Consider the following 71,267-nt stretch of genomic DNA (forward strand, 5'->3'; position numbering starts at 1 on the left):
ACCCAAGAACTGAGGGGAGCGACGGCTCATCTCGAGGATTCGTGGGTGTAGAACAAGCCCAAATCTGTCATAGCCTTAAAGTAACGGAAAATGTCTTTAACACCATTCCAGTGTCTACGTGTGGGCGCATTACTGTATCTAGCCAAAATATTAACAGCGAAGGAAATGTCGAGTCTAGTGTATTGAGCCAAGTACAATAAAGCCCCAATCGCACTTAGGTATGGAACTTCAGGCTCCAAAATATCTTCCTCATCCTCCTTGGGATGGAAAGGATCTCGTTTAGTATCTAGAGTCCGAATGACCATATGAGTGCTCGAAGGCTTCGCTTTATCCTTATTAAAATGTCGCAACACCTTTTGGGTGTAGTTCGATTGATGTACTTGGATTCCATGCGAACAATGCTCGATCTCCAAGCCGAGACAATATAGAGTTTTCCCAAGATCTTTCATCTCAAATTCTAATTTCAAGTGAACGGCAATTTCCTCAAGCTCTGCGGGAGTTCCAATGAAGTTCATATCATTAACATAAACTGCAACGATCGCAAATCCGGAATGTGACTTCTTTATAAACACTTATGGGCATAATTCGTTGTTCACATAACCTTAACTTATCAAATATTCACTCAGACGGTAATACCACATCCGCCCAAATTGTTTCAATCTGTAGAGTGATCTCCTCAATCTAATAAAGAGAGTGTTTCGTGGTCTAGAACTATTTGAACCAGTCAATGGAAGTCCTTTTGGAATTTTCATGTAGATTTCCGTATCTAGATCCCCATAGAGATACATGGTTACCACGTCCATAAGCTGCATATTACGTTTTTCGAAAACTACCAAACTAATAGGTAGCGAAACGTTATAATGTCCATTACGGGGGAATACGTCTCCTCATAATCAATCCCAGGGTGCTGAGAGAAGTCATGAGCTGTGAGGCGTGCTTTGTATTGCAATATTTCATTCTTCTTATTACAATTCCTCACGAAAACCTACTTGTCGCCCATGGGCTTCACATGTGGTGGAGTAAGAGCTATAGGTCTAAACACCTTACGTTTCGCAAGCGAATCGAGTTTGGCCTGGATTGGTTGTTTAAAATTTGACCAATCCATTATACGTCAACATTCATCAACGAAACATGGTTCAATGTCATTGCTAAGCATGATGTCAATAACTACTGTGTACGCAAATGCATCGTTGACGATCATCTCATTCCGATTCCAAACCTCATCCAATACTGCGTAGTGGACTGAAATCTTGTGATTCTCTGGAGGTAGGGTTTTCTCATTTAAGACATCACTGTAATCTAAAATAACCTCATGCGTTGGAATAGATGAATGAATGGTGGTCGGATTCAGACTACGGTCACTAGTTTGTGCTGTTTTCTGCTTTCGAGGTTGTGAATCCTTTGAACCAAAGGGTATGCCACGCTTCAGGGTCGGAGTAAATGATTGGCTAGCCGCCAATGTACAGGTTCGTGTGGAAGGTGCAGCCTCCCCACCTTTGGGGATGGTCCGGCCTTCCCAGGTAAGATTACCACATACACGAGGTATGTCTATCCTTGTAGGTGCGTTTGTAATAGGTATATGTGATCTTGTCACTTTAACTAAATCAGTAAAAGCATTCGGCATGCTTTGAGCAATGCTATGAAGATCTATAATTTATCGCACCACAATTTCAGATTGGGCAGTGCGGAGATCTAAATGAAACATAGTGGGAGCATACCACGACAATTCGCGGCGTTCTCCAGGAACGTTAACATGTTTATCTCCCCCTAATGATAGGAAAACTGTCTCATCAAAGTGACAATCCGCAAAACATGCAATAAAGAGATCTCCTGTCAAGGGCTCTAAACAGTGAATAATTAATGGCGAATCATAACTGACATAGATTCTCATTTTTCTCTGAGGACCCATTTTGGTACGTAGTGGCGACACTATTGGCACATAGACTACGCACCCAAACACATGTAAATGCGAGACGTCAGGCTCATATCCAATAAACAACTGTAATGATGAATGAGGTTGGGTAACGGTGGGCCTTAGGCGGACCAACATAACTGCGTGCCATATTGCATAGCCCCAGGCAAACACCGGCAGTTGGGTTCGCATAGCCAAAGTCTGAGCTATCAATTGAATGCGGTTTATGAAAGCTTATACTAGGTCATTTTGGGTGTGAACATGGGGTACATGATGTTCGACTTCAATCCCAACTGACATATAATAATCGTCAAAAGTCTATTACGTAAACTCTCTAACATTATCCAGTTGAATTGACTTGATCGGATAATCAAGTTGGTGGGCCCTTAGCTTAATAATTTGTGCTAGAAGTTTTGCAAATGCATTGTTTGTGGACAGTAGGCAAACATGTGACCATTGTGTCAATGCATCAACCAACACCATAAAATATCTAAATGGTCCGCATTTTGGTTGGATAGATCCACAAATATCCCCTTGAATCCTCTGAAGAAACTTAGGAGGGTTGTGAATAATCTTTGTAATTAAGGGTTAAGTATTCAGTTTCCCCAAAGAACACGCTTTGTATGGCGGGAATCCAACGTAAGGAGGTAAATGATGCCCATGTGATGATTTGAGGATATGGAGCATCATGTCATGTCATGCTAAAACAGCAAAGTGCTCCGGAACTTAGGCACAGGGCAAGCCACATGGTGGGCTTTTATGTCTCGAATGGTTGTTATGTACAACTCACTCGAGAGATGTTCTAACTTCTTATGAATACGTTTATGGCTATACTCGTAAGAAGTGATACAAAGAAATTCGGAACGTGATTTCAACATGATATTAATTATCTTGAATATCTGTAAAACTCAGTAACGTTATTCCTGAACGTGAAGAATAATGGACCTCTTTAATGGTCAAAACAGTACCATTAGACAACATGATACGGGCATTTCCGTATCCTTCAATCAGGTTGGATGAGCCTGAGAGAGTTGTCAGATGTGCTTTCTTAGGTATGAAGTTAGTAAAATAGTGTTGCTCACGCAATATGGTGTGCGTGGTAGCATTATTAGCCAAACAACTAACTTCCCCACTAGACATACCTAGAAATAAATTGATTGAATTGGTCACATGCATAAATATAATTCTATTCATTCAATTAATCAATTCGAGAAATAATATCCATAAAATAACAATCCATAGTTCAAAACAAACCAAAACCAAACAAATTATTCCAAATACTTAGAAAATTTGTCCAAAAATTAAACCATAAACCTAAAAATTAAGGGGGGGGGGGTCCGGCCACTCATAATGGGTTCGGCCACTAGGGGTAAAAACACCCTAAAAACATGTCTAAAAGAATAAAACTTATTCGTCCATAGGAGTTGATGCCTCCTGAAAATCTAATATATGTTCTACATGGGTAAAGTTAGACTCATGAAGGGAACGATACTTGCCAATAGCCTCAGGGGTAGCTCTACATACATGTGACCAATGATCCTTTTATCCACAACAGTAGCACATGTCCATTTCAGTGGAAGCCAATTGAACGATAGTTTTTCCCTTGTTCTTAAAGTTTGGGGCCTTAGAGGCAAGAGGTTGGTGCTACTTGGTCAAATTTCCTCTTATGGGTGGGCTTTGGCTCTGTTAACCTTGGGCCCGGGGTTGGGCTTGCCACCCCTTACCACAACCACGACGATTCTTTCATCGTTTGTGGCTACTAGAATTAGTTGCATACGCTTCAGGGAGTAGCATTCGAGCTAGTAGGTCGAGCTTGATGATTTTTCATCAAAAGTTGGTTCTGCTTTTCAGCGAGAAGTAAAATAGAGATCAAATCCAAAAATTTGGTGAACTTTTGTGCCCTATATTATTTCTGCAGGACAATATTGGTGGCACGGAAGGTCGAATAGGTATTCTCCATGAGATCTGATTCGATTAAGTCCACTTTATTGAGTTTGAAGATTTTAGGTATGATATGATATTAGTAGCAGAAGAAGAAGAAATGCATATTTACAGTAAGTCAAAAGCCCGTCATTAGCCATACTGAAAGCCTCAAATTTTCAAAGGAGAAATAGAATATATATATTACAAGGTGAAAGAAGATAGAGAAAGAGATGCAGAACTAGTAGAAGATGATGAACAATACTACAACAATTTGACAGAAGATTAGCTGCATAACATTGACAACATGATGGAAGCATGAAGAGCTGACAGCAAATTAGCATAAGTTGAATAGCATCATGCAAAATAATGTATTTTGATCAGACAGAAATGTCAACATTATTGTGAACCCCGCTACAATAATGAAATAATGACATAAGAGTAAATAAAGAAAAGAGCTTAATCCATTATGGACTTTTCATATACAAAATATCCTTTTGATTAAGAATGAATAGTGTTAGACCATTTTCGTTAAAACTCCCTATTTTTTTTCTTTTCCAGGGAGAGAGAGACAATTGAGAGAGAAAAAAAGACCGTTGGTGCCAGCGACTCAACGACCGCCAAGAGGGTGGAGGTTGTTGTCGAGTGGAAGTTTTTTGGCTTTAGTGATTTTTATTTTATTTTTCTTTTAGTTTGATTAAGGGTTTCGGCCAAACCAAAGTTTGATTAAGGGCCTAAGGGGAATAATGTAAAAGATTTTTATAAGTTAGGTGTGGAAAGATAATGTTTGCGTTCAAATAAAGTCACTTTACCACTATAAATGGTACATTTGTAACTTACACTCTGGAGAAAGAAAAAAAAGACTAATGATGTCATATTTTACATATATTAACTTTTGTTCTTCCTTGAAATATTTAAAAGTGTTGTCTTAATATAAAATTAAGTATTAAAAGTATACTCTATGTGTAATTTTTTATTTTTTTTAATTATTGTCCAATTAATTGCCCAATTTTTCAATTTGTTTAAGCCAAGTGTTTGATAATATTGTTATTTCTCTTAAAAATCACTATAATTCATACGAACTTTAAAAAATATTCAATAAAATACTACGGACTCGTAATCATTGAATTTTTATCTCTTACCATCAAATTCACCAAAATAATTAAGAGAATTTATCAATATTTTTATGTATTATATAAATTTATACTAGCGCTTAACATTTTTTAAAATCTTACTCATTATACAGTATATAATGGAACAATACAACATGAAAAGGTGCTTAAATCATCTTTTAGATAATATCGTTAGTTTCAATCCTCCTTCGAATATTTCGCCCCTTCTTTCGATAATTTCTGACTTCCTCATTACATCCAACTATTAATTGCTCTAATGCATATTATAAACTCGAACATAATAGATCATAATTATCCTTAAATTGGCTAAATAATTTCGTTGCGTGAACTTGACAATGTACATGTCAGCGTCAAGTTCCAACTTCAAGTGTTGCACCCCAACATCTTTTTGGTTGCGTTTGAGCATCGTCCAAATTAAAATTACGAGGATCTTAATTCGACTAGTGACTTCTTTGATTAAATTCTGTTAACATTCATGCATGCGTACTTAGGTGATCTTCGAATTTACTATTGTCTAACTCATAGATTACATATATTAATTAATGACAATATTTTCAATTATTAATTCATTAAGATCACGCATTAATTACTAGCTTTTTTTTTTTGGTCAATGCATTTACTAGTCAGATTTGGATTTTCCTGTTCATCCTTCACACGTGTAGATCACGCATTCATTAATATTTCAATTATTCATTAAGATCACACATTCATTAAACTAGCAAAAGCTAAATTGAGTAATATATTGCTAGAAACACCACAGGATGGCTAAGTGGTTACAGGCGAATTTCAAGCTTTTATTTCACACGATACGTCTTGAGTTTAATTTCTGGTACATGTGAATCACACAATGGTGGCCAGGAAAAGGCTGAAATGCCTATGTGAGTCTTCTTAATCCCCGAAGAGATGGATTGCCGTAACGAAACAACCAGCTGATTTTTTTTTTAAGGAAAATAAAATATATTGCTAGCATCTTCAATGGAAGATATACAATTCTTTCGAATGGACATTTCACATTTTTTGTTGGTCGAAAATCTCTTCAATAGACGGGATAAAAATATTTATCTTGGCCAAAAAAATAAATTAAAAATTTATATACATGTGTTTTTTTTAATTATTTTTTTACATATTTAGAGATCAGAGCATTTAAGGAAAGGGATCCTCATTTGTTTTTTAAATGAGATTAGTCGTGGGGTCCAAACGACATCAAACTTTAATGATCCAAACCTTTATTTTTCAAGTTGCACCTCATAGATCATTCTTGCAGCATATTAGCCGAATCGGAAATATTTGAGATATTTAATTGATTTGCAAGAATGATCTATGAATCGAGATTTACAGAATATACAATCAAAATTTTTTTTCCTAAAAATGGAGATCCTTTTAGGAGATACGTCTCTCTATTTAAAGAGTGAAAAGTAAATGAGATCTCCAATTTACATTTGCGCCGGTGCAGCATAACTCACATTTACATCTCTTGAAAATGTAGTTTGAGATGCAAATGGACTTTTTCATCTATCTCTAAAATATGATGTTCTCAGGGCTTTGGCTTGTTTAAAACTCGTTGACCTTTGACGTGGCTTGGTTCTTGAACGAATTGAATCACACGAGGTGAAAAAAAAAAAAAAATGAGCACATGCAAGGTTCTTTAATTTCTAATGTGAGGTTCATTCTTAATAAATTGTTTTATGCACATAGATAATAAATATTAGGTGACTTGGGAGCCCACGGTCCATTCAGCCTAATACCTGGATAATCTTGCGTTGATACCACAGAGAGGTTTCTGAGTGTGCTAGAAACACGACAAAACATCACATATTATATAATTAGAGGAATACTTAATAAAAACTCTGCTAATTATATGGTAATATATGGCTTTTTTTTCTTTCTAATACATTGAAAATTCTGTCGATACTATGATGATTGACACCAACTTCGAGAAAAGAAAACAAAATAATGGTTGCCAGCAACTTAAAAAATTATAAAGAACAGAAAGAAAACAAACAAAGCCCATAAAAACTTCGAAAATAGAAGCACAATTCTAAAAGCACGATATACAAATCAGAAAAAGCAAGTTCAGTTTCAAAAGTACTTTTTAGTTACTTAAAAAATAGTTGCAAAAGATTTAGGGGTGGTTTGGGAGTGAGGTGATTAAAAAAAAAACACTCATGAAAAAAAGTTGTGAGGATTTTAGGTGTTTGGTAAACTGAAAAAAAAGGGCTTATTTTGGAAGCTGCTGTGAGAATAAGCTGAAATCAAAGGAAAAAGCCAAAGCTGCTATTTGCAGCTTTGGAAAACTGGCTTTTTTTCAAAGCACACAGAGCTACATTGCTCCTTTAATGAAAAGACCCACTATCAGACTGCATTTTTTCCCAAAAGCACTTTTACAAAAAAGTTTACCAAACACTCTGCTGATTTATTTCACAGCCGCTTATTCTCACAGCACAGCCGCTTATTCTCACAGCAGCTTTTTTTCAAAGCACAGCAATACCAAACCAGCCCTTAGACTCCCTGAACGAAATGATTGTAGTTAAATTTTTTTTTAAAAATAAATAATATTGTTTATAATAAAAAATGTGAGAATTAGTTAAATTTTACAATAAATTAACAATAATATGATTCAAATTCATCTTAATTAAAATCAAACTTATAACATGTTACTATAAGCGAAAATAAATACTATTAAATCGTAGTACTAATATTAAACTTTGGATGTTATTATTACTTACTACAAAATGTTAAACAATATGTACCAGCTGCTTGCCACAATATGTAAGGTCAGTCAGTCACACTTTAATGTACAACTATTTAAACCTTTTTTTAATAATTTTTAAACTTTAAAAAACTTTAGAAATAATAATGCGTTAGGTAGTCGGTAGTACGTACGAGTAACAGAAATAGATATGGAGAAAGATCTGTCTCCTGCTCTATATCTATTTTTATTCTTTATAAATAAATTATCTTTTAGTGAATAACAGACAATCTCAATCTTAAAATTTGTTGGATGATTATTCTATGTTCTGAAAGTTTTTAAGAATTTTACCAATAGTTACATAATGATTAAGATTTTGCGTTACTCACTCAACAACTCTTTATATTTTGAAACACTATAAATTTTCTTTGCAACTCAACACTCGTACTATTACGAATACAAAGCGAATTGGAACTGAATGTATACTAGCATATATGGTACTAAGAAAAATATTAAGGAGATTCTCTCAAAATTGACTTTTCATAAACTCTTTGCTATTATACTAGCATATACTAGCTAATGCTTTACTAAAAAAAAAAAATTAATCAGTGAATCAATCACAAAGACAAAAAGGTAGTCGTCCTTGCCTCCGTAATCTATATTTGATGAAATGTATCGTCTGATTGATGATTCGATCAAACTGGAAGTCAATTAAGGTAATTAAGTACATGTTTAATGGGAAGAGGAAGGTGAAGAGAAAGAGAGCCCGAGCCTGCTCCCTCGAGGACTTGGTCCTCCAATACGTATATTTATAGTTTGAGAGAGTATGTCGGTGGCTGAGGGGAGGGGAAGATCGGAAGATCGGAAGATCGGAAGATCAGAAGATCAGAAGAGGGAGAGAGATCATGATGTGATGAATCGGACGGTGGAGGTGGGTGGTGGTGGCAGGTTTACAGGCTGGACTTGATGGGATGGTCTGTAATGATTGCCCCCGGATTCGGCCTTCCTTGTCGCTTTCTGCCACCTCACCCCTCAGCATTGCCCTTTTTTAAATTTAATTTTTTATTATTTAAATGTTTGAAAAAGAAGCGGAAAAAAATCCCACACGAAAATGCTCTACAGCCTGGCAGACTTCCTCAGTCAAACCCGTCTCGCACCCAAATCAGACTTATCAGTTATCATCCATCCTTATCCCCTCCGCAAATATTACTTTATTCAATTTTTAATAAATTTAATTTTCCGTTATCATCAAGCTAAACCATTCTTCTTTATAACATTATAAACGAAACCTGATGCTCTTAACGAAAACGAAATGAGATGTTAGATTTTGTTTTCCTAACCATCAAGTGGAAATAGTTCTAGAAGAATATAAACGATGCGTGCTGAACCAAAACGCTCCCAACCCATAACATTCGTAGCTAACTTAATGCCTAAATCCGCTGATTATTATCTACAACTTCCAAAAATATTAAATAACTAAATAAAAAATTGAAAAATAAGGCGAAACGAACGCCCAAGACTCCAACTGTGGCAGAGTAAAGCGGACGCTCCCGATGCTGTAAATGTAATGGGGCATTAAAAGGAGCAAACAAAAAAGAAAAGAAAAAAAACACAGGCAAAGAGTGATATGTTATGTAATTCAGTGCACCTTCTACATGACGCGTGTCCTTCACCAGCTGTATCCCAAAACTCCCCATTTCTTAACCGATTGCTTCCAACGAGCGGTGCCGCTTACCCCGTCAATACCAACTATTTAACCAGCCAACCTCCACCGGCCCAACCGGTCACCCCTTCACCCCTCCCTCCCTCCCTCGTATAAAAGCCCCTCCCTCCCCCTCCCCACTTCGTTTTTCGCCTCTCCCAAATCATAATACTAGAAACTCTCAACTTTCAAATTTCAAAGGATTACAGAGAAATTCAAATTTAAAAGAAAAAAAAAAAGAAGATTAAGGGGAGAGAAAGAGTCTGTGAGTTAATTGCGATGGCGGTGAGCAGAAAAGATATGGATCGGATCAAGGGTCCATGGAGCCCCGAGGAGGACGACTCCCTGCAGAAGCTGGTGCAGAAGCACGGCCCCAGGAACTGGTCGCTGATCAGCAAGTCCATTCCCGGTCGGTCAGGGAAATCGTGCCGGCTGCGGTGGTGTAACCAGCTGTCGCCGCAGGTGGAGCACCGGGCTTTCACGCCTGAGGAGGACGACATGATCATCCGGGCCCACGCTCGGTTTGGGAACAAGTGGGCCACCATCGCCCGCCTCCTCAACGGCCGGACCGACAACGCTATCAAGAACCACTGGAACTCCACCCTCAAGCGGAAGTGCTCCGACGGCGGCGGCGTCGATTTGAATGGAGGGTACGATGGTCATTTTCTCCGTGACCACGAGCAGCCGCCGCTGAAGCGGTCGGTTAGTGCTGGGTCGGGCGTGCCCGTTTCAACCGGGCTTTACATGAGCCCGGGTAGCCCGTCCGGGTCGGACGCGAGCGACTCCAGCGCGCAAGTCATGTCTCTGTCCGACTGCCACGTGTACAGGCCCCTGGCAAGAACTGGCGGGGTGTTGCCTCCGGCAGAAACGACTTCGTCTTCCAACAACAACAGCAGTAACAGCGAGAAGAACGACCCTCCGACTTCGCTGTCTCTGTCTCTACCCGGGGTCGATTCGGAGGAGGTGTCGAACCAGGTTGCGGCTGTGACCGAGTCCACCCAGGCTCCGGCTCCAGCTCCGGTCTCGACTACGTCGGTGGCGGTGCAGAATATTCCGGTGGAGTTGCTGGCGGTGATGCAAGGGATGATAAGGAAGGAGGTGAGGAACTACATGGCGGGGTTGGAGCAGAGCGGGGTTTGTTTTCAGCAGGCTGCCGGTGGTAATGAGGGGTTTTGGAACGTTGGGGTGAAGCGAATTGGGTTTAGCAGAATTGAGTGAGCGAGAGAAGTGCGGATTATTCCGGACAAGTTGGCAATTTGGATGATCGAAGGGAGCTCAATGCAAAAGAGTTATGAGCTTGCTTTTTGGAGAGAAGAAGTGGGTAGGCAGTGAAAACCTGACCATAAAATCGAGGGAGGGGGAGGGAAGGACGGAAGAGTTGGTTTTATTTTTATTTTATTTATCTATGTTTTTGTTGAGTAGGCGAAAATAATTTTGGTCAATGTACAGTGAGAGACAGAGGGAGAGGGTTTGAGACTGGAAAATTTGGCCTTGTTCATCGAAAAACATGCACACCTTCCAAGGAAAAAAAAGAGGGAAGGGGTAAAAATGGATCCTTGAAATTTCAATCTAAATTTTCGTCCTCTTCATTATTTGGAAACCATGGTCCTAAATCTGAAACCACTTCAAATTTTAGTTTTAGGAGTATGCTGCAAGATAAAAAACAGGCAAGTGGGATACGTTTCAGAGTTCCGGCCATCAAAAGGACCAGACTACAAAGGCAATATAATAATAATATACATATACCCACCCATGCAGTCCTGGTGACACAAAGCCTTTGCTTTCTGGTAAATTTGTCAAAAACTGTAAAGGCCATTTGAGGAAATATAATTTCATGCTTAAAATAGTACAAAAGAGGAGGAAAGTCTTGTTATTCCTCTTCATAAAGAAAGAGGTTGGGTGGGGATCTAGGGTTAAGTAATACGTTCACCTGTTGGGTAAGAAAAATATCTCGACTCAACAAACAAACAATTGCAACCACCTTGAGGTGATCTAATAATTAGGGACAAATTTCAAGTTATTATTTTACACTGACACGTTTTAGGTTTGATTTTTAGCGCTGGTAAATCACATGATGATGGTCAAGTGAGGCCGAAATGCTTTTATGAGTTTTTCCAATCCTCATAAAGATGGACTGCCATAACAAAATCATCCATTTTAAAGGAAAAGAAAATAAACGACTGCGCAAAAGGGTGGTTTTCTAATTTGATAGGGTAGAAATTTTGAGATGTTGAATTGAATACGTGAACAAATGTAAAAAATGGTGGTGGTGCCACCTCATAATCTTCAATGGAAATAAAAGTTTTGCTTTAAGTCTTTAGGCTTTAAGATGAGTATGCCGTAGCAACCAACTGAAAATTATATATAGATTCAGTAGCCATCAATCGAAAATCATAAATAAAAAAAAATATTTGGTTTCATTCTGTCGAATACAGGAAGTTTATCATGAATCCCAGTGTTCGATTAGCAATGAAGTTGTAACTATGAACAAGTTCAGTAGTTAGTAGCAGTAGCTGTTCAAAACATGCTATTGCTCTCCAACAAATACAAGTTCAGAGATTTCATGAGTTCGAGTGGTTCACATGCTGAGATGAGATTGGTGTTTTTAGCTTAACACATGAATTTAAAAACTGTCCTTGATAAATTGGAGAAACCGCCCATGGTAAAATTAGGTGGAAAGTTGAAAAATGGACGGTTAGGAAATACATTCAAACTTGGTTAAAAAAGGTTGCTTGGAGAGCAAGACATGGGAAACATGCAAAACATATACGACTCCTCCCAGTCGCCGCCCCAAGTCCTTTACGTAACGAATGTAAACTTGTAAAATTCCACCCACGCCCCACCCCAAGTTTATTTTTCTGTAAATCGAAGGACAATTTTATTGCTTTCTAGGGTTTAAAATTAAACATACAAACTCCATGATTGGAAGCTTTACAGAAGAAACTCTGGTGCTTCCCACACAGATATCGGACTCGAAATCAAGACTTTTTACAGGTTAAATGACGGACTCTTAACAAAATCATATTTACTTACCGGACCCTTCTCTTGTTATACATAACATGTGCCGTTGCCCTTTGCTGAATACCAACTTGACCAACCAACTATAAGGGGGAAAAAAGTGTTTTAAGTTACTCAGCTGCAGCTTGGATGGTGTCTGTGCCAGATTTAAGTGTCCTCAGTCATACGAGTCTAGATTTCAGTTCTTTTACCGAATTCCATAAATCCTGCCTCCAGGACCACGTCGGGTGGTTTAGAGCGCGGATGGAATTGAGGCAAACAAGAAGGGTACCACCTTCGTGTAATAGAACCTACGTGTCAACCAAACAAGCAATCATGAAACTGGAAGCTAAAGTTAGAAAGCAGACAAGAGTTTGTGGTACTGCTTCCAATGGTGTACTTTAAAAGACATGGAAAAGAAAGTAGCAATAAGGCTCCATTAATTTAAAAAAACGAAGCGATTCATACCGTTAACCAGCACCTGCATTTGTATGAAGAAAATAATGTCAGTAACAGAATAACAAACAAATGATGGGATAGATGTTTAGCAGGTACCAAGGAAGTTGTTTGGCGAGACTTGGCGATACAGAATGGTACAGCAGATATATTGTCTCGCAGCAACAATACATCTGCAACAGCTGTGGCAGTTGCACTAGCACGTTGGGCAAGGACAATCCCTACAGTGGCTGCTGCTAGCGCTGGAGCATCATTTATACCTTCACCAACCATTATCAGACCTCCACCTGTAGTAAATCCCAGAATGTGCTGAGATGAACATATTAGCTTTGAAAAACAGGTGAGGAAAGACCTGCATGCATTCAATAAGTTGCCCACCACCAAAGACATGATCAAGGCCTGGTTTGGTACTGAGGTGATTCTGAAAAAAACTAGTATCAAAAAAAGCTTTGTGTTCGGTAAACATTTAGCTTCAGCTTTTTTTGCACAGTTTTGGGTGAAAAAAAGCCAAAAACAAGAAGCTGCAAAACTCGGCTTTGAAAAATCGGTTTTTTTTCACATCTGTTTTACATAAAAGTTTATCAAACACTATAATACTGTCTTTTTTTTCAAAAGCATTTTTACAAAAAAGTTTACTAAACACTCTACAGCTTTATTTCACAGCCGCTTATTCTCACAGCACAGCAGAAGCAGCTTTTTTTCAAAGCACAGCAATACCAAACCATCAACACTTGATATAATGCATTGTACATTTATTGAAAATAGAATGGAAAGGCTATGGACACAGGGGAAACACGAAGAAAAGACATTCTCAGTGAAAAATACATAAATGCAAATGCATTTTCCTTTTTTGGTACTCATAGCAATAATAGTTAACAAACGTGCAGGAGCATAGACAAATTGTTAAAGTATAAAACGTTTAGGAATGAATATAACAAGGTAGAATGGTAAAAAAATTCCTCAAACTTTTCATTATGCTATGACATTCGATGGAAGACCTAAACAAGGGCGTACACACTACTTAGTGTTACTGTTACCTAGTCATCAACTGTGCATCTGCCGAACCTCAGATATACTTAAGAGGTGGGAGAAGATCAATTATATTTTGAGATACAAGGACCATTAATCAAATGGCATGTTATTAGAGTTAAAAATTATAAACTCACCCGTTTCCCTTGAGACATCTTTAACATAACTGAGCTTATCCTCCGGCTTCAGACTGCAATAAAATTCATTGATACCAACAGAATTTGCAACTCTCCAAGCACTTGACTCATGGTCACCAGTCAACATCATTACACGGAGCTTTGCTTGATCTTGTAACTCTTTTATGACATCCGAGGACCCAGGTCGAGGCCTGTCCTCTAGATGAATCAATGTTACCTGCACAGACTCATCATGATTTGGAAAAGGCTAAACAAAAAACACCCCATAGGACAATGGGTACTCGTATTGATAAACAAAAAATTCAGGAAGAGCTTGTTAACATACTCTCCTAAATATGTACGTAGGTTGGCAAATTTTGAACACCAGTATGCAAGTACAACTTTTTGCAATAAACTTAGTTACAGACATTTAAAACAGAATTAAGTTTAGTTAAGCACATTTAGGCTAAAAACTAACCTATTTATATTCACTCTGCAGTTCAGTTATATCTCATACCCTCATAATTTCAACCAAACCCAATTACTATACACTTATTCCACATTTCTTTCAACTCCAAACCAAATGAATATACCCTCGTAATTTTAACCCCCAAAATTTCAGTCGTCACACCCACTTCAAACCAAAAGTTTCCCTTATTTGCGTACACTTAAAATGAAACCTCACCTTTTCATTGACTGAAAGAGCTGCACGAACAAATTTTGTTCCATATGAAGATGCATTCACAGCTTCCTTGATCTTTTCTGATGTATCTTCTGATCTACAAAGTGAGGTAATGAAATCTACCAAACCAAGAGATGCTTTCAACAGTTTACCCCCTTCAGTTCCTAACTATAACAAGACAGAAATCAATGGAAATCATTATACCTCTTACTGGCCAAAAACACTCAAAAAATTTAGGTGAAAGACAATTGATGCCTGTATGATCTATTTATTACATTAGTATTGATATGCAATCAGAAAAGAAAATAACCATGCACATAGAGCGCCGCTGGAAACAAGGTATGTAATCTATAGATATCGGAATGATTTGAAAAATAGCTAAGACGTGGCAGCAAGTATAGATTACACAACGGAATGGGGTCAATTGGATAAGAAAATGAGCGAAGGACTTCATTATTAAAGCTGGAATTTTTAAAAGAAAAAGGTCTATGCTAGTTAGAAAAAAGAATACCTCGATGCCGTTGAGAGTAGCAATTAGACCTCTGCCTGGAAAATACTCAAAACTCTCAACAGAAACAGAAGGAAGGTCTTTCCCTTCATTAAGCTCTGAAAGGAAAATAGAAAGACCAATAAGTATTGATAATATCATCTTCAACACGTGTCATCTGTTAATTAGTATATTTGATTCCAACATCTCCCATTACTTGATAGAGGGCATTAAGATTAAAATAAATGTTCTCAGCGAGGAGTAAAATTGTTCATTACCCTTCTGAGCAGGAAACAAAGTACATGGGTACATGTTGAATCAGAAAGGATGCATTGAAGATCACAATTGCAAGGGATAGTAAGTTAAACAGACAAATAAATAGGGCTGCTGTCCAAAATCACTACCTTCCAATAGGGACACAACAGGAAGAGCAAGAGCCTTTTCTAAGTGATACCCTTCTCCATTGCAGCGGCAACAGCAAGAGCCTGCTTTTCACAGCTGGGGACACAACAGGAAGAAAAATCTGATACACCATTTCTCATCCGATGCCCGTAAATTGGTTCAATTGCTTTGAACGCCAACCCCCCGGTTGTCAAGGTTCCAGTTTTATCAAATGCAAATGTGTGACAAGAAGCTAGAGCGTCAAGCACATGGCCACCTTTCAGCAGTATCCCCTGCAACAAACATAAAAGGTGGTGTGTCATACCCATGGAAGAAAATATCGAAAATATCGGCGTTTTTGAGTTACCGATATTTTAATGAGTATCCAATGAGTTTTCGTCAAAATATTGCGATATTACTTATAATATCGCAATATTAGTCCAAAAATTCCTGAAAATTTGGAAAAGTCTCAATTTTGAGCATAGAGGGGTTCGAACCCCTCCCACTTAACTCCTTAACGCCTTAACCACTATACCACTTATGTTGTTGTGATAATATGCTACAATATTTATATATATGGTTTTGTTTTGAATTCTTTTTACAAGAAACAAATTTGCACATATTCCAAATTTTTTGTGGTATTATATTTTAAATTGTGTCAATTAATTACTTAGTCAATGGCATGTGGTTTTTAATTTTTCTATTTTTTATTTGGTCACTTACATGGTAGGGCTGGAAAAAATTCCGGAAAATCCCAAACCAAACCGAAAAAGTCCCAAACCCAAACCGAAAAATCCCAAACCAAAACCATCCTGAAGTTCGGGAATCTCATCCCGAAAAATACCGAAATTTTCGATATGGGATTGGTTTCCAAATCCCATTTGTTTGGTAATCCCGAAAAATACCGAAGTATTCGGTTTCCTATTGACTTTTGGGTTTTGATTCTTGAAAACCATTGCCATGGTTGCTAACTACTCTTCAAAATACACTCACTCTACACATAGAGATGATGAAGATAGTGAAAATTTTGAACCTCATAGGAACTCTATGTGGTACTAAGTCACTCATGTATCTTATCATGCAATGTATAAATTGTAAAATATTGTACTAATTCATTATATATAAATGATTATGGTGTGTTTAGACTTCTTTCATTAATTTCTACATATTTTCTACACTCACAATGTTTGTCAGCTCGCTATATAATCAACTTGATAATGTTAAATCCATCATGCAATGCATTTCCTTCCAATTTTTTGTGATAAACTAATAGATAATTGACTAAATAAACATCCTGCAAAGTTTCAATAAAAATTTCCAAGTTTTTCTTACAATTTCCGTGGTTTCCATGTAATTTTTATCGATATCAATATTATCCCGATATTTCCATCGATATTTCCGTGTTTTCGGACTACCGATATTTCCGATATTACCGATATTTTCTTCCTTGGTCATACCCAAACAGCGCATGCCATATTACTGCACAGAATTTAAGATTATAACATGGAAATGCATGAAAAGCAAACCAGTTCTTATTGTAGCATCGATTAAAATGCATACCTTCCTCGCACAGGAACTAATTGCGTAGCATATGCCAATGGAGCTACCGCCAAAGCACAAGGTGAAGCTGCCACCATGAGGCCCAACGCTCTATAAACTGATCCTCTGCAAGCTAGAGGATTAAGCAAATATCAGCTCGATGGACGATGAGCATGCCCTCTATTTTGAATACAACTAGTAAAGCGGTATTCAGCTAGTTATTTCAGAGGCAGGAAAATAAGGTAGTTCTTTCAGATTTTGATATTGCAAACCTGTCTAACATTCATTTTGGCTGACTTAACATAAAAATAATAGTAAAACAATGTATGTAATCTTTTTACATTTCCCTGGTTTATCAGTGGGGATCTGGTAAAGCAAAATACCACTTCTTTTTATTCTATTTCTTTTCTATTGAAAAAAAAAATTAATGTAAAAATCATTGGTGGCAAGAGTGCTTCAAGTGCTTAGGGAAGATTACCCAATGTTCCAATAAATGGCCAGTTGAATAGGAATGGACTAAGAAGAGCAATAGCAGCTGACAAAACTACAACCACCATGCTGTATTGCTCACCAAACTGATCCAGCCACCTCTGAAGCTTTGGTTTATTCAATTGTGCTTCTTCAGTCAATTGCACAATCCTACTACGAGTTGATTCTTTCCAAATTTTTGTTGCCTGCATAAACAATTGCTTTTAGCACCTAATCACAGCTCATTACAACAATCTTACTAGCATGAGAACTCTAGAAACCCACCCATGACAACTTTCAAGATCATCCCATCAACGATTGTGGCAAGAATTATATTTCCAAGATAAATTGGGAATCTAGTGAATTTGTATGCTAAGTTTAAGGGTTAAAAAAAATCTGAAAAGTGGCGCAAAAAAGACTCATTCACAAATGTGTTTCTTGTAACTTTCAGCATAGCTCCTAACGTTTACATTAAGAACATAATATGAAAAGCCTTTTCTTCATGTATCCAATTCTGAAAAAATCGAAAACAAAATATTCGTGAATGTACCTTCACGATTATCCTACCATCCAAGTTCCTTGCACCACCAGGAACCCTGTTTCCAACTTCTGTCTCCAATGGTTTGATCTCTCCAGTCAAGTGCTTGATAGTAATGGTGGCAGTACCTTGGGAAACTTCACAATCTACAGGCACAGCTAATCACAATACCAGCCCCCATTACAATGCTTCCAAATTCTTATGGATCATTTAGGTGAGATATAATGATATATCACTGTAGTGAGGACAAAACCTATTGAAGATGCTACCAAATCATTCCACTGGTGATACTATTGAACACGAAGGTTGTAAATTTGTTCCCGTACCTCACCAGCTCCGACCAAAATGTATGACCCCACTTGTAGGTTGTGCACGGGAACCTGCTTGTATGCCAAATCAGACGTATTAGGAAGTTGTCCGTCATTGATATCCAGCACAAGGGCGAAATCTGGATGATTTTCCTTCAAATCTTTGACGTCAATCATAGACCGACTTGTGAAATACTCCTCAGCTGCATTGACAACACACAATGATCAATACACAATAAGCTGCCACCATAAAGTAGCGAAATTTAAATGCTTACCGATATGGGCAAGATTGAACATGGCCAAAAGTAACCCTCCTTCCAACGCATTCCCCATAAACACAGATGCAAATGCTGCTAAAGCCGTCAATACATGAATGTTTACCTTCCCGCCACTTAAATCAGTAAGAGCGTCGAGTGCCGCGGAGACCTACGATTAAATCCAATTCAAATTCAATCAATTGCAGACCAAATTCTAGGGTTTTAGTCAATTAAACAGGAGGATGCAAGTTCTTTCTTACCCCCACTAGAGGGAATGCAACGAGTATAAAAGCATTCTGCATAGGCTTCACGGCCAGCTTGAGCATCACATAAGGGCAAACGGCGGCGGCGAGAAGCAGAGAAGCGGAGCAGAAGCACAATTGCAAGTGCTCCCTGAGGAAATCGGCGAGGTCGGTCCATCGCACGGCCTTGGCGAATCGGACCAACTGTTTCTGAGTTCCGGTGAGCTCCCCATAGTCGTGGTGGTGATGGTGGTCGTGGTTATGGGGGTGGTGGTGATCGTGATCATGATCGCATGTCCTGGCGGTGCATCGGAGAGCGGTGGAATTGCGGAGAGGAGGAGGAGGAGAAGGAGGGAGGGGTTTGGGTTTGAAGCGGAAAAAAGAAGGAAGGAGGAGGGGGTGGTGGGAGATGGGTTTTGGGGAGGGCGAGTTGAGTCGAGTTGTGGTGGGGAGATGACTCAGTAGGAGGGAGTCGCGGTGGTTGTTAGTGAATCTGATTGGGATTGGACGAGGGAGCAGGGATTCCATTGGGATGTTAGAGAGAGAGAGAGTGTGTGTGTGCGCGCGCGCGCGTGTTCAAGACATGGTCGTCGGTCGGTGAGAGTCTGAGAAGTGGAAAGTTGTGTTTCCCTCGGTGTTTTATTTGACTCCACACCATTTTGAACGCTGCAAGTCGCAAACGGGATTTCTTGCTGGAAAATTATCTATTCTAAATTTGAAGAATTGAGGGAGGGAGACAGAACAGGAACAAGGTGTGGTTTTGTTGTTGGTTTTATCCAAATTTTTTATTTGAAATTTGATTTGAAGCTTATGTCTTATTAGTTTAGTCTAATTTAGTGTTGGTTTATCTAGGTTTGTAGCTAATTTAATGTTAATGTTGATCTAGGCGTTTTAATTTGTTGTCAACTTATATGGGTTTCTTTTTTTAATTGTTATTTTACAGTTGCTAGGATTGACTTTGGCTTTTATATTGGTTTGGGTATTTTTTTTTTTTCATTTCATTTGAAGATTTAGTGTCATTACACACCTTTGCACCACGTTTGTTCGGTTTCTGTATATAGTGGTGGACTGTTCTTTTTAACTTAATTAAAGTGTTTGAGACTTAATTGAATGAAAGTTTAGTTTGGTTTGATCACGATGAGGTGTTTGATGTTGGGTGTATGATCCTTAGGTCCAATGGAAAACAATTCCCATCTTCCAGTGATAAGCTTTTAGGATTTTACAAGTTGTGGTTCGTAAAGATCATTCACTGTATGGAAGCATTATGATTTCTGGGGTTTGATATTTCATTTACTTTTGTTATGTTTGGAATATAAGTTTTTCAAATGGTTTGGTTCTTCTTGGGCAGTGCTATGCAAGAAGGTTATTGAAAGAATTTTTACTAAGGGTTCATCGAAGAGCTCTGTGTTTTTACCGTAAGGTATGGTGTTCATCGATCTCAACTTTTAATTTGTTTCTTAATTTTTTATAGTTTTGGACTTGTAAAAACCCTCGATTGAATCGGAGTGTTTCGTCGAGGGGTGAACACAGTCTGCTCGATTATTTTTACTTTATTGACTTATTGTAATTATTACTGAGATTTGTGGCTTTATCATTCTTACAGTCATTGCTTTTTGTTGATGAATGTAATCTGATTTTGTGGGTCAAAGTTTTTCAACAAAGAAATTAAGCTGCAAATTAAATTGAGGTATGAATGAGTTTATCCAACTTTAATTGTTTTGGTCTGCATTTCCTTTATTTTTGAAATTATATATTTTTGTAGACATTTTTCCTTTAAATTGACTAAATTATTCATACTTTTACGCATGCATCAGCTATGGCTCAATGGTTTAAAAATTAAAAAACCAGAAAGATGGTTATTCTAGCTTTCTAACCAGGTATGTATCTATTTTTATTTTTATTTTTTGCAATGCTCCTCTGCACTACAAGGTCTCTCTCTCTCTCTCTCTCTCACCCCCCTCCTTCCATCTCAAAAGATTCAATTTTTGTTTCTGGGTCTTTGTTTTCTCATTGTTTCACTGGTGAGTTTTTGTTTTTGTTTTGTTACATTGGTGGGTTTTTTTTTTTTTTTAATTGTTACATTGACCGGTTTTTGTTAATTTATGTGTCCATTTGCAAGAATGTGTAATTTTGTGAATGAGGTGGAGGTTGCAATAAGAATTGCATTGCCTTTGGTTGCAGAATGTTTGTTTCCACCGCGTTATCAAGGGCTTTATGATACAAGGTGGAGACATTTCGGCTGGACGGTAGGGGAGAGTCAATTTACGGGTTGAAGTTTGAAGATGAAAACTTTGACATAAAGCATGAAAGAAAAGGAATGTTGTCTATGGCTAATAAAGGCACTGACACCAATGGCTCTCAGTTTTTCATTACCACCACTTGGACTTCCCATCTTGATGGGAAGCATGTTGCTTTTGGGAAGGTGATCAAGGGCATGGGTGTGGTTCATTCAGTTGAGCATGTGAACACGAAAGGAGGAGACTTGCCTATCCAAGAAGTCGTTATTGAGGATTGTGGGCAACTTCTTGAGGGAGCAGATGATGGGGTGTGAAACTTCTTCAAAGATGGTGATGTTTATCTTGATTAGCCTGCTGATCTTGATACAAAACCAGAGAACATTTCTTGGTGGGTCCCGGCTGTGGACGCTATTAAGGCCATTGGAAATGAACAGTTCAAGGTAATGGGTTATTTCATTTAATATCACAACTATGGTAATTATGTCATACATTTCATTCACGACTACCAATAGTATTTTTTTAATCTTTATACAAAAGCAAGACTATAAGATGGCCCTTAGAAAGTATCGCATGGCTTTGCAGTACGTGGATATATGCTGGGAGCTGAAAGAAATAGATGAAGGTAAACCAGTTGATTTGCACTATAGAGTGTCCCTTGCTTTCTCTGATCATCTTATGACATTATCTTTGTGATTAAACAGAGACGAGCTCCTCTTTGTGGAAGACAAAAGTCCAAGATATTTACTAATAGCTCAGTAAGAATTTTCATTTATCAAATTTGAAAGCACTGGATGTTAAATGAATTCTCTAGGAAACCCTCTTGAAATGAAAACAAAATTACTGTCTGGATAAGTAAACCAATTTCAGTTAAGCAGTGTAAATGACAAGTTGTTGAACTATGGTTATTGCAGAAAGTGTACATTTATGAGTGGCAATGATTGACATCGAAATTGTATGATAGTAACTTAATCATACTTAAATTAAGCCTGTTAGACAAAATGAAAATTAATGTTGGTTCTGAGTTGCTATGAAGAATCCTTGAAATGAGTGAAACCAAAAAGACAACTATGACTATAGTAATTAGGTCTCGCTTTAATACTTCTCTGAAGACTAACTTGATTATGTTCATGAGTATTCTATATTCTTTTGTGGTGCAGTGATTTTAATGTCATCAACTAAAAAGAAATACATTTCCCTTTATCCACTTGATTGATAGGTGAGTTTTCTGTTCAGGCTTGCAGGTTGAAATTAGGAGACCTAGAAGGAGCATTGTTGGACACAGACTTTGCATTGCGTGATTGGGAAGATAATGTGAAGGCTTTGTTTCGCCAATGCCAAGTAATAATCTTTAATTGGCAAGAATTCATAAAGCCTTCTGTTTATTACATTTTTTAATTAAAGTAGTTGTCTTTTTTTTTTTCTTTTTTTTTTTTTTTTTTTTTTGCATGGGATAGAAACCGACTCAAATGTGGGTAAGAACCGTGAATCTCTAATCCTCTTCCTCTAATATAAACAGCCATCATGCATCTTTCTGCAGTTTTTCACCAAATAAACAGATTATAAGCAACTTTTTTTCCAATTTTTTCTTGCTTTTAATGATCATGAGGATTGTAGATTGAAGGTATAAGAGTATTGCTCTTTTGTAACATATAAAATTAGTAAGTCGTGTTACATTTTCCCTTCTATTTTTTTTTTCATCAATTTGCTTCTAATTCATGTTTTAACACGTATTGAATAATTTCCAAATTAACGACTGGTTCTTGCAGCTGCATGAAGAGACTGACTATTCAAGCTTCGCAAGTTAATTCAAGGTCCTTAATCACTATATAAGGTTTTCCATTTCTAATGCTTATTACTTCTGCCTTTCCCCTTATTAAGAAAATTTTACTAATTGCAATTGTTAAATGTTATTAAGGTGAGAAAGGGATCATCGATCTGAAATGAGTTTTTTATGTAAGCAATTTATCCACTCATTCACCTCAAATTCTTTTTCTTCATAGATTGTTCTGGTACATGCTCTCTCATTTTTTTTTTCATACGCACAACTCTTTAATTCTTCTGCTTATTCATCATACTTTGAACTTCATTCTGTTTTCAGCTTTGAATTCTGGATGACAAGCTATACACAAGAGGGTAAGCTATTTTAGTTTTTTGTCCATATTCGGAATATCCCCACTTTTGGAATTTTAGGGATTTGATTCATTTTCGTGTTGCATGTTACGTTGGTCTGGGTGATGATCATTTGAGGATGTACGAACTTGAATGGTTGTAAGTATACTTGATGTGGCCAAATTTGGGTAAGAACTGTGAAACTCCAATCCTAATTTTGTCCTCTTTTGAATTTAATAGCGAAAATTGGTGGATTTATACCCTTTTTGTTGTGAATCATGCAAATTAAGTGTCCTTAGAGGTATTATGGGTATTTTCTCGGAATCAGGGTTTAGGGTTGATGAATTTTATGTTATGAAACTTGATTGTGCCTTCTTTTCAGTCCTTGCAGTAATTTTTTTTTTCATATCTCAAATAAAAATTGTATTTGCTTATTTTGTTTTTCAAGTTCAAACAAAAACATAAGTTTTGTCGGTGTTAGTCTCGTTAATTGACATAGTGGCCTATTACAGAATGGCCACAAAGGTAATGATGTGATTCAATGACAAGCTATTAGTTGATAGGCCAATCTAGAAGTGTATTTGCTTAAAAGGATATTAATCATACACAGAAATATAGATTGTATGTTTTATACCGTATTGTATCTACATTACAGTATTATACACTGCAAGTCTATTTTTATACAAGTCATTCAACTGATGATTCAAGTAGTGTATTGCTTATTTTATTTTGTTTGTATATATGTTTGAACAGATAAATCTTTAGTTTAGTATATATGTTTTTCTCCAGCGATTTTTTTCATGATTCTGCATCTGTACAGAAAATAGTTTAGTCTTAGTTTGTCTGCTTCATGAGATCTTTCTACATAGTAATCTTTTGTACTCATTAATTTTTTTTGTTTGAGTTCATATGATGTGTTTTTAGGATCCTGAGGTTTTAAATAAAATAAAATAGTTGACTTCAAGTTTTCTTTATGGATATGGTTTGATCTTCACAGCTGATGTCATGAGCAGGCACACACAAAGAAGGAAGAGGTAGAAAAAAACTATTCATATCTTTTCTTTACTGTTGAGTTAGGTTAGAGAACAGGCTTTTGTGGTTTCTAGAGTTGATTTTCTTTCTTTGATGCCAGACCAACTGACTTATTTGCTCTCTCTCTCTCTCTCTCTCTCTCTCTCTCTCTCTCTCTCTCTCTCTCTCTCTCTCTCTCTCTCTCTCTCTCTCTCTCTCTCTCTCTCTCTCTCTCTCTCTCTCAGTTCGAACCAGCTCTCGCATTTTCACGTTTTTCTCACCGATTGCTCAAGACTTTCGACTCTCAAACATCTCAGATCACACACATGGAATAATGATGGATTTTTCTTGAGGTGATTTCATTGTTTCCTCTTTTGAAATGTGTCTGTTAGATTATTGTTTTTCAATTTAAATTTTACTCTTTTCCAACTTAGGGTGCTTCACTGAAGAAATGATAGAGATTTTTCTTGAAGTCATTCGTTGTTTGTTTTTGTTTGGAGGATTGTTGTGATTCAGTTGGTACCATGTGTCAATTGGCTTGAAGTTTTTTAATCTGTGGTTATGCATCAATTTCTCTGCTTCTTCTTTGTAAATCTTGCAGGTCAGGACGACACACCTATCGGGGCAATGTCGGGATGTTTAGGCTTGGGTGGAGATGTGGACTTATGGAAGCGGTGAAGTAGCTTAGCTCCTCTGTCATTAGCTTTATCTGTTCTATGCATCTTTACAATCTTACAATGCTCTTTTATTAAATTGCAAGATGTTGGGACCAGTTACTGGAACACAAGATTTGGAACAAAAGTGGTTGACAATGCAAGAGTCGAAACCAAGTGTGAAATTCACATTGAAAATGACTGGTGAGAATGCTAATCATATTCTAAAAAAAATGTTGGGTTGAGTTCTCTGGCCGAATTCAAGAGCCTAATTTAGTGATTTGGAGTTAATTTTGTAAATTTATTGAATGAAGTCATTTGTTATTTAGCTTATCTTGCGTTTCGTTTGGTTTGGTTTGGTTTTAGGAGAGGGTTGCGCATGATCTGTAGGTTCCAATCAACCTCGCTGTTTTCGTTAGAATCACAATTAAAGGTCAGTTTTTCAAACATTTTTTTTCTTCTTTTTGCTGCATGTTTGTGCATTTTGTCTTTCCATTGCAACATTCTGCATTTCCTACCCAATGAATTTTTTAATAAAGATGTAGTTAAAGCAATTACATGCTCTATCAAGTATGTTTTATATGTAGTTGCGGTTGTTGCATGGAAATGAAATATTTGTGCTGATAATTGGTAGTTTAAATATATAGAAATAGAGAATAATTATAAATGGAGCACCTAGGATATTTAACATTGTTTTCTTTTCCATGTAATTTTTCTCATGTTTAACATCTGCTTTTGTTTATGCATTTCATTCAAATGCTATTTTTATTAGTGTTAATTTTGGGTTGCATATCCACAAACTAACCCAGTTAATTTTGCTTAGCGTTGATCTATAAGGAGAACTCTCATTGCATCAACTTGAACAAACATTCTTCTACTTAGTTTCTTAGCTGCTAAGACAAGAACGAAACACTTTTTATGTTTTTTTGTTTAACTGCTAAAACATGTGGCTGGCTGGCCTGCAGGACATATTTTGCCATCTTAACTTCAAGGGCAATAAATGTGTAAAATGCACGTTGCTTCTGTTTCTCAGGGAAACAGAGCATTTTTTGCAACCACATCTTTAGTAATCAGCTCGGTTGAATGTATATAAAAGTCAATTACTAGTTTAAACTATTAACACCGACTCCACTCGTTCGTTCTGCCATCACAATTAACTTCACACTATCAAATTTTAATTTCAGTTTCGCAATAGGTTATGACATTTTTTACCTTTTTACATCGCAGCATTAAGTTAATTTGCACCTTTAATTTGATTGATCGTTTGGTAAATTATTAAGACTTCACTTCTAAATAGGAGGGGATGAGAAGGGCATAAGAAAGGGAGGGCAGCCTCCTTCTAAATATCACATGACAAGACAATAGTGACTCACTTTTCAAAATCACCAATCATCCTGCCAAAAACACATCAACACCATATACGTGAGCCGATCAGACAATCAACTTAATTGAAGATGTAAATTGATATGCTATGTGAGAAAATTGGTGCCAAGTCCCATTTTAAATCTGACTTCTAATCTAGGTGGTATCAAATATAATTAGGTCATCTTGTTAGCATAATTTTTTGGTTAATTACAAATTTGTCGTTTGCATGTTTGGGTTTTTTTTTTTTTTCCTCACTTTGATCATGCAAATTTATCTTGTTTCAAGTTCCTCACTTTGATCATGCAAATTTACCAAAATTGACGAAACGACATGCGAAAATTGACGTTTACAAATTTATCTTGTTTCAAGTTGGTCCCTAAACAGCACGAGGATATACATAACCGTTTTACATTTTTAGAAGCGCATTCAAAAGAATAATTTATATGGTGGGGTAATGGTGATGACCTATTTTCACTATGAACTAATGTCTCTCATCCTAGACACGCGTCTAGACCAATAGATGTATCTTATTTATTATATCCAGCGGGTAAAAAAAAATGAATGGATAAGCAGGTTTTATTTTTAAGACTTCACAAAACCACACATTTGCATGGCTTTATTTTTCCCTTTCAACCAATTCTGAACAAGGATATATAGAGTACGACACAACTTCTGAAAATTATAAACAGGATCTTACAGTGTAGATCAAAACCTCAAAAGTCTGCTGAAGGTTTTGGTGATTTGAAGTTGTAAATTTGAGTGTTCATGATGGGTATTTTGTTCAGTGAAATTTTCTTTGGCAAGAAATCAAACCCAAGAAAAACGAGTGCAGCACATCTTAATTATATTTGACAATCTTGGTCTCCACAGCAGAACTTTCCAGATATAGCTAGTCACATTAAAGGAACAAATTTGGCCATCCAATATGGGCAGCCAAGCCGGAAAATCAAGTGCCTGGTTGACGGGGGCGGATGCATTGAGGGGCAGGGGGGTCATTTGACCCCCTGAACTTCGTCGAACGTTTATAGATACCTTGGTTGCTGACCCTCTGAACTTCGGTGAATGTCCATGGATACCTTAGGTGCTACCTTTTTGAAGATTAGAGTTGGCTTCATACATGCCCTCCAACATCATCATTATGAAGCCCTCCAACATCATCATTTTTTGACAAACATATTAATGGGATGCAATGATATCAAACATTATTAGTGTGTTTCTTTGTTAAGCATTCATATGGGAGCATCCTTGGAACATGTTAGTTACCCTCGCAAATGAAGTATTAACAGGTGTGTAGCATGCCTTTCCAAATAACTTCAAGTTTACCAAGACTCAATGAAATGGTGATATGCATGCTATTTCTGGTAAAAAAAAATGTGCATGCTATTTTTACTGACCCCTCTAATATTATTTTTTGGATCCACCATTGCCGGTTGATAATCATTTTGTTGTTAGTTTAGTTTTTACTATTTTGTTGGAAATAGTGGAGAAATACAAGAGAAAAAAGAAAGATGAGTGGTGGGAAAGAGGTACAAGGAATGAAAGAATACATATGTAAATGTTAACTAAAAATTGATTAGTTTCTAGTAATTTTTCAGAATTTTCAAGTTTTTGTTTTGTAAATTGTTCTTCATTATTCTGTCCTCCCTCTCTACCCTTCTTTGTTCATTATTCCTTCCATATACATTTTTCTATATCTAAGAACAAAAAATGAAAACTAAAAGCGAAATTATTATCAAACAGATCGTAACTATGAGATGCTAAAAAACACCTACATTCTAAATTTCTAATTCCATGCATGACGCGTGTGATGAGGCAACATAACCCACTCGAGCACAACACAAAGAAAGGAGACCCTACACAAATATATTTATAAACATAAAGAATTTAGGTCATGGTTCCAGAGATCTGCCAAAGGCCAAAGCATGCATTGTAGGTCAAGAAAGGTTTTTGGTGGGCTATCTCAAAGATTTAATTTTTGTCCTAATAATATATTTACTTATATTTAATTGTTTTATTTGCAGCAGCCACAGCTTTGGACTTTAATTTTTTGTAACCTTTTGTGACTGGATGCAGATCACCTTCATTTCTTGATACAGTAGTGTTTGAATTCATTAAAAAACTGATTTAAGGCAAACGTCATGGTCCAATGGAGGCTTGACATGATCAGTATAAAACCCCAAAGAACAATACTCCACCTTCACCATTAATTCTGTTACTTTTATTACTAATTATTTGTTCATTGGTAACCAGACCAATTGTTACATAAGAAATGGAGGGAAGAAAGGCGTTTGGTTGGGCTGCCAGAGACACTTCTGGAATTCTTTCTCCCTTTTCATTCAACCTCAGGTCTCTCTCTCTCTCTCTCTCTCTCTCATCTGTTATAAAGAGTTGGGTTACTCTCTATGGCCTCGCTTGGTACAAGTAACTCTCTAAATTCATGCTCTTTTTAATCCTCCTATTTCAGAGATGATTGAAATGTAACTTTTCTTCTTGAGTAATCCATCTCGTACCATATAATCCAATCCTCTATACCAAGCACGGCCAATATTGCCAACTGATTTTTACAGTGAAACCTCGACTACCTTCATAATGTACTGTATTGTAAACTAAATGTCCTCATGAACAGAGAAACAGGTGCAGAAGATGTAATGTTGAATGTTTTGTACTGTGGAGTAGACCACACAGATCTTCATCAGATGAGGAATGAGATTCACTCTACTAATTACCCTTTGGTTCCTGGGTAAGTAAGACCATATATATTTTGACAATATTCTTCATGCATGCAGGCATGCGTGTAGCATTTTATCAAATAATTAACCTTTATGTTTATAGATATTTTTACTGTAAATACTGTCTAACCCTTCTTTGTACTTGCCTTGGTTTAAAATTTGAAGGCATGAGATAGTGGGAGAAGTGGTGGAGTTGGGTCCAGAGGTAAAGAAATTTAGGGTTGGGGACTTGGTGGGAGTTGGATGCATAGTTGGGTCCTGTGGAGAATGCTCGCCTTGCCAATCCAACATGGAGCAATACTGCCCCAATATAATCCCCACTATTAATGGCACCAACAAAGATGGAAGTTTCACTAGGGGAGGCTTCTCCTCTGCCATGGTTGTTCATCAAAGGTAATCAACAACTATTTAATTAGTTAGGAATTAACTAATCTAGTTCAGTTTAGTTCAGTTCGGACCAGACTAGCAGTCTAGTCCGGCTCACCAGTTTTTCGGTTTGAACGTCCACTCCTAGCAAAACACATGAACTCTATAATCTATCTTTGTAGCCTTCCATTTTGAGTTACCCTGCCTTATAATTAAGAGTAAAATGCAGGTTTGTGGTTCGGATACCCGAAAACCTAGCACCGGATCAGGCAGCTCCGTTGTTGTGTGCTGGGGTGACAGCCTACAGTCCATTGAAGCAGTTCATGGGGTCTAACAGGGTTCTCAGGGCAGGGATATTGGGTTTAGGAGGAGTTGGGCATCTGGGTGTGATAATTGCCAAGGCAATGGGCCACCATGTGACTGTCATAAGCTCTTCTGATAAGAAGAGGCAGGAGGCTTTGGACATTTTAGGTGCAGATGCTTTTCTGGTGAGCTCCAATGCTGCTGAGATGGAGGGAGCTGCCAACAGCCTTGACTATATTCTCGATACGGTGCCCGCTTTTCATCCTCTGGGATCTTACCTTTCACTGCTCACGGTTGATGGAAAGCTCATCGTAGTTGCTGCTGTGCCTAAACCCCTGCAGTTTGATGCAGTCGACATAATTCTAGGTACCATCCTCTGCTCCCATCTCTGTTCGATTTCAATCTTCTGATATTAGAGCTCATACCGTAAGATATAACTTGTGTTGTCGTACAGGGAAGAAGGCGATTACCGGGAGCTTCATCGGAAGCATGGAAGAAACTCAGGAGATATTGGAGTTTTGGGCAGAGAAAGGTTTGAAGTCTTTCATAGAGGTAGTGAGGATGGATTATGTTAACAAGGCATTTGAGAGAATGGAAAGAAATGATGTGAGGTTTAGGTTTGTCCTGGATGTAGCCGGAAGCAACCTGGAATGATCAAGAGGGTTAAAAAATAAACGCGACAGAGGACATAAATCATTGCGATATCATTCTTTAACCTGAAATCGCTTAAATTTGATCGAAAATTTCGTAGTTCAACAAATGTATTGCTAATTGCTCTATTTGACACCAAAATGGTGGACCTGAAGTTCAAGAGAAATATTAAAACAGATCCCTAATCGATGACTATATTAAGAATACAAAACAGAACTTTGATCAGAGCTCTTACAAATGCACATCACAAACACAACTATTACTTCCAAGGTTACAAGAACGACTACAGTATTCCGGCAAGCAATTATCTCTGTAATCTTGTCGGCGAAACAATTTTCCCAACATAATACACTAAAGAAAACTAAATATAAGTCGGAAGAGAAAAGAAAAAGAATGAATTAATGCTAATGTTACAACAACAATTGGACGTTCCACGTTTCTGGATTGTCTAGACGGAAGCATCGATAACATGCCCCGGTCATTAATCTCTACAGTCTCTACCATCCGTCCAACGGTGGCAGGTATGTGGGAGGAGAAGTTAGAGCAGTTCATGTGGCAATTCAGTCATGTTTTTCCCTTACCTTTCCCTTCAACGCTTTTTGGGCCATCATAAGCAGAAAGGAAGAACGTACTCTGATTTTTCTGCATAAACCTGCATGACAATGAAAAAATTACTCCGTGTAAAAAGTGTACAAGGATATAATCGCAGTGAGCTGTAACAAATTTGAAGAATATCGTCAAAATAAAAGTGATAGTACACATGAAATAAATCATTATACTTGGAAGATAAAACTAGAGTCCCCATCAACTTTTTCAGGTTTTCTCATTACATCATCTTAACTCATCTGTTCCTCTGATTTAAAATGATTACACAACCGAAATGTTATCCTAATGAAAGCCGGATTCCTCCCTTATCAATGTTGGGGATACCTTGTTGTGCCTGAAATGACTTGCAAATATCCACGCACAATTCTTGTTTTTTCAGTTTGAAACTTTGAAGGAATAGTAAGAAAGTAGCAAAATGGGACAACGGTGATGGTGCTTAAATTTTCATCTTTTCTTACTGAAGCTAAAATAGAGAAACAGAAATATGTCCAACAGGGTAATATATATGATGTATAAGGTTTGAGAGGATACTTGAGAAAATCGAGTAATTTCTGTTGCAAGCGGCTTTGTGTTTCCTCCTCGATGTTGACATATGCCAATAGCTCCGGCAACTTAACTGCAAACACCAGAAATATGTCACTATTGCACAAAAACTTTAAATTATAATAACTTTCATGACAAAACATATCTTACTTTCAAATGTTAAAAATCATCAATTGTTATATGGTCGTTAGATAAGAAAATAACTTTTATACAAACCACAAATTTGAAATGCAAAAGGAAAACATTAGAAATTCAAAATCAACAGCTTAGATTGGTCTATGAAATTTTCTCCAGAAAGTTGTTACCACTGTCAAGGTCTAAGGTATGAATGAGATATTCATTAATTTACCACACAATGCCTGAACGGAGGATGTGTGAGACAGAGATTCAGATAGAATAATATTAGAAGGTGTCCTTAAGCATTGCAGGAAAACAATTCCATTGAAAAAGAAAATTCACATTAACAGTGTAGAACAAAGTTTTAAAATTAATGTCCTTTCTGGAGAGAAATTGTACTGGATTTTCAAAGATAGACTGTACATGCACAGATCAGGAAACTTTTTTTCCACTCAAACCCCAACCCTTTCCAAATCCGAGTTTCTCCTTTACCACAAAAGCAAGGCCGAATGGACCTATATTGTGTAATATGGATACCTATGATTTCTCCAAGCTGGCAATGTTTAAATTGAATGCAAGAGACATCAAAGCACACATTCATCGGAATCAACTAGCAGCAGCAGTTGCCATCACACAGAATACAACCAGACCCTATAAACAATCATAGCATACAAATTTCAAAGATTCGACACTTATGTGCGATCATACCAAAGAGTCGCAGTAAATGTTCAGCGCCATATATTGTTGACGGGGAGACATCACCTACAACTGTTTCAACATACTGTTTGCGTTCCTTTTTGTATAAGAGCATCACTGGCAAAGCTCTGTCAAAGTAACATCGTATTCCTTTTAGGATTTCACCAACTGGATCAGTCACCCTGTATTCGAAAAACATAGACCATGCAATAATCATCAGGTGTATTGAAACTCCCAACTAGATCTTTATACACAGAAACCACAAGATTAGATTAGAGTACCAAAATATTTAAATGAGACATAATCATATAGATTTAACTCATTGCACATTATATGTCATTGACACTAATTGATCCCTGTGACAACATATTTGTATATCAAAGTTTCAGCCAGATCTAATTAACAGGGACCAACTGGTAGATGACAAGAACAGGAAAGATAACAAACAAAAGCTAGTAAAAGGATAAAAAATAATTTATATGCAATCATAACAAGACTTGGGTAAACTTACTTTCCATCCTTCTTTGTTCTGTAGTCAAGGTATTTCTGCAAAATGTCATCCACAGTTGGAGAACGTGGAAGTATTACAAGCTGCAGCGAAAAATTTTTACTCAGAACCAAAAATTACTTTGAAACACTTAAAAAGAGTCATTGAAAGGCGGCATAAATTTCCATCTAGAGATGCAATGTGAAGAACCAAAAATATTCTTGATAGACATTTAACTTCAAAACCATCATGGTACATATTTGTCAAATGAAATGACACAGTCAAAAGAAGTTTTTTTTAACAGTTATGCGTACCTTATCCTGCTGCGAAACAAATTCCCAGTCATCAACAAGCTGTTTCCTTAGTGTTGACGGAATTTGAATCTTGACAAGCTTTTCCAGTGCAGCAGTGTCCTTCTACCAATTAAAGGAACCCACAATCAGCCCAATATCAGAGAAATGTTAACAAGAAAACCTAACTAAGACCTGATGCGGATATTAAACAGTTCCAGAAGGAAGCATTAATCGTCTGTGGGAAAACATATATGCTGCATTGCATTGAAAAAGAAAAATTGAATATAATAAACGATGAAAATCATCCATATTAGCAGAGCAATATCAACATTTAGCAGGGAAAACTTCCATCCCTTCATTTCTTATTTTCATCTTCTTTTCAATTGGAAAAGATCAATGGACCACCACTACACTACATGCACCTTAAAGCACAAGAAAATAAACACTGCAAAAGTTTTTTTTATACATATAGGCCTATCACATACAAAAAAATGAAAGTGAGGAGTATAGCAAGTGAGAACAAAGCATCCAACTGTTATCCAGGAAATGGAAAAAAAATTTGCATAGTGTATTTAATACATGCCAAACCTCAGTGCCTGAGTCATTCTTCCGCTTCTTCCCTTTAGTCACTGCAATAAATTTCAATATCCACTTACTAAAAAAATCCTTTGTTTTTTTTTTTTTTTTTTGCTTTGTAAATCATATATTTTTCATGAAAAAATCAAAGTTGAAGAAATCAGAAAGTAAATTGTACCATTGTTCTTGTGGTCCTCTTTCTCTGCTTTTACATCTACAAAATGCAACACACGAAAACTGGTATCAATGAAAAATACAACAAAATTAAAAAGTATTCATAACAAATATCACATTGCCAAACAAACTTTCAAGTGTTTGGGTCTATTTGTGAAGAGAGAGATCTTTCACTCTCTCTTTCAGAATTAAACTTTTTAAGTGAAAACCTTCAAGATGAAAAGTTTGAATATCATCAATTTTCAACAACACCATTCAGTTGAAGTGTTCTCTGGTGCTTAGACTATTGTCAAGCACATCAATCACAGTGCTAGGACCATACTAGTAAAGACAAAACAACCATTATATCCTAAAACTACTACAGAGGATTAGTAATGTAGCTTTGCCAAGTCAACAAACACAGTACAACTGGATACATACTAAATGCAAATGAAAATGAAAGATTACAATGGTTAAGAAAGTGAAAATGCTTCTGTTATTTTGAGAGAGAGAGAGAGTGTTTCCCTCAAATAATCCATTAGTTAATTCCCTCTTGCCAAACACATGTTTTCCCGGGAAAATAAGTTTATAATAATATGAATACAGGTGTTACTATGCACATATGACAAACAAGGAGGTATAAAGGATAAAAGGCAGATCACATTCTGTCATTGGAGCCTTTAGGCACTAAAACAAAAGTAAATAGGAGCGCAGCTAACCAGTAGAAATTTTTGGCTTCGTCTGAGCTGAGCGTCCTGATTTTGTATTCTTGTCCACGCCCTGTTTCTTGTCAAGAGCTTGCTGCTTCAATATATTATCTTCAGTATGTTTCAACAAGCGATCTCCACCTACCCATTCGTCCCAACTGTTGGCAAGATGTCCAAGCCATAGTAATGATTTCTGTATCCCTTTTTGAAAAGGGCAATTATTAACGAAAGAACATTTCTAGTAAAGATTGTACAGCTCTATGGTAATCTTTTGGACAACATATATAGCTCAGAAAGCTATAGAGAGTATTTGATCTTTATAATAAGAGAATACAAGCCTTGTTATGAATTGTGATAAAGGTGCAAGCAAGGAGTGCCGCACCCCATGAAATGGAGAATGATGCAGGAATGGTTATATAGCTCAGAAAGCTAGAAAAAACAGCAGTTTTCAGAGGATACTAGAAAAGAGATTTCATATGAAATTTCAAGTCGGAAACGAGATACTAGAATCTATGTACGACGACAAAATACCTTTACTAGTTGAACTAGTTCGAACCTTCTAATTCTATTTGTATTTCCGTGATCTGTAAATTTAGCCATACTATGGAAGTTAGAACTTCAAATTTGTTAGGAATCCGCCTTCCTAAAAGGGGAGGTATGGGAAGCAATGTAGAGGAATGTTTGAAAATATTAAATATAAGGGTTTTAGACTCTTGAAAGAAACTAGATCCAAAGATTCCAAACTACACCAAATTCCACATAGCCGCTATCCAAATTGTAGATTTCTGGAGTTTTGCATTCTTTACCTCATTAATCTTAAGTCTAAACTTGGAAAATGTAATGTCGTTGACAGAAGTAGAATAGAAGTTACAGAAACACACTCACTTTTTATTCCAACCCTGCAAAACACCAAATCATGCACCGGTTAGTATAATGTCCAGAAACTAGTTTGGTTACCCACATCTTGTCACCACAATATGCATTCTTGTTCAAGAAGGATAATGCGGGGAGATATTATTTAACTTACCAGGTAGTGAACAAAGTATCTCCATTCATTTTTCCTCAGCTCCGCTTTTTGAACCTAAAAAATGAAAGCTCAAAGTTGTTTAGATTATGACTACAGCAACATTGCATATTTGAATTATGCTAATTTTGTCTAATAGAGGGTACAAAGACATGTAAAAACATATTTTAATAATATCCTTCAAGCAAACAAGTAAATATTAATTACAAATGCATCAGCTAGATTAGAATTCCCAATTAAAATTGAACTAACTAATCAAATAAAAAACTGCCCAGAAAAATAAATAGCCTTATAACCTTTCTCTCTTTCTTTTTACTTGTTTGGTAAAAAATAAACGCCTAAAAGAATCCAATTGTGAATAAACACTAAAGATTACAAACCCAAAACCCTAAAATCCAAATTCCAACGAAGCTTAACAAAATTCAAGAACTAGAAGAAAAGCACCAGAATTTGGAAAGCTAGGGAAAAAAGATAAAGAAATTGATGTTGGGGGAAGAGAAAAGGAGGGTGGTTTGGCTTGCCTTGGCTTCGTAGATACGAGGGCCGTGGTAGGCGAGGATCTTCTCGCCCTCGGAGTAGAGGCTGGAATTGGAGGGAGGAGCGTCGCCGCTGGAGGTGTCTCCGTCGGTGACGGAGTCGTCTCTCGATGAATTTCCCATTTTTGGCAGAGCAGCGGTGGCCGGAGGGCTTCAGTTCAGCGCCTTCTCTCAGTTGAGAAGTTGAGAGGAGCGGTCACACTGTTGAGCTCAGAGTGACCGGTTGCAGCGGGTGTTCAAATTAAAGTTCAAGATGCGATCCGATTTGTCAGTAAATCCCCGAATATTTTTATTTTCCATTTGTCGTTGGATTTCGGTTAAAAATGGGCTGTACTTGGCCCCAGAGAGGCCCATGGAGTTTTTTTTTTTTTTTTTAACAAACGATATTATTTACATTAAAATGGTAGGATAGCAGGTTAAGTTTCACAATAAGTTAACAATAATACATTTTTGGCGAGAATCGAACCTAAGACCTCTCATTTACAAATGGAGAGGAATAGCATTAGACCGTAGTACTAAGTAGCATAGGCTACGGTGTTATGTGACTTGTACATGAGCGAGTTCGCTGCTATAGTGGCGTCCTGTGCTAATGAAATATAAATATTCATAAGTTTTGTTCATACTTTCTTATTTCATTAGAACGAGACGCCACATGGTAATGTACTTACCGCGTAAACTACTCTCCATATAATGATATAAAATCAACAATAGAGAAACTTTTCTCCTACAAAATATTGAGAGTATCTCAGTGTAGTTGGGGAGGCCTTGCATAAAGTGCTTAAAAGACCTTGTGTCACTCCACTTAGTGCCAATTAGTATCGAGTCTGTTGCTCATATTCTAAAATGATATCAAAACATGCTACTTAACGGTCAGACTTGCCACGTGACGATCAAACATGCTACTACGTCACTTACAAAACTGGAACAAGTTAAGGTCACAAAACTGGAACAAGTTAAGGTCAAATACGTTTTGATTGGATGCTCGCATTCTCATACAAATGAAGCTTAATTAATGGTTTGTTTCATTGGCTTGTCAGTAGAAACTGATCCAAATCCAATATCATATTTTAATGAAAGAAAATGGAACGCGACTTTTCTTTGCAAGTGGGCAATTTCTGATCGTTGATGCATGTAAGTTTTGCATTTTGTCAACGGTCTTGTGTGTGCAACCGACCTTGGCAAAATGAACATTGTATTCTGATGCATCTATCAGCAACTTTTAGCAAGCTAGTTTGAAACTTCAGAGCTACGGACCAGCAACATGTGTCAAGAAGTATGAGGAATAAACTCGGTCTTAAAAACTATTCGACACTACAAGATGAGTTAATAAAATCATTGAGCAAAATTACTAGTTCAAATACAATCTACAGTATGTCAATAATATACAATTCATTTCTTATTTGACGATTCGTCAAGGAGTTGCTTAACAAATTCCGCTTTCTCTTCATCATCTAAGGTGAGGAAAATATCAGCATTGGATGAATTAGTCACAAGTAGTCTTAATGCTTTAACTCGACCGGGAACAGAAAGCCCTAGTCTTTTAATCTCACAATGTAGCTCATCTATTTTGTTGCCTTTGGATTCAACTGAGACTCGCATCGGCTCATTTGAAGTTTTTATTGTTTCCACGACTGATGCGGGAACTTTTTCCAATGCAACAGCTACACCATTGTGTTCGCATCTATTTCTTTGCAGCAAGGAATCAGATTGATCTGTCTGTCTGTTTGTTGAGATTTGGTCAACCGACCTTGAAAGAGTGTCTTCCTCACTTCCAGAGTCGGTTGATTCCTCTTCACAGTTAATCTCCTCATCGCGATTCATACCTCCAACACAGTTAATCTCCTCGACTCTTTCAACTAAGGCTTGGGATGGTTTTACATTTGCACGGCCTTCTCCAAATATATTAACAAGTCTATCATAAAGTGGAAAATATTTGCCCCTCCACCCATCAGCCTCCCTGTGATGCTGCAAGTTCAGTAAACAATTAATATAACTATATTACAAATGTGAGATTACAAGTAAAGTGCATAGGCAGGCTTATTAGCTTATGATGGAATAAAATCATACCTGAACATAGGCTTTCCATGTTTCTTCACTGTCAACCTCCACACATTTCTTCAAATCATTCCACCCAAACCCATTTTGGTTGAGCATGTCATCTATTATACAGTGTTGCTTCTTCAATATTTTCATTTTTGACTCAACGTGTGGGCTAGCTTTAAGTCCCGATGCTGGACATAAACTGCACAAACCCTTTTCTATCAGAGTCAATGTACCAGCTTTGAAAGTACGATTTTCTCGATGACCTTTTGCAACTAGATCCTCTAGAATGCTTAAAAGTGCCTCCTCCTCCTCTTTGGTCCATACACGTCGGCTGCCTTTTTTCTTTTTTTCAACTATTTGACTACTATCTGCAGTATCATCTTGCCTTCTCCTCTTTCCTTTGGACGAATGAGATTGATCCGTTTGCTTTGTAGTTGAGATTTGGTCAGGTGACCTTGGACGAGTGTCTTCTTCCATCCCAAGGGAATTGTCCTCACCACAGTTCACCTCTTCAATTATTTCAGCAGGAGTTTGGGATGTTTTCTCATTTACGTAGTCCACTATAAATATTTTAACAAGCCTATCATAAATAGGAAAATGTTTGCCCTTCCACCCATATGCCTCCTTGTGATGCTACAAGATCAATCAATAAGCGTTGGTAAGTATAGTTCAGTTGTAAGATCACAGGCAAACCATATGTTATGAGTTGACACTTCATTTAGCAACAATAAATCGTACCAGCCTACGATAGAGTTGTTCATATTATAATACCTGAAGATATGCTTTCCATGTCTCTTCACTGTCTACCCTCACACATTTCTTCACCTTATTCCAGCCAAACCCGGTGTTGTTGACCATGTCATATACTAAACGGAATTGCTTCTTCAACTTTTTAATTTTTGACTCAATGTGTGGGTTAGCTTTCAATGCCGATCCTGGACACAAATTGCGCAATGCATTTTCTATTATAGTCATTGTACCAGGTATGAAAGCACGGTTAACACGATGACCGTTTGCAACCAGATCCTCTAGGATGCCTAAAAGTGCATCCTCCTCTTCATTGGTCCATACACGCCTACTCGCTCTTTTACTTTTCTCATTGATTTGACTGCTACTTCCGGCATCCATTCCTAAAAGTCCCTGGTGAAATTCAAAAAGTTAACCGTAACAATCATTAATAATTACAATACACGAATGTACGTTTCATGTTCATTTAGAATTTGACTGCTACATTCTTGTTTTCTTGGTCTCACTAGTAAAATGCTAGTACAAATTGAGAAACAAAAAGGCAGAGCCAATGAAGTAATATGTGCGTTTTAAAATTTCTGTTTTGATGACATAGAATCATAACCCATATTTCTTCTTTACTGAGTCTTTTTAATTTGTAGAATGTATTCATGATGTTCAGGTAGAGGTTCCATATAATGATAAAAGTGATAATGACTTGCACTGAGGAAAGAAGAATAACATATTATATCTACTAAGAAAACAACATAAATATGGCAAAATATCACAACACAAATTACTCCTCTTGAGAGTCAATTCTTTGGATTAACTAATCCCTACAATACTGAAATACTTAATGAATTATTGAAAGGTTGGGGGCCCTTCAATCAAGAGATGCAAGTGACGAACCAAAAAGAATCTTGAAAGACATTTAACCACGAAACCTCATTCTGTAAAACTGTCAAATGACACAACGGAGAAAAGTTGCTTCTAACAGTTCATGTGTACCTTGTCCTGCTGAGAAACAAAATCCGGATTATCAATAACTTGCCTCCTAACAATTGAGGGAACCTGATTCTTGACAATCGTTTCCAAGGAGACAGTGTCCTACCAATTGTAGACCCTGAATTAGCCCCCATGAAAGAAATTCGAACAAGAGAAAACTTATAATAAGACCTTGGAAGAATATAAAACAGTTCTACGACGAGCAAGAAACAATCAGAATTTCACAATACTCTTGCTTATCGTTAAGAGAGAAAATATCAATATTTCACAATGAAAACAGCACTTCTTATCTTTCATTTTTCATTTTGAAAAAGCTCAAGGACCACCACTGTATGCATCCTTATAGCATAGTAAAAATAAAAAATAAAAACCAGCTAAAAAGAAAATCGTTATGCCCTCCTTCTTTATAAAAACATAAGAGATACATTGAACTTGTAGGAGTGCAAGAAGACTCTCTTGGAGTGACAATACCAGCTCCTGAGATTTTTGAATGTATAAACCTATCAGAAGCATAAAAAAGACAAATATAAAGAAACTAAGGAGTAACAGAGAGATGGCAAGTAACAACAATGCATTATATAGATATCCAGAAAATGGAAAATAGGAGGCATGCAATGCAGTAGATTTAATCCTAATGCATGCCAGACCTCAGTGCCTGAGTCATTCTTTCGCTTCCTCTCTTTTCCCACTGCAATAAACTTGATATTAATTTACTGAGGAAAACCATTTTTTTTTACAAGCAAACATTTTAAGGAAATAATACAAAGAAGTTTTGGTTACAAAATAATCCAAATTTAAAGAAAAGGGAAGCATAAAGAGAGTAATAGGGGCCAAAGCTAACCAGCTGAACTTTTTGGATTCATTTGTGTCAATTGCCCTGACTTTGTATTATCGTCTACGCATGGTTGCTTGGCAAGAGTTTGCTGCCTTATTATATTCTCTTCATTTTGTTTCAAAAGGCGATCCACACCTACCCATTCGTCCCAACTGCTGGAAAGATATCCAACCCATTGTAATCATTTCTGTATACCCTTTTGAAAGGGAAAAAACAGTTCAAATGAAGATTATACAAGTCCATGTCTTTCCTTGAATCTCAGTAGACAGCATACATGATGAATTATTTCAAGGATAACTTGCCAACTTAAGGAGGGCCTTCAGTCTTTAAAATAATAGAACGCAAGTCTAGCTCTGATATGTTGAGCGATGCTTGCATGATTGTATAAGAAACAAGAGAACAAAATTCTTATTTATTTCATTGTTCTCTTTCTACATTCATTAGAAGCCATCAGGTCTAAAATCTACACCATATGAGTAGTTCTCTTCTATCCATAACACCATCATCCTGGTAAAGAAATCCTAGAGTTTATGTGCAAAAACAAAAAGTCTTGAACAACAGAAACAGCTGATTAGTGTGTCCCTAAAAAATTCATTAGTGTGTCCGTTTTTGTATGTATGTGTGTGTGAGAGAGTGAGAGAAAGAGAGCTGATTTCTGCATTCTTTACCTCAAGAACTTTGAATTAAAAAATGAAAACAATACAATAAGACGGGCAGAATCACACGTACACTTTATTCCAACCCTGCAAACCAACAAATTGAAACACTCAATATCATAATCCGAAACTATGCTGCTTGCTTACAAATTGTCACATAACGCGCATTAAATTCAAGCAGAGCAAAGGGAGAGGCATTAGTCGACTTACAAGGTAGTGAACGAAGTAAATCCATTTGTTATTTCTGAGCTCAAGCTTTTGAACCTAAACATGTGAAAGATTAAAGCTGTTCAGATCATAACTACAGCAGCACAAAATAGTAAATTCAGCAATTTACATTGCACTAATTAAACTGGATTAACTATTTCTCTCAACAGTAATTACTAATCAGATTGATATTTCAAATTTCCAGCACAAGGTTTAAAGCATTTGTAGGTGAATAATTTCATAAATACAACCAGCATTGAAATAAGCTCAATAAAATTCCACCATGAAATTGCAGAAATAAATAAAAAAATAACATGAATTTGGAAAATAGGGCAGTTGTCAGCTAGATTACAGAAGATGGGGATTGGGGGAATATAAGGAGAGATGGCTTGCCTTGGCGTCGTAGATGCGCTTGCCGTGGTAGGCAAGGACCTTCTCGCCCTCGGAGTAGATGCTGGAATTTAGTGGCGGAGTGTCGCCGCAAGAGCCGTCGCCAGTGGTGGCGTAGTCATCCGTCGACGAGTTCCCCATTTTTGCAGACCCAGCAGTCAACCGCGGGAGAATAAAAAGCCCGATCCGACTTGTCACTCTAATATAATATTCCCTCACCTTCTGTGGGGTGTTTTATAATTTAAGATTCATCGATTAATATTTATTTTCATTTATAAATGAGAGGTTTATATTTGATTTTTGCAAAAAATGAATTTGAACCATATTATTACTAACTTATTCTTTCACATTCACTCTCTAATATAGATAATATCATTTGTTAAAAAAAAAATCAAAATAAGCATAAATCTGAGTAATGACTTGTAAATATCTAAATTGGAAAACTAGTAAATTGAATTCGACCGTACTGATTGGTTCGGTTGTAAATATATGTCTGACCGGTTGGATTTGGGTTGATCCACTATTCTCAACTAATTAAATAGGAAAACCTCACTGGCAATCCAAAAATGTCATCAGAAATTCGTCTTTTAAAAAAATAAAGAGAAAAATTTGTAAAGGAAGAGTGTAAGATGCCTTTTGCACATGCTTCATTCTTAATGGGTGGTTCTAAGTAAAGAAAATAAGTAATGTTAGGGAGACTAAATTTGTATTCAAAATTTTTAAATTAAATGACATAGAAGTTGATAATTAGATTATTACTTAAACGTTAATAAATGTGCTTATTTTCTATTTAGTTTGTAAATATAATCTCTGTAACGTTACCCAAAGGTAATTGATCATGTAAAATGCTCAAATGTGTGTTGAAAGAAAATTTGACTTTTATACCCTCAGAACCTGTGAGGATAAGAGAAAATATGAAATGCGCATGAGAGCAACCTAAATCTGAGTTGAGTCAAATTTTGTTATGTTATTTTTTTGCTTTTAGTGGGCTTAGTATTTCCAGCAATTACAATGGCTTCTCTATTTTTTTATGTTCAAAAAACAAGGACAAATCTTGAAATACAATAACTTTCAGTTATTTCGTTGTATCTCCCTCTTGAAATTATATGAAATTGAACTTACCCAATGAAATTCAAACACAACGAATTACTTAACCAATAAAAAATTCAATCTTCAACGATTTTTATCACTAATCTTCTCTAAAATCTCAAACAACTAGTTGACCTCTTTAAAAAATTTCTCTCATTTTCTCTAGCATTGACCAACGTATCAAGAAAAAAACAAAAACCAACAAAAACAAAGAAGTTAAGTACTTGATTAGTGTAGAACCTCAATTTTGTGGGAGTTACGAATTTGCAATTAATCGGGTTCAATTTCTCAAAAAAAGAAGAAGAGAGGAGTACTATACGAAAACTAAACTGAAAGGGAGTCGTGAGTTCAATTCAATTGCTTTTATTTAATTGGTAATTTGCAGAACGTGGAGTGTTGTTTGAAGTTTGAATCCCATGTTCGAGGTTCTTAGCCCTCATCCCGCAGAACTCTTCTGTTATGATGTTTTATCTCTTTATCACAAAAGATTTTTCAGTGTGACCATCATACGAGGTGGTGCATCATATATACCTATATAAATAGTAGGATATGTGTGTCAAAAGATTAATAACTTAAAAATTAAAATTTTTCACCACTTATATAAAAATATGTAGTGTACCATCCATGTTCTCATCACAACTAAAAATTTCTCATTTATCATGTGGCTTTTCATTTTTATTATCTTTTATTCATATTTTTTCCCGATTTGGTTAATGTTTTCTTTTTTTACAAAATTACCCTTGGGGTGAAGAATCAGTTTTGAATGTTTTTTGTTTTAGGGATTTTTTTTTTTTTTTTTTTTGTGAAGCCTTGTGATCCTATGGTAGGGTTTTGACTTTCTAATAGTAAAAATTAAAATAAAAGTATTAAAGTTGTTGATCCTAAAAACTACTTAGCCTACGTGGCGCGTATGCCAAATAGCTAATAAGCTAAGTATGTCAGTCGGTCAAATGTGTGCTAATAAGCTAACTACGTCTTTCGGTCGAATGTGGGGTGTGTCGACTCGTCGCCCGGGCTTGACCGGGGAGTAAAATGAGTGTTGATGTGGTGTTGGGCGCGCTGCTGATTTCTTGATCTTGCGACTGCAATCGAGGAAGGAATACTTATCAACCTTCAAGTTCTAGAGCTTGAAGACAAGGCTGCTAGTTCTGCGAAGTTCAATAAGTATTCGGCTTTTAGTGTGCCAAATGTCGTATCCTGATAACACCTCACTTTACTGAGAAAGCTGATTAGATGACTTCTTCCAACAAGGATTCAAAAATCCTTGTTGACTGAGACTTGGATAGATAACTAGTTGGTCTTAAAGCAGTGATGTTTATCCAAACTGAAGGTGTTCCTCAGTCGGCTAATTCTACAGTTTCAGTGCTGTTTATCCAAACTGAAGATGTTGTCAGTTGTCACCATAGTGTTGTTTACCCAAACTGAAGATGTGTTGGCGGAAAAAGTAAAATAAAAATCTCAAGGTCTTTGAGAGGTTTCGGGTAGAGCGAGAGTTTATGCAGGGCAATTTTGTGTTGATTTAGAGGGCTTTAAATGATGCACTCCCTTCTTTATTTATAGTAGCAATTTCCTCAATGGTCGAGGTAGATTTTGACTCGAACTATAATTCTTTAACCTAATTCGAATAGATCTCGGCCAATCATGACTCTTGTAGGACTTTGAACCAATCTCTTTAATCACTTAGATTCAACACTTGATTCTCGGCTTCTTTTCTAATTCAAAGCATTCCTAGCTTTTGACAATTCCTTGTTACACTAGTACTTGACCGCTTCACCCTTATTCGGATGGAACCATATCCTAATGGGACTCGACCGAAATCCACTGGGCCATGCCCATGATAGGAACATTCCTGACACCTTATACTGGATCGAGAACAATCATGGGCTCGGCCCAAAACGCCATTTTGGGTCCAAACAAAAGCATAAAAAAAATATAAATAAATAAAGATGTTCAACGTACAAACAACCAAAATATAAGTGCAAAAATCATTGCCTTAAATTAAGTTATAATATTGAAACTTAGAGTTCCTTTACATGATAAAGAAAATTTGAGACAAATAAATGAAATGAATATAAATGATCTTATCTTTAAGACTCACCAGCTTTGCTCATGACATAAGAGCACTTCCACCGTGTGCTCTAGTCCGAGGGACAGGTGCAGGAACAGGGCCAAAGAGCCAGAGTGATGAAGCCCAGCGTGTGCTGACGAGCAAGCCCGAGTAGGCCGGAGGGAAAGGCCTAGCCCAAACGCCCGAAGGGAATAAGACGTAGGCTAACGTCAAGACGACGTCAGCCACGTTTTTATATTTTTTGCATCAAGCGCGTGGGCGCGCGTCATCAGACAGATTTTCAAGCCTGGGGCACGCGGCGTGCTTAGAAATGTTATCGTTGGGGAGGCCACATGGCTTCCCCACGTCTGTTGGATTTCAACGGCTACAATTTCTGGACCATTAGATTTCCAACGGTAAAAAAAATAAAAAAAAAACCTTATTTAATATCAGTCGTTGGATCTAAGATCAACGATCCATGTTATTCGCCTTTATAAGTAAAATAAAAAAAGAAAAAACAGTTTAAAATTCAGAAATCTTACCGTTGTGCACAATCTGGAGTGTTGGAATTCAAATTTTTTTAAATCCAACGGTAGAGATTAATTAGGTGAATAAAAAATTAAAAAAATGTAAAAAATTAAATAAAATCCGAAATTTTATTTTTTTTGAAGAATTAAAAAAAAAATTTACTTTTCTATAAATACCTTCTCATTATCTTCTACCTTACACCACATTTTCATATTTTCTCAACTACTTTCAACCACAGTCCTATGTTTCTCTCAAAGTTTCAATCCAATTTTTTTCCAACAAAATGACTACTGATGTAGGTACGAATTGTACGCTTATTGAAGATGTTGCGTTGTGTACTAGCTGGGTTGAAGTTACTTATGATCCGATTACGGGTAATGAGATGCAGTTGCGAGAAATGTGGAGTCTTATTCATACTAATTTTCTTGAGAAAACTAGTTGGAAAAGAACCAAAGAATCGGTGTCCAGTCGTTGGAAATTACTTAGCCAATCGTTTAGTACATGGAGAGATGCCTTGGCACAAGCTAGTAGTAATCTTCGAAGTGGGAAAAATTTAGCGGATCAGGTAACAATATATTATTTATTTGTTAACTACTTTCATTATAATTATTTATTTTTAATTATTTGTTTGAATTATTTATTTATTACCTACTTTCATTATAATTATTTTTTTTGCACAAAGTAAGAATCATGGTTACAAACAGCAATCATGATTTTGTTGAACAAATGTCATTCCATTCTAAAACGATGTCTAAAGTAAGTATCAGGGAATGCACTATTACGAACAAAATAATTATCCAAGAGTTCCATACCTCGCCGTTGCCTACTTCTATCAAGGTTTCCGGAATGGTTGGGCCTGAAGATCTGACCCACAACTTAGATGACTTGACGGGAATGTGAGGCTCTGCCAATTCTTGCTTCGTCATCTTTTCTTCTACGCTCCTCATCCTCTTCCCTCTCATTTTGGGCCACCTAGAGATTGAACATTCCTTCTAATTGGTTAAACAATTCTTCCTCTTGCTGATTGATTTCCCACATCATCCTTGAAGAAAAAGACATTGTAAGAAGAAAGCAGAAACTATGAATAATGATACAGATTTTGATTTTGGTTAAGAAGGAAGCAGAAACTATGAATAATGATAGAGATCTTCAGAAAATTGGTGTGAGATTTATAAGGATGGATGGTGGATTATATGGAGGATTCATTAAGGATTAGGTTGTAGATAATGTCACATGGCATGCCGTCATTCGTTAAAAATCTGATCGAAATCTATCCTCGCAGATTATAAACAAATTGTGACATGTGGCGTGACGTGATTGGTTAAAAATCTTATCTAAAATCTATCTTCAACGATTCTGAAAAGGTAACGACACGTGGCACGATAACATTGGATAACAATCTTATCGCAATCCATCATCAATAATTGTCTTTTTCGGATAATGACACGTGGCGCAATGAGAACAATTAAAAATCTTATCCGAAATTAAAAATTAAATTATTTTGTATTATTTTATAAATAAAAAAATACTAATATTTTATTGCCTATTGATAGGGCTATTTAATGTAGGGGTGGAGATGCAAAAGGCAGTTACTGTTCATTAAGGGCAGTTATCGTTCACTGGATGGATTAAATAGTGAATAGCCTGGGAGGGCCTTTCCCACGGTAGAACTACTCTAAGAGCACGTCCATCCCTAAAGACTTTGCACCAGCACCTAGCGCATTTATCCACTTAAGTGAACAGTAATAGACCCCAGTGAACAGTAATAAACCAATGCATCTCCACCCTTAAAACTAAATAGCCTAGCCAATTTTATTAAAATATTATTATTTTTTATTATAAAATCGCAAAGCACACCATCCCAAAACGTGGAAGTTCCCCTTCCCGATTTCGGGAAATTTTCTTTGTAATTTTGTTGCATTTTTTTCCTCCTTCTCTTTTTGTTCCTTTGTTGCGTCCTCATCTCCTCAACTTTTGAAAATGGAGTCGGAGCAACACAATCCTCTCACAAGTTGAAATTTGAAAAAAAAAAAAAAGTACCCAATTCAAATTTTCCAGTTTGCCAATCAGGTGTTAAACTTAGAAAGAAATGATGTGGATGATGGGATTAAGCATCCAGAGCTCACTGGATTTGGCGGTGGCCGGAGTTTATTGCTTCTATTCTTTGATTTACCGCTTTCTTCCACATCGCCAAGGACGTTTCTTCCACATCGCCAAGGACGTTTCTTCTTGATCCACCCTTCACGCTGCCGGGCAATCCACTCCCGGTGTTCAAGTCCTCCTGTTGGAGGTTGAAGGTTGTAGGAAGAGCTGGCGTCATACGAGCCGGTCCCAAGGTCTGTCAATTTTGGGTTGGCTTGGAGACCAACTTGGGCTGGGTGCCAGGCAATCTGCTGGGCTGGAGAGACTTCCCTAGGTACCGGGCCATTTTTTTAGCTGTGTGCCGGCCTATCCCACCCCGGTGGAACTGCTCTAAGGGCCTATAATATATTGTTTCGAATATAACGATACAAGGATTATGACTCATCAGCTTTGCTAGTGACAGACGGGAAAATTTGCCCAAAATCCTTTGTTTACTAGTACAGTTCAGGTTTTAGGGATACTTTTGGAACTTTGTTAATTGTTTGTTTTATATTCTATCTGGACGTTAAGTTCTGTTAGGGTTTGGTTTCATGTCTTGAACGTATGTATACACCTTCTTAGGGTAAGGATTGTTATCTTTTGCTTATTATCAATCAAACGTGAGTTTACTATCTTTCTTCCAAGTGAATTCTAATTCTAGGGTTAGTTGTTTTCTAGCGAAAGATTATCATTCGATTCTCTTTATTACATTCTGCTGCATGACTTCGTTATTATATAATTCAGTAATTAAAAAGAAAGTATTAAAGCATAAAGAAAACATGAATAAAATAATAAACAACTAAAATATAAGTTCAAAATCATTACCTGGTTTATATTAAATTATAATATTTGACAATGGTGTAAGCATAGAGCTTCTTAACATGATAACGTAAATTTGAGACAAATAAATGAAATGAAAATAATATGAATGATCTTATCTTCATGATACACATGGCGTATACATCAACCAAAAAATATGAATGCGAAAATAGGTAAAGAATATTTCTAGTTTCTATTTTTGTGATCACGCATGCATGCTTATTGATGAATGTTGTCTGTAAATTTATTTCCTTGACCAGGACTTGGACCCGAGTCCTTAATCCCTCCAAGAGTCTCAACATTCGTGAATTTGTTTCCCGTACCAGGACTTGGACCGGAGTCCTTAATTCCTTTGAGAGTCGCAACATTCGTGAATTTGTTTCCAGTACCAGGACTTGAGCCAGAATTCTTAATCCCACCTAGAGTCTCAACATTTGTAAACACGTCTCCTGTACCAAGACTTGGACCTGAGTTTTTAATCCCTCCGAGAGTTTGTTGGTTCGTAAACTTGTGCCCCTCGCCCGGGCTAGGGCCCGATTCCTTGATGGCTCCAAGTGCTAACCCATCAAAGAAAGCTTCAACTGCTTCAAAACAAGAGTTTTTGTACTTCATGATATTCAAGGGCCGGGCACTTACTGCAATGAATGTAGAGTTGAGCAAAACAAGCAGCAAAACGAAACTGAAGAACTTGGTAGTCATGTTGGTAAGAGAGAGAGAGAGAGAGAGAGAGAGAGAGAGAGAGAGGCTCTGCAACTGTTAGTATATTGCGATATGCGTCGTGGAGTATTGGGTGTTCCTATTTATAACAAGAAAACCGTTTGCCGCTTGGCAAGCACGTTAGGCTGTGAGATGATGAACTTTGACTGAGAATCTTGACATGAAAAAAATATTTAATAAATTACAAACAAAAGTGACATTTCCCATCCTCATAGTCATGTGTTGGAATTACGAAGCAACAAGGATGTTTCTTAATCTAAGTAAAATGGAGAAAAAAGGAATTTTATAAAATAAAGTATTGTGAGTCCAAGTTGGACTTAGATGTGGAAAAAATGATAATATATGATGGAATTAGATAACGGTTTTGAGTTATGAACAATTTTTTATGTACACGGAACACTGGTCACATAATATTGTTATCCTACAAATATTCATATCAATAAAAAGTACATGTGTTTTTATTTGAATAAAGCAATAAAATAATTTAAATGTGTTCCGAGTCCACCAAAAAATTACATTGATCGTGTTCCGAGTCAACCAAAAAATTACGCAAATCTTATTCGGGTCCAGCCGGCCGCCCCAAGCCATCAGAAGTTCTTGCTGCTCGGGGACGAAAGACGAAGAGTCAAAGACCATGCATTGTTTGAATTCTTTTATTTTTTTAAGTGCATGCATTGTTTGAATTCCATGGCTGCAGTGTAACGTGACTTAAATGATTTATTGGGTAGGGAAAAAAAATGATTTATTGGGATTTTCATGACCAGTCAATTTCACTAGTTGTAGTATATCAATTGGCACCATGGTATACTAGCTGCATTTTAAATTTAATTTTATCAAAATAAGCATCATGGTAGATGCGTGATAAGATACATATATACATATTCAAATACGATGCGTGATAAGATACATATATACATATCAAATACGTATAGTGATACATGTATATTGAATGGACATCATTTAAGTCCTAATTTTCAATTGAAAATTTTAACTTTGTTTTTCAACTACCATGCATATATACATTGAAATCTGATAGTTGTCTTCTAATTTTAATACATGACGTATTTTGAATTGATTGACACATGCATCGGTCTCAAAATCGTCTTAGAAATGTAATTTGAGATGTATAAAAACCTAGTTCAGAGCTTAAACATAAGCATTAGAAAATTGAGAATGTCATGCTACATGGAAGCTTTTCTAAATTTAGGTTCAAACGTGACAAGCTTTAATTATCATATCATAGGACGTATATAATATAGTTTCTCTTCATGGTATTGGCATTAATTGTTTTTCTTACATTTAGAGGAGATTAAGGACAATATACGTAGCCCACCATCATTGACAAACCAAAAGAGGCAGGCATATACGTGTTCATGTATGATTGTAGCTTGTAATTTAATCTAAGACTCAATTTTGGGTACAATTGAGACCGTTAATCTACTCTTGCATGACAACACGAAGGCCACAGAAGAGGGAGATGGTTTGACCATGAGAAGTGGATTGAAAAAGAAGATCATAATTATCAGTGTAATTCACCAATTATACTATTATCTTTTTTTAAGCAATGTAAAAAAAAGATTAGATGAAATTAAGTCGTTGACAATAATGCATGTGAGACACCTTAATATAATAATCTTATTTTAATGTAGCCCACCCATGCCGACCAATTTTAATATGTCAATTTCAAAGCTCAATCCATGCCAGGCCAATTCGGCTCACCAAATAAGAGCAAGTTCACCGGTAGCCCAATTGATATGGAAATTGAGTTGAATTTCCTTTGGCCCAAAAAAAAAAAAAAAGTGGTACACCGGTACAACAAATGGAGGGCTATTGAAGCAAAGGCACCAGCTCGTTGAGCTGCCCTTGCAATTGAAACACAAGCTTGTGCTATTTAGCAAATCCAACAGTAATTTTTTTTGGAAAAAACATTGATGTGCCACTTGGCGCTTTATGGCCCAATGAAAATATCAACGGATATGGTTAATCCAAATATAAAAAGTATAAAAATAAAAAAAATTCAATTCAAACACTTTGCAAAGTTCACACTTAAAACAAACTTACAAAGTTCATCACACTTGCAAATTAAACATTTTAAATTACGCTCACAGAAAAAACACACTGAAAGCATTCTTCATTTATTTTGCTTTCAATGCCGGCATGTGCTCGATCAAGTCACGCTGACACTCCTTGTGGATGTAAGTCGAATGTATGGTTAGGTAACGTTGAATGACCATCTCGTGGTAACGTTGACCCTGTTGCAATGAATTGTTCTAGGCAGGTTCTTCAATATTGTCATGAGCTTGATAAATTCTAATTTTTGATTTGTTCATCGTGTATTCGTCCAAAATCTTCTTCATCGTAATCAAACTCATCTTCCATAATCATGTTGTAGATGATGATGCACGTCATCATGATACTTCGAAGCGCCCTATCATTCCACAGTCGATCAGCCCCTGTAATGATTACCCAACAAGCTTAGAGGATACCAAAATACCTCCCCACATCCTTCTTATACCCCTCTTGCTTTGCTACAATGTGTTTTTTACTTCAGAAAGTGTTCATCTTCTCATTCTTCTTTCGCTTACAACCTCCTCAGATTATCCATGGTTGAAAGAATTTTCTTTTGTAAGAATCCATGAATTGAGATGAGTAGGGAGGACGCGGAGGTTTCGTGTGAGTAGATCTAGTAGGTATAACGGTTTTTATGGAGAAAAATGAGGAAATCATAAGATTGGATAAGGACACGTGGAACTACATAAATGATCAAGAACCTTAACAAAAACCTGAGCGAATATTACCAATGGATAATGACACGTAGCGTAACAAATCTTTGAAAATCTCCTATAATATCTAAGGCGATAATGACATATGGAGGATAAGACCAAGAAAACATTTAAAATACATGTGTGTGTGTGTGTGTGTATTTATGAATAGTAATCGTCCTTACCTTTACCTTTCCTCTTTCCAAATGGGTGGATTTACACAAAGGCAATTACTACTTAATCGTAAGGGCAATTTCATTGCCCTTGCCTTGCTTTTGCGCTCCCAAAACGGGTAGATTTGCTTTAATATCACCAAAATAGTTGGACTACATGATGAACGAGACATTCAAATACAAAATGAGAATAGAGATAAGCCAACATAAGTTGTTGATGCACAAAACCGGAGGGGTCTTGGAACAACGTAAATCCGACCGTAAATCTGCAAGAAAGTAAAGAACACAAGATGTATCGTGGTTCACCCCAATGTTTGGGCTACGTCCACACTGATATTGTATTTCTCTAAGAGGATTGAGGATGAGAGGGTGAGAGCTTCCGAGAGTGAGAGAGCTCTTCCCATGGCCTAAGAATTGGCTTCTCCTATTGTGAGGGTGAGGAGACCCTTTTATAGACTAAGGGCTCCTCCCATTTTTACACATTTGCCTCTTCATTTATTACATAATTACATTTAAGTCCCCCAAGTATTTATACGAGGTCTAAATACGGAGGCCCTAAGTATGGTACAAATAGTAGTCCCCCGAGTCTTCAGTCAAGCGAGTCTTTTGGCTGGAGACTTGAAATTCAGTCCATGTGTTAGCCGAAGTAACTAGATGTCGTCTAGAACTGATACTCGATATGAGGCGGTGCCCAATCTGAAATGATGCTCAACTAGAAGTAGCACATGTTGCGAGGTTGTTCTGCTTGTGGCTTATGTTGCCTTGGTTGGCTCGGCTTATGACGTTGAAGGTGAGGGAGTCCCTTTTATAGAATAAGGGCTCGCTCCTCAATACATAATTGATGGGTTAGGAATGATGCTTGTAGCGAGGCGGTTGCTTAACTGGCGGTGATGCTCTCTAATGTTGGTGAGGGAGTCCCTTTTATAAAATAAGGGCTCGCTCCTCAGTACATGAATAATGGGTGCTCTCTAATGAAAGTGAGGGAGTTATTTTTATAGAATAAGAACTTGCTCCTTAGTACATAAATAATGGGCTAAGTCCCCAAAGTATTTTTCATGAGGCCTAGTTGAGGCCCAATATATGGTACATAATGTAGTCCCCCAAGTCTTCAGTTAATAGGGTCTGTTGGCTGGAGACTTCAAATTGAATCCATGTATGGGCCGAAGAGGCGGTATTTGTATACCCTGCACTGAAGCTTTGTAGGTGAAACTTTGCAAGTGAAGTCTTGAAGCTAGAACTCTGTAAATGAAGCTTTCGAAGCTAGAGCTCTGTAAATAAAGCTTTTGAAGCTAGAGCTTTGTAAATGAAGCTTTTGAAGCTAGATTGACATGAGTGATGCTCATGAATGTTTATGTTGATTGACATGAGTGATGCTCATGAATGTTGACATGAGTGATGCTTATGAATGTTGGCATGAATGTTGGCATGAATGATGGTCATGAATGTTTATGTATGATTGTCGTGAATGATGCTCATGAATGTTTATGTATGATTAACATGAGTGATGCTCATATATAATTTTGGAGTATTGGACATACTTTTGATCACCTAGTGGGTGATAATAGCGGTAGGCTGCCGAATAATTTTAGAGTACTGGGCGTACTTTTGATCACCTGGTTGGTGATAATAACGGCATGTTGCCGAATAATGTTGGAGTACTGGACGTACTTTTGATCACCTAGTTGGTGATAATAGCGGCATGGCGCCGAATAATTTTGGAGCCATAGGGCCTGGCACTTTTGGGCATATGGGCCTTGGCCTTCCCTCTAACAATCCAGCCCATTACTTTGGGCTTGCTGTTTTTTTTTTATTACCCTCTGATGGGGTTTATACAGATGTCTCCGAAAGATAAGAAAAATAAATCACATCATTCAAAAATAAATCCGACCTTTTTCTCAATGGGTCACCCCCATAATGCCATCACCACCGCAATTATGTCTGCTTTTTTAGTGTGAAGCAAAATCAATTCGTGGTACCCAACAAAGTTTCACCACAAAAGCTTCACCAACAAAAGCTTCATCAATGGAGGACAACTACAAATTCTCAAAAGCTTCACACTATCTTGATCAAGATAGTGTGAAGCAAAATCAATTCATGGTACCCAACAAAAGCTAACTCCAAAGCTTCACCTACAAAGCTTCAACTCCAAAGCTTCACCTACAAAAGCTTCAACACAAAATCTTCACCCACAAAGCTTCAACTCCAAAGCTTCACCTGCAAAAGCTTCAACACAAAAGCTTCACCCACAATAGCTTCACCCATAAAAGCTTCACCAACAAAAGCTTCACCCACCACAGAACCTTCACCCACAAAACCTTCACCCATAAAAGCTTCACCAACAAAAGGTTCACCCATAAAAGCTTCACCAACAAAAAGCTTCACCAACAAAAGGTTCACCCATAAAAGCTTCACCAACAAAAGCTTCCCCCACCACAAAAGCTTCACCCATAAAAGCTTCACCAACAAAAGCTTCACTCACAAAAACTTCACCCACCACAAAAGCTTCACCCATAAAAGCTTCACCAACAAAAGCTTCCCCCACCACAAAAATTTCACCCACAAAAGCTTCCCCCAAAACAAAAGCTTCACCCACAAAAGCTTCATCAACAAAAGCTTCACCCACCACAAAAGCTTCACCTACAAAGCTTCAACACAAAAGCTTCACCTACAAAAGCTTCACACTATCTTGATTAAGATAGTGTGAAGCAAAATCAATTCATGGTACCCAACAAAGCTTCAACCTCAAAACTTCACCTACAAAGCTTAAAATATATACATATATATATATATTTTTTTTTCTTCGGAAATTCAAAAATTCAAAAATTCGAAAATTAAAAAAAAAAAATTGCCTAGACCTCCTATTCTTTGGGCCTAACAACTTTCATAACAAATATATATGAATGAGGAGTTTTAGGCTACCACTTAGAAAGGAAAATGGTGAAGTTTTGTTACTTTGGAAACTTGGCTACTAGCAAGACACCTCCTTCGCCAACTCCCTCGATCGGAGACTTGGGGGACTCCTACAATATGCTAATGCACCTTGATACTCGGAAGTCTCACGACTACTCAGTGACTTGGATTTTTTCCAAGTCTCCAACCGAGAAGTTTTCCTCACTCGAGAAATTAAAGGAGCACCACCTCAACCTACATGCTTCACTCACAAAGCTTCAACATACAAGCTTCAATAAAAGGAAAAATTCAAAGAACTTAGTGAAGAATGCCTTGGTGTATTTAACACTATACGTTGAAATGAAGCAAAACTTGTTTATTGATATCTCCGATAAGTTACAAATATGGACATATGCATAAATCAAAATAAACAAACAAGAGAGAGCATTCACAAAGGTTGCTCAGAAGAAGTCTCAGTAGTTGGCAGAGCCCTAGAAAGAGGAGGCACCAGAGGGTGATTATTCGGAGCCTCAGTACTAGGCAAAACCCCAGAAGGAGGAGGCAGCGAAGGTTGATCATTTGGAGTTTCATTACGCGGTATAGCCCTAGAAGACGAAGGCAATAAATGCATTTGGAACAAACCCACAAACCTTTGATGATCAAGTAAAATTTGATCATCAGATTCCTGCAGCTGATCAAGCTTCCTCTTCATGTTTGTAGCATAGTCATTGCGAGCATGTGCAACTGTTTATTCTCATGCTTGAGCCCTTTAATCTCCTGTTTGAGACTTATCACTTCAGCCACCAATGATTCAACTTGGCGGGTTCGAGTACATAGACGTTGGGCCATATTAGACACAGAACCTGCACACTGAACACTAAAAGCCAGATAATCCTTAACAGCCAACTCATCAGACCGTTTGGAAAGTAGTCTGTTATCTTTGAGAGTGAGAATATTCCTGGCCACCACCGCAGCGGTCATATCATTCTTCATCATAGAATCCTCAACGGTAAGAGGACCAGTAGGGAATAAGAAGGATGGGCGCCATATGTTGTCTTGAGAAGGCATGGCTGCCTCTTTACCAAAGTTCAAGTCAAAACGATGGTCGGATGGGCCATACATTCTCAGAAATGATGAAAAAGAAATGAGGTGCAATAAATCTCTGAAGTAAAGGGAAAATTCCTACAAGCAATAACTCTCTGAATGTACTTCTTGCACACAATTGGTGCCCTTATAAAAGAAAGGGCAACATGATCGTTGGTTCAAAATAAAAAAGGCACTACTCTCCGGATTCTGAAGAGGCACCACTTTCCACACGCAACATCAACTCCTTGGGTACCACAAATAACTTTGCCAAAGATCTCTGACAAAGTTTAGACACATAAATTTTAAAGGTCCAGCTACCCTACTATTACGCACAAGGGAAAAGGAACAGCACCATTACTTGATAACTGGAAAGTCCCTATGTGTGTCAACCTCCGTGCTTTGTGGCAAGGCAGACTGGCAAAAATGCCCAACCTTTACTCACATTCGAGAAAACACTCTTAACAAGATTGCTTGCTCAAAAATTGAAGAGGCACCGCTTTCCGAATCTCGAGAGCCAAACTCCCACCAGGATGGCTTTCTAAAAAATCGAAGAGGCACTGCTATCCGACTCTCGAGAGCCAAACTCACAACCAGATTACTTTTTCAAAAATCGAAGAGGCACGACTCTTCGAATCTCGAGAGCCAGACTCCCAACAGGATTGCTTTCTCAAAAATCGAAGAGGCATCGTTCTCCGAATCTCAAGAGCCAGACTTCCAACAGGATTGCTTTCTAAAAAATCGAAGAGGCACCGTTATCCGAATCTCGAGAGCCAGATCCTCGACAAGATTGCTTGTTCGAAAACCGAAGAGGCACCGCTCTCCAAACTTCGAGAGCCAGATTTCCTTGGATAAAGTTTGTCTGCAATCTTCACACGCAACATCAACTTTCCAGATACCACAGACCATTTTTTCAAAGTGCTCTAACAAAGTTAAAACACGTGAATCTTGCAGCTCCCCTACATTGCTATGACCGAGAAGGGTAAAGGAACAACGTTACCACTTACTGTTGGGACAATTCCTATATATGTCGACTTTCATCCTCCACAGCCAGGCAGACCTGCAAATAAAAAAATGCTCAACTTTTCTTCACATCCGAGATGGCACTCTCAGCAGAGTTTCTCGAAATACTCAGCTTATTTTCCCCCCGATAATACCTCTGCAAACAAGCCACACCAGAGCAAGAGTATCTCATATCATTAAGGTTAAAAGTAAGAGTATCCCATATCATGCTTTTTCCCTGTCTTTTCTTTTGACCTTGTTCTTACCTGCAAGATAAGAAGAAAGAGAGCAATCAATCAACACTTGGAATCAAGCTTCCAGTCAGGAACTGACTGCCTGGAACCCCTTGCCTGATTACTTACCTGCCATTGCTCTTGAGTATTCATCTTCAACATCTTATGCTTCCAGAGAAGATACCACATCTGCCTGAGGAACAGATAGGGTAAGTGAGAAGGATACAAGGAAGCATGTGGAGACAAGCGTAACAGAACACGTGCCGATACATCCACTACTTTGTCAACAGCAAAAGTATATCATATCACCAGGGTCGAACGTACTCTAGATTTAATGGACTTGTTTTGACCCTCAAATTCTTGAGTCGGCCTTATACTCTGGATGAAACCAGAAAACCCTCCAGCCTAGTTTAAGAATAAGCATGTGGAAAGTTACTTCTTCAAAAGCAAAAGTATCTCATATCATATCTTCTCAATTTGCTTTTCCTTATCCTTGGTGCTGTTTACGATACAAGGAGAAAGAGAACAATCAACCGGAAGCCGAAGTCGAACCTCCGATCAAGGTTGCTTGCTTGGAAGTCTGATTGCGTACCTTGTCTGTTACCTCATTCGGCAAATCTCCTAGCTCGGCGACTTGGGGGACTCCTACTATAGGGTTTGTATCGCACTTGACCAAGCCCAAAACTACAAGTAAGCTTCAAGTGAAATTGATACATTACCTTGTGCATCTTCATCGGTTAAAGACACCACCCATTGATGGAGGAAAAGTACTTCCAGAGAAGATGCCACATCTACATATGAGACAGATAAGGTAAGTGAAAATGATACCAGACTTTGGTACTTAGAAGTTTCATGATTACTCAATGACTTGGATCTTGCAAGTCCCCAACCTAGGAGTTTCCCTCACTCGGGAACTTAGGGGAGCACTGTTTGTACCATACTTGACCAATCCCGAAACTACTGAGCACTGGTCAACATTATACCGTCAAGGACCCATAAGAGTTTCCCTCTAACTAGAAGGCCAATCACAGCACGACATGTGTCGACATCAGAAGCCAATCACAACACGACACGTGTCAATGTCAGAATGAAACTAGAAACTTTCTTCTATAAATAGAGATCATTCTCTTACAATATTTCCTAATGTCATTTGTACTAAATCATTCACTAGTACTCACTAAAGGAGAGCTTGAACCTATGTACTTGTGTAAACCCTTCACAATTAATGAGAATTCTTCTACTCCGTGGACGTAGCCAATCTGGGTGAACCACGTACATCTTGTGTGTGCTTCCCTGTCTCTATCTATTTACATACTTATCCACACTAGTGACCAAAGCAATCTAGCGAAGTTCACAAACTTAACACTTTCTATTGTACCAAAGTCCTCACTGATTTTGTGCATCAACATAAGTAATGCTCTAATCCAAAAAAAGAAGAAGAAGAAGAAGAAGAAGAAGAACTACACTATGAACAAGACATTCAAATAAAAAATGAGAATAGAGATAAGCCAACATAATTAATGCTCTAATCCAAAATGAGAGAAGAAGAAGAAGAAGAAGAAGAAGAAAATGATTTATCAGTTAAGATTGTTAAGTTACTTGATCAACAAGAAGAAGAAGAATGAGGATTTATCAGTTAAGATTGTTAAGTTACTTGATCAATTGGGTACCCTACTAACCTATTTTGGCAGTATAACAGACATTAAATCTCTTCATTGCCTAATCAATCAATATTCCTAACTACCTTGACCATTATATTCCTAGCTAGAAGAAGAATGAGGAATTAAGATTGTTAAGTTACTTGATTAACTGGGTAACCTACTAACCTATTTTGGCAGTATAACAAACATTAAATCTCTTCATTGCCTAATCAATCAATATTCCTAACTACCTTGACCATTATATTCCTAGCTAGACAATTTTTTTAGCTTATAAGTTGTCCTAAAGGCGTTCTAGTTTTGTCGTTGAACTTTGTAGAAATTTTTGTGTGTATCAACAATGATCCTAACTAGGCTGCTGGCCACCGCCTCGATTAGTCCCTAGGTGTTTGAAAGTAAAGAAAGTGCGCCAAAAGCCGCATAGGTCGCAACTCTCATATAGACAAAAAAATTGATAATTTAATTTTGCGTTTTATTTTGTCAATAAAATGTAAGAGGCTTGTTGAATACTTGAATGAACACTCATTATATACTTGTTCCCCATATTTTCAATATGTTATAATACTTTATAATTCTTATGTCATTTTATTTATCAAATTATGTATCCAATACAATTATGTGTTTTTTAAAGTATAAATAAGCACTTATTTATACAATATATTATAAATTTACTTTAATTCACCTAGGCACTTGGCCCTAACTCACCATCTAACTAGCTCCTAACGTCTTTTAGAACTTTGGGTACTGCAAGACCACATGAACCCCATGCTCAAGTTCGCCATATGCCTCGCCTCAAAGGGTGTCTATATCCCTCTAGCCACAACCGAAACCGCTCGAAGCACCATTCTCAACTTTGACACCACCTTCACAACCCTACTGATAAAATTTGTGATTTTGTTACATTTTAGTTATTGTTTTATTGGTTTCTTGGAATGGATAATGAACAAAAGGAATAAGGAATATTTTTTAGTATGTGACAACTATGAGGTTGTGCAAATGTAGCAACCATACTTTGATTTATATATGAAATGGATTGTAGGGTTTTGGTGCCCACTCACGATCCTATTTCAAAATGTGCTAGATAACAAAGTTGTACAATAAATTCACCTAACCATTATCCAGATTAAATCCTGACCTTCCATTTTAAGTGATCTAATATGTATTTTACACTTAACACTTGATTACAAAACTTAACCATTTAAAATAAGGGAACTTTAACGAAAAGCACCTGGTACTGATCACTTTAACGAAAAACCACATTTTTACACTAAAAAGTCAATCCTGGTACTATTTACTTTACCCTTTATTTTGTCCTTATCATTAAAACTCAAAGTTTTCAAGCCATTTTCATTAGTTTTCCTTTAAAACAAAACTAGCCGTTATACGTTTAAAACCATTTTTCTCTTCTTCTCGATCCTGCAATCCAATTGCTTCCTCTTAGATCCTTCACTTCATCCTTCAAGTCCAAGAATTAGAATCATTAGGTTCCAACACTCCCCTCTAAATTAGTTATGGTTGTAACCGAAGAAAATTTCTTTGGTAAGGTCATCTCTCCCCTAGAAGTTCATTTGTGAAAATATCTGCTATTTGATCTTCAGTTTTGCAGTGGTGTAGCTTAATAATGTTTTGTTGTAATGCTTATCTGATAAAGTGATATCTACTCTTTATATGCTTTGTTTTTTATGAAATATCGAGTTTTTGGCCATGAAAACTGTTTAGGTATTGTCACACAAAAGGGGTGTGGCATTAACCTACAATTCCCCAAAATCCTTGAGTATGAATCTCAACCAAATGGCTTGCGATGTTGCTTATGAAGCACTCACATACTCAACCTTTGTTGTAGATAATGCAAAATTTTGTTACTTCATCGAGGCCCATGAAAATATCTTTGAGCCAAAAGTAGAAACATATCTTGATGTACTTCTGCAGTCATCTTCACTGCCACCCTAGTCACTATCACAAAACCCAATTAGGATAGTTGACTTCCTATTGAAGACAATATACATTTAGGGTGCGTTTGTTACACCGAACTATTTTGGACTGTACTAGCTTTAGGGACTAAATAGGATTGGCTTAGACTTAGAGATGGGCAATGGTTATGGTGGAAGGGTAACCGCTGTTATTTACCCATAACTGTTTATATTCATACCTGCATAACCGTTTATAAATGGTTAACCATACCCATAACCGTGTAGCTATTTAACCATAACCGTTTACCCATTTAACCATAACCATACCCGTACCCGTTTTTGAACCCATTTATCCTTTTTTTTACCCATTTACCTTTTTTTTTCATCCGTCTACATGTTTTTTTTAACAACTTGAAAATTACAAAATGATATATCATCATATCAACTATTAAGATGGCAAGTCGCAGATGTTCTATTGACATCACATATAGACATGGTGACCAAATCAACTGGATAATTGTGTGTGTTTTAATTGATTAATTATATTGTGTAATTTGTATTAATATATATATATATATATATATATATATATATATATATATATTGTTATTGCATTTGCACTTTGTAGGAAAGAGTTCATGGCCGGAGCCTACATCATGAACTTGTACTTAGAATTTTAGCATACCCAAAATTTGACATAGAACCAAACTGAAAGTTGCAGAACCAAATGCGAGAGATGGGAAACAGATTGTCCCCAAATAGTCAATCAAATTTTGTAATGCAAAAGCAAGAAATTAAATGGGTAAATGGATACCCGTTATAACCACGAGTAATACTCATAACCTCCCATTTAAATTTCATGGATAAACAGTTATACCCATAACCGTTTGTTCGTCTAAACGGTTACCCATAACCTTAACCGTTAACTTTAAATGGGAGGATAAATGCGGTTACCCAAACCCATGGGTATTTTGCCCATCCCTACTTAGACTAGACTAAGTTGGACCAATTTAGTGAAGCGTTTGATGCAGTATCGGACTAGCAAGAAGAATAATTAACAAACTATAATATTATATTATTTAATTCATATCCAATTAATATTTAATCCATATATAACTAATTGTTGTGGTCTATTTTTATCTAACAAAATAGAGAGGGCCGGCGGCAGTGGGAGAGAGAAGAGAGATGTGTGTTTGTAGAATTGTAGGGAAATGTGTGTGTTGTTATCCCTCCTACATTGTGCCTTTATTTATAGTAGTAAAGGGATAGAAGATATTCCTTCTCCTCCAAGTAATACAAGTTGTAATAGGAAATGATAACTAGAATCAAATCTAATCTAGGATTTACACAATCATACTTATTCTAGGAATGTTTACAACACTCCCCCTTGAGTGTGCAAATATTTAAGGTAGATTTAGCATCATGCAGAAGTTGAGGAAGTCGACTCGTCGGCACTGATTCCAAGGAACAACACTTATTCTCAATAAGGTAGGAACTTGCATAAGTAGTAAGTCTCACTAAAAAAACCCTAAGGCTATGGCAAAATCCCAAGTAGGGACAAAATCCATAGTTTAAGGAAAAATGCGTGAGAAATGCAAAGTAAAAAGAAACGTCTACAGGACGTCATCAGGGATATGACCAGCCCAAGGTGGGTGCCTCGTTAAAACCTAGTTAGGTAGCAAAAACCCAGTGGGAAAAATGCTCCTAATCGTAGGGAAAAAGAGTACATTAAGATCAAGCAAGTATCCAGAAGATACTCCCCCTGAGTTTGACATAATTCCAAAGAGAAATAGCAAAGTTACAACTCAGAAAGTTTACGCATACCAATTCCATGAACAAGCTTCTGAAATGTCGCCTTCGGTAGTGATTTGGTGAAGAGGTCGGCCAGATTGTCTTGTGATCGGATTTGCGTGACTTCAATCTTCTGATGCTCTTGTTGTTGATGTGTAAAGAAGAACTTCAGCGTAATATGCTTGGTGTTGTCTCCTTTGATGTAACCCTTCTTGAGCTGTTCGATGCAAGCTGCGTTGTCTTAAAAAATCTTCGTCGGGGCATTAACGACGGGATGAAGATCACAGGAGCTTCGAATATGGCCCATTACTGCTCTCAACCAAAAGCATTCCTGAGTTGCTTCATGTAAGGCGAGAATTTCAGCATGGTTAGACGAAGTGGCAACTAAGGTCTGTTTAGTTGACCTCCAAGATATTGTGGTGCCTCCAACGGTAAAGACATAACCCGTTTGAGAACGCGCCTTGTGCGGATCAGATAAGTATCCAGCGTCGGCATAACCAACAAGGAGAGAATCAACCCGATGAGCATAGGGTGCGGCATCACTCGAGGATTCGTAGGGATAGAATAAGCCCAAATCCGTAGTACCCTTAAGGTAACGGAATATGTCTTTCACCCCAGTCCAATGTCTGCGTGTTGGTGCATTGCTGTATCTTGCCAAAAGATTAACAGCGAAGGAGATGTCGGGTCTAGTGCATTGAGCTAAGTACAATAAAGCGGCTATCGCACTTAGATAAGGAACTTCAGGCTCTAAAATCTCTTCATCATCCTCATTCGGACGGAAGGGATCTCACTTTGCATCTAGCGTACGAACGACCATATGAGTACTCGAAGACTTCGCTTTATCCTCATTAAAACGGCGCAACACCTTCTGGGTGTAGTTCGATTGATGTACTAAGATTCCATCCGAACAATGCTCTATCTCGAGACCGAGACAGTATCGAGTCTTTCCTAGATCTTTCATCTCAAATTCCGACTTCAGGTGCGAAGCAGTTCTCGCGAGCTCTTAAGGAGTTCCGATGAGATTCATGTCATCGACATATACTGCAACAATCGCAAATCCAGAATGTGACTTCTTAATGAACACACAAGGGCATAGTTCGTTGTTCACATATCCCTGACTAGTCAAATACTCACTAAGATGGTTATACCACATTCTTCCGGATTGTTTCAAACCGTATAGTGAACGCTTCAGCCGAATTGAGAGCGTGTTCCGGGGTTTGGAAATATTTGAACCAGTCAATGTAAGTCATTCGGGAACTTTCATATAAATTTCCGTATCAAGATCCCCATAGAGATATACGGTTACTACGTCCATCAGCTGCATATCCAGTTTTTCAGAAACTACCAAATTGATAAGGTATCGAAAAGTAATCACATCCATAACGGGTGAGTAAGTTTCGTCATAATCAATCCCGGGGCGTTGTGAGAAACCTTGTGCTACAAGACGAGCTTTGTAACGCACAATTTCGTTATTCTCATTACGCTTCCGAACGAAAACCCACTTATAGCCAACGGGCTTCACATGTGGAGGAGTAGGAACTACAGGTCCAAACATCTTACGTTTCGCAAGTGAATCAAGTTCGACTTGGATTGCTTGTTTCCAGTTTGACCAATCAGCTCTACGTTGACATTCATCAACGGAACACGGTTCAATGTCATCGCTCAACATGATCTCAGTAGCTATTGCAAATGCTAATGCATCGTCCACAATCATCTCATTTCTACGCCACACATCATCTAAGCTAGCATAATAGACCGAAATCTCACGATTCTCGGGAGGAGGATTCGTCTCTTCAAGGACGCTTCTATAATCTAGAATTTCCTCATGAGTTGGGTAAAATGAGTAAGCGATAGTCGGATTCACGGTAGGCTCTTCAGGACCTTGTGCTGTGGTTTTCCTCTTCCGGGGGTGTGAATCCTTTGAACCAAGGGGTCTGCCACGCTTTTGTGTAGGGGCAGATGATTGGCTAGCCGCTAATGTACGTGGATCACCAGAATTGGCGTCCCGGGCTTCCAGGAGGGTAGTCCGTCGTACATTTTGTACATCTATCTTTGCAGGGGTATTCGCAGCTGGAATATGCGATCTTGTCACGCGGGCTAGATCGATGAAAGCATCTGGCATGCTCTGAGCTATGCTCTGGAGATCTAATATGCGCTGCACTTTAGCTTCAGACTGAGCAGTGCGGGGATCTAAATGAGACACAGTGGGAGTCGTCCATGATAATTCGCGTTGTTCATTTGGAACGTTGACGTTCTTATCTCCCCCTAACGGCGGGAAGACTGTCTCATAGAAGTGACAATCCGCGAAACGAGCGGTAAACAGATCGCCTGTCAAAGGTTCTAAGTAACGAATAATCGAAGGAATATCATATCCGACATAGATTCCCATCCTTCGCTGAGGCCCCATTTTTATACGTAAGGGCGGCGAAATCGGCACATAGACCGCACAACAAAAAACGCGCAGATGCGATATGTCGCGTTTGCATCCGGTGACCAACTGAAGGGCACTAAATGGTTGTGTCGCAACAGGCCTCAGGCGGACCAACTTTGCTGCGTGCAATATTGCTTGGCCCCAAGCAGCGATCGGGAGCTTGGTACGTATGACCAATGATCGAGCAATCATTTGTAAACACTTAATGAAAGCCTCTGCCAAGCCGTTCTAGGTGTGAACATGGGGTACAGGATGTTCAACTTCAACCCCAACCGACATGCAATAGTCATCAAAAGTTTTAGATGTGAATTCTCCAGCATTATCCAATCGAATAATCAGGGTGGTGAGCCCTGAGCTTGATAACCTGAGCCAACAGTTTGGAGAATGCAGCATTCCTTGTGGACAACATGCACACGTGTGACCAACGTGTAGAAGCGTCAACCAAAACCATAAAATATCTAAATGGTCCGCAGGGAGGTTGAATCAGTCCATAAATGTCCCCCTGAATCCGTTGTAGAAAAATGGGAGGATTCGAACAAATCTTGTCATAAGAAGGCTTAGTAATAAGCTTTCCCATAGAACATGTTTGACATGCGATTTCATGGATCAAACCTAAGCTTCGGGTTAGTGGATGCCCGTGTGAAGTTTTGAGGATACGACGCATCGCTATTCGTCCAAGATGTCCCAAACGATCATGCCAAAGTGTAATTTCGTGCGCGGTCCCTGTGGTAGGGCCGGCCACATAGTGGCATTCAATGGGGCGTATGGTCGTAGTATACAGATCACTCGGGTTACGCTCCATCTTCTCTAGAATACGCTTTTGGCCATATTCGTAGGAAGTTACGCACAGAAATTCAACTCCGTTTTCTACGTGGGTTTCAGCGTGGTAATTGTTATCTCTAATGTCATTGAAACTTAGTAACGTTCTTTCGGAACGTGGAGAATAGAGTGCCTCAGCAATGGTCAAGATTGTACCATTGGACAACATTATACGTGCCTTACCGTATCCTTATATCAGGTTGGATGGGCCTGAGAGGGTTGTCAGAGGTGCATTCTTAGGTACGAAGTTAGTGAAATAAATGCGTTCACGCAAAACAGTATGCGTGGTTGCACTATCTGCCAGACAACTAACTTTCCCACTAGTCATACCTAGAATGAAAAATCAATTTGAATTGGTCACATGCATAAAAGTTTATAAAAACAAGTATCAATTCAAAATAATTTCATTTATTCAAGGATTAAAACTGAATATCCTAAATAAATCGCCAACTAATAATCCAAAACATAAAGGAAAATTGTTCAAAATCAACCAAAAAACAAGGTGGGGTGCGGCCACTATGTGGAATTCGGCCCCAATTGTCTTATTTCAACTAAAAAAAAAGTCTATGTCTAAGATTCTAATATTCCATAGGAGTGGTATCCTCCTGAAAGTCAGAAACCTCCATTTTTGTAGTCTCCGGTTCGTCCACTTGCATGAAGTTTGATTCAAACTTCTTACGACGAGAATGATATTCATCTACAACCTTCTTGGGAGCACGAAAAATATGGGACCAATGGTCCTTTGAACCACAACGATAGCACATATCGTCATTCATTGTGGCAAGTGCTTTGCCCTTATTCTTGAAGTTCGGGGCCTTAGGAGCGAGGTTTGGGCGCTTCTGGGCTTTGTTTCCTTCCTTGGATGAGCCTTGACTCTGTTGACCTTGGTGGGATGGCTTCTGGCCGCCCTTACCACGCCTCTTTTGGCGTTTTGGGTGCTGATTAGTGCTATAATGTGCTTCAGGCACAGCAGTAGCCCCAGTAGGTCGAGCTTGATGATTCTTCATCAACAGCTGGTTCTGTTTTTCAGCAAGAAGTAAAAAAAAGATCAAATCCGAGAACTTAGTGAACTTCTGAGCTCTATATTGTTGCTGCAAGACAATATTAAAAGCAGAGAAGGTCGAGTAGGTCTTCTCTAGGAGATCCTCTTCAGTCAAAGTTTCATTGCAAAACTTGAGAAGTGATCGGATTCGACAAACTTCAGAATTATATTCATTCACAGACTTAAAGTCTTGGAAGCACAAGTGCTGCCAGTCGTGTCTTGCTTCAGGCAAGAATATGTCCTTTTGGTGATCGACACGATCAGCCAAAGTGACCCATAATGCACGTGGATCCTCCTCAGCAAGGTACTCAGTTTGCAGAGCGTCATGAATATGTCTTCAGATGAAGATCATAGCAGTGGCTTTTTCAGCTTCGCCAACAGGTTCAGTTGTTGCTTCTTCAATAGCATGACGCAAGTTCTTGGCAGTGAGGTGGAGCTTCACATCTTGAACCCACTTGAGGTAGTTCCTTCCAGAGACCTCCAAAGCGGTGAAGTCGAGTTTGTTCAAATTCGACATGTTCCTATCACAAATAGATGGACAAGATGTGGTTAGTGTAATGGAGAAAAATCAATCCATTCACATAGGAGTAGAACATACAGGTTCTAATAGACATGTATTGGTTTAATTTTGCATGAAAAACTTTGGGTTTTCATGGGTGATATGTTTAAGAGAAAACTTCAGGTTTTCAAACAAGGCATGTTTATAAGAAACTTCGGGTTTCAAAGTAATTATGAACTTCAGGTTCATATATTCCTGCAAGCAAACACAAATATATATGCAAACAAATATGCAACAAATATATGCAAAAATATTGTATAATGATAATTGAATTAATTTATTTGGTCTTCGGGGCCAAATTAAAGTGTGGGTGAAAATATAAAAACCCATATTATTTAAAAATATTAAATAATAAAATCTCGGGGCCTAAAAATATAGGCAAAGCCCACAGGTGGCACATGGAGCTCACGGGGAGACATGGGCAAGGGGAATGGGCTGCTGTGTGCAGCCCCAAAATTTTTTTATTTTTTTTCTCACGGGTCGCTTCAGGCGAGCCAAAAAAAGTTTTGTTTTTTTTTTCTTTTCCCGCGCGGGCTGGGCCGTGACATCTCAGAGCAGCAGCAAGCCCAAAGGGCGCTGATGCAGGTCGAGGGACAGGAGCCCACTAGGGCTCGGGTTTTTGGGATCAAACACCCCAGCGAGTGCTGGGTGTGTGTCGCCGGAGAAGAACACCGGACCTAGCGCTTCTGGCGTCGGTCGGGGTGTTGTTTAAGACTCGATTTGAGTCATGGTGACCATGGGGGTGAACGGAGATTTGAAAAAAATCTCGATATTCATTGTAAAACCCTAGAAATTCGATTGTAATTTAAAAAAAAATCGAATTTTCAGACAAAAATTCGTCGGGGACGACTGCAGGTCGTCGGGGGTAACTGGGCATGGCTGCAGGCTATGTTGGTTGACGATTTCATGGGTGGCAATGCCTTCTGGGCGTCGGGTCTGGGTGTTGAGCCTGGAGCCTTGGCTCCAGGATTGGTTCTTGGCTCGAGAAAGCATGGGGGATGAGTTGGGCCATCGCAGGTTGCGGGCTTGGTTGCTTGTGGCTTGCATGGTGCAAGTGCACGGGTTCGAACAAAACCCTAATTCCCTAATCGCAAAATTTTTTTTTATTTTTTTTTATTTTTAATTCAATTATATTATATGCATGTATAATTCTAATGAATCACATATTTACGTTGATGCATATGCAAATAATAGTTTCAATGCATGTACATATGTAAGATTCAATTCATGGCAAATATCAAATTCACATAATTGTAGCAATTTTGGTTATGAAGCATACACAATTTATGTAGAATCTAAAATATGTTAAACGTAAAGTTGGGTCATGCATCATGGTGAATGTTCATGCTATCAGGGCTTGCAAAATATCGAGTTAAAAGCCGTTGTTTGGAAAGAACCTGATTGCGTGATGATATGGATGAACTGGTTTGATGCAGAAAAAAAAATCTCCAACGTCAGATTCCTAAGCGCAGCGGTAGGAGCGTGCTGATAACGTGTTGTGGTCTATTTTTATCTAACAAAATAGAGAGGGCCGGCGGCAGTGGGAGAGAGAAGAGAGATGTGTGTTTGTAGAATTGTAGGGGAATGTGTGTGTTGTTATCCCTCCTACATTGTGCCTTTATTCATAGTAGTAAAGGGAGAGAAGATATTCCTTCTCCTCCAAGTAATACAAGTTGTAATAGGAAAGAATAACTAGAATCAAATCTAATCTAGGATTTACACAATCATACTTATTCTAGGAATGTTTACAACACTAATATTTTATTAAATTTTCTGAAAAATTAACATTTTTTCTCTTTCTCCGTCTTTGTCTACTTTCCCCGTACCACTCTATCCCTCCCCTCTCCCTCCTTTTCTCCTTTTTCGTCCCACTATCTTCCTCCCTAGATCATACTTAGCCGAAGTCGAAATCTCCCTCTTTTCCCGTCTAACTCTCACTCGATTCTCATCTTTATCTCTTTCTCCTCCCTCATTGTCTCTTTCCTCCCAATCTCTACCTCTTGAACGGAACCTTACGGCTTTTTTTTCCTGACGAGTTGCAGGTTTCTAGAAGCGTTTTCCAGCCAAACTTTGTCAAATTAGACGAGGTTAGCACAAAAAAAAAACTCATCACCAACCATGGACCCAGATTCGAGCTTTTCATACTCGAATCTGTCACGGATTTGAAGAAACCCAAACAGGCAGAGACTTCCAAGCCATTTTCCGGCAACCTCCGACCATCTTTTGCTTCGATTAAGGTATAATTATAACTCCCAGCTTCAATTTGGTATATTTATGTGAAAACTGCTTGTGAAACGGATCTGAAAGAACTAAACAGTCACGATGTGAGTGAGAAAGAGGACGAAGACGCGAGAGAACCAGACGGTCTTAACTAATCCCATCTAAGACCAGAAAGTGAGATTTTAGTCAAGGTGAGTGAAAGTTAGTCCTACTAAAGCTAGTCCTCGTTGGTTAACAAACACGAGACTATACTAAGCTTTAGTCCAGTCTAGTCCAGTGAGAGAGAGTGAGGGCAAACAAACGCCCCCTTAAAGACCTGAATATTCCCTTGAAGTCCCTAAAGGAGTTCTCAAAGTTGGGGTTGTATTCTCTCCCATTGAAGATGCTCCTAGCTAGTTTGTATAACTAGCTAGTTACTTTTCACACAACCACAAACCTAGATAAACCAACTAGCTAGGAATTGATTCTAGCTTGTCATCAAAACACCATAACCTCTATTAAGGATGGGCTCGAAAAACCGAAAATCGAAAAAAACTAAAATGAAAATCAAACTGAAGCAAAATAACCGAACCGAATTAAAAAAAACGAAACTGAAATTGGTTGGTTTGATTTTGGTTTCAATGGTTTAGAAACCAAACAGAACCAAAATAACCTTTACTCTAAAACGACGTAGTTTTTAGGTATTTAAACCTAGGCTAACACTGCTCTCCTTAGTCCTCGACTCCTTAGTTCAACTTCAACACTTCCTTTTGCCCTTTGTTGTCTGCCCTCTCTGATGCTGTTCTTTCTTGCCCTCTGCTGCTTCTTAGAGCAGTTCCAGCGGAGGGCATTTTGCCCAGCACCCAGCTAAAAAAAATGCCCAGCACCCTGTGAAACCCCTCCACCCGACCTAATTGACTGGCACCCAGCTCAAGCCGGTCTCTAGCCCAGTCCAAAATTGACTGAGGTGTTGCCCGGTACATCTGACTCATGCTGCCGCCAATTCCTAACCACCCAACCGCCGTAATAAGACCAGAAGCAGAAAGAAAAGGGATGGAGGGAAGTGACTGACCCAACGGCGCCTTGGGAGCCAGCATCATCGCCGTGAACGTCGGGATGGTTCAATCGAAGAAAACTGTTGTCGCCGGCGTGCGTGGCCAAAGTTTGCTCACTGCGGCTGGAGGGCGAGCCCATGCTGCCGCTCATCGAGACGGACTGACCCCCGGCCATGTCGTCGTCGTCCTGCCCTGCTCGCTCTCGTCCTGGTTGCTGCTGGGACCTTGTCCCCATCCTAATTCCAACCACACCACACCAATGGAATCTGGTATTAATCGAAGAATTAATTAATTAATAATCCGTATAAATCTGTATTTACGGGACGAAACCAATTGAATTCAAATCAATTTAGGCGAGCTGATCTTTGCAGTTTATAGGTGTCTCTGTGAATCTTGATTCTTCAAACCTCTTTCGTACCCGTCTACACACTGAGAAAGAAATGGAAGCAGAGAGAAAGAA

The 71,267-nt window shown here is 37.8% G+C and overlaps 5 protein-coding genes and 2 pseudogenes across 11 annotated transcripts; 3 read left to right on the forward strand and 4 right to left on the reverse strand.

Annotated features, from left to right (window-relative positions):
• Nucleotides 1–9,492: 9,492 nt before the first annotated feature.
• Nucleotides 9,493–10,956, forward strand: LOC126605663 (transcription factor MYB73-like). Its single transcript, XM_050273081.1, has one exon. It carries the CDS (start codon nt 9,636–9,638, stop codon nt 10,572–10,574), a length of 939 nt encoding a protein of 312 aa, XP_050129038.1. The 5' UTR covers nt 9,493–9,635; the 3' UTR covers nt 10,575–10,956.
• A 1,410-nt stretch (nt 10,957–12,366) lies between these two features.
• LOC126605667 (probable cadmium/zinc-transporting ATPase HMA1, chloroplastic) lies at nt 12,367–19,786 on the reverse strand (annotated as a pseudogene).
• A 246-nt stretch (nt 19,787–20,032) lies between these two features.
• LOC126602864 (peptidyl-prolyl cis-trans isomerase CYP40-like) lies at nt 20,033–27,442 on the forward strand (annotated as a pseudogene).
• On the forward strand, nt 24,990–30,507 carry LOC126605660 (cinnamyl alcohol dehydrogenase 1-like). Of its 3 annotated transcripts, XM_050273074.1 has the most exons (7): nt 24,990–25,070; nt 25,233–25,299; nt 28,482–28,577; nt 28,858–28,971; nt 29,126–29,353; nt 29,556–29,995; nt 30,084–30,507. In XM_050273074.1, the coding sequence occupies exons 3-7, from the start codon at nt 28,501–28,503 to the stop codon at nt 30,281–30,283; spliced, it is 1,059 nt and encodes a 352-aa protein (XP_050129031.1). In that variant the 5' UTR covers nt 24,990–25,070; nt 25,233–25,299; nt 28,482–28,500; the 3' UTR covers nt 30,284–30,507. The 3 variants fall into 3 exon arrangements, with proteins under 3 accessions (XP_050129031.1, XP_050129032.1, XP_050129033.1); XM_050273075.1 differs by lacking the exons at nt 24,990–25,070; nt 25,233–25,299 and adding an exon at nt 27,373–27,517; XM_050273076.1 differs by lacking the exons at nt 24,990–25,070; nt 25,233–25,299 and having other exon boundaries at nt 27,537–28,577.
• An 11-nt stretch (nt 30,508–30,518) lies between these two features.
• On the reverse strand, nt 30,519–36,287 carry LOC126605661 (protein MRG1-like). Of its 4 annotated transcripts, none has more exons than XM_050273078.1 (11): nt 36,004–36,287; nt 35,486–35,539; nt 35,344–35,357; nt 34,471–34,616; nt 33,777–33,812; nt 33,602–33,651; nt 33,044–33,142; nt 32,754–32,833; nt 32,255–32,424; nt 31,418–31,502; nt 30,519–30,932 (listed from the first exon to the last, which is right to left on the reverse strand). In XM_050273078.1, exons 1-11 carry the CDS (start codon nt 36,139–36,141, stop codon nt 30,845–30,847), a joined length of 960 nt encoding a protein of 319 aa, XP_050129035.1. In that variant the 5' UTR covers nt 36,142–36,287; the 3' UTR covers nt 30,519–30,844. The 4 variants fall into 4 exon arrangements, with proteins under 4 accessions (XP_050129035.1, XP_050129034.1, XP_050129036.1 ...); XM_050273077.1 differs by having other exon boundaries at nt 33,044–33,145; XM_050273079.1 differs by having other exon boundaries at nt 33,044–33,145; nt 33,611–33,651; nt 36,004–36,286.
• Nucleotides 36,288–37,337: 1,050 nt separating this feature from the next.
• LOC126605658 (uncharacterized) lies at nt 37,338–42,081 on the reverse strand. Of its 2 annotated transcripts, XM_050273071.1 has the most exons (9): nt 41,884–42,081; nt 41,494–41,547; nt 41,357–41,370; nt 40,634–40,779; nt 40,440–40,480; nt 39,796–39,894; nt 38,833–39,201; nt 38,086–38,694; nt 37,338–37,983 (listed from the first exon to the last, which is right to left on the reverse strand). In XM_050273071.1, exons 1-9 carry the CDS (start codon nt 42,019–42,021, stop codon nt 37,408–37,410), a joined length of 2,046 nt encoding a protein of 681 aa, XP_050129028.1. In that variant the 5' UTR covers nt 42,022–42,081; the 3' UTR covers nt 37,338–37,407. The 2 variants fall into 2 exon arrangements, with proteins under 2 accessions (XP_050129028.1, XP_050129029.1); XM_050273072.1 differs by lacking the exon at nt 41,884–42,081 and having other exon boundaries at nt 40,634–40,823; nt 41,494–41,549.
• A 6,391-nt stretch (nt 42,082–48,472) lies between these two features.
• Nucleotides 48,473–49,258, reverse strand: LOC126605665 (uncharacterized). Its single transcript, XM_050273083.1, has one exon. The coding sequence runs from the start codon at nt 49,181–49,183 to the stop codon at nt 48,704–48,706; it is 480 nt and encodes a 159-aa protein (XP_050129040.1). The 5' UTR covers nt 49,184–49,258; the 3' UTR covers nt 48,473–48,703.
• Nucleotides 49,259–71,267: the final 22,009 nt, after the last annotated feature.

Source organism: Malus sylvestris, chromosome 15, assembly GCF_916048215.2.
Source record: "Malus sylvestris chromosome 15, drMalSylv7.2, whole genome shotgun sequence".
NCBI lineage: Eukaryota > Viridiplantae > Streptophyta > Magnoliopsida > Rosales > Rosaceae > Malus > Malus sylvestris.

What these genes read in the sequence shown, in the direction of transcription:
- LOC126605663 (XM_050273081.1), top strand. Translation starts at nt 9,636, where the DNA reads ATGGCGGTGAGCAGAAAAGATATGGATCGGATCAAGGGTCCATGGAGC.
- LOC126605660 (XM_050273074.1), top strand. Translation starts at nt 28,501, where the DNA reads ATGGAGGGAAGAAAGGCGTTTGGTTGGGCTGCCAGAGACACTTCTGGA. An exon ending in CCCTTTTCATTCAACCTCAG is followed by an intron (nt 28,578 to 28,857) that starts GTCTCTCTCTCT and finishes CCTCATGAACAG; the next exon opens with AGAAACAGGTGCAGAAGATG. An exon ending in TGCAGTCGACATAATTCTAG is followed by an intron (nt 29,996 to 30,083) that starts GTACCATCCTCT and finishes GTTGTCGTACAG; the next exon opens with GGAAGAAGGCGATTACCGGG.
- LOC126605661 (XM_050273077.1), bottom strand. Translation starts at nt 36,141, where the DNA reads ATGGGAAATTCATCGAGAGACGACTCCGTCACCGACGGAGACACCTCC. An exon ending in CAGGCACTGAGGTTTGGCAT is followed by an intron (nt 33,146 to 33,601) that starts GTATTAAATACA and finishes TTTAATTGGTAG; the next exon opens with AAGGACACTGCTGCACTGGA. An exon ending in AGAACAAAGAAGGATGGAAA is followed by an intron (nt 32,425 to 32,753) that starts GTAAGTTTACCC and finishes TTTCGAATACAG; the next exon opens with GGTGACTGATCCAGTTGGTG.
- LOC126605658 (XM_050273071.1), bottom strand. Translation starts at nt 42,021, where the DNA reads ATGGGGAACTCGTCGACGGATGACTACGCCACCACTGGCGACGGCTCT. An exon ending in AGAATGACTCAGGCACTGAG is followed by an intron (nt 39,895 to 40,439) that starts GTCTGGCATGCA and finishes TACAATTGGTAG; the next exon opens with GACACTGTCTCCTTGGAAAC. An exon ending in CATGGAAAGCCTATGTTCAG is followed by an intron (nt 37,984 to 38,085) that starts GTATGATTTTAT and finishes CTGAACTTGCAG; the next exon opens with CATCACAGGGAGGCTGATGG.
- LOC126605665 (XM_050273083.1), bottom strand. Translation starts at nt 49,183, where the DNA reads ATGACTACCAAGTTCTTCAGTTTCGTTTTGCTGCTTGTTTTGCTCAAC.